Below are 72,089 nucleotides of genomic sequence, written 5' to 3' on the forward strand. Positions count from 1 at the left end.
ACTCACAGCAGGTTAAAAAAAAAATGTGATTCAAAGAACTCAAAGCTGTGCATAACAACACTATCTAGCTCAATATACTACTCCCTCACTTCCCACGACAAAGGTGCTCTAAAACAGAGCTTATATGTTAAATTCTTATGTACCAAATCACATTTTTGGTGTCATAGAAAACAAATAGCCAAAAATTAAAGAATGCATTTAAACAGCACTGTAGAGTTTGTAAGAAGCTTTAATATAAGTAAGTGGATTCTCATTTAAAAGAAAACTATGAAGGAAATAAGACAAGTGGCAGTATGTCCACATAGTATGACCAGGTTAGGCTACAGAACTTGCCTAATTTCACACAACACGTAAAGTTGCAAAGATTAGTTATTAACTTAATATTTAGTTCCAAAATTCAATGTTGTTTTCTACATTTCAGGCAACAGGCTTCCATAGTTTAACTTTTTTTTTCCCCAATATTTTACTTATTTAAGAGAAAGAGAGCAAGTGAGAGAGAGCACGAGCAAGGGGTGAAATGAAGAGGGAGAGGGAGAAGCAGTCTCTCCACAGAGCAGGGAGGCTGATGTGGGACTCAATCCCAGGACTCTGGGATCATGACCTGAGCTGAAGGCAGATGCTTAACCAATCGAGCCACCCAGGTGCCCCCATAGTCTAACTTTTGATTTTACATATCAGGCTGGTTTTGACTTATCTTTCTTTTAGTTGGATATCTTTCCTATAGATCTGATTATATTTCCTACAAATTATCCATTCTCAATGGAGAAAAACTGAAAGCTTTTCCGTTAAGGTCAGGAACACGGCAGGGATGTCCATTATCACCACTGCTATTCAACATAGTACTAGAAGTCCTAGCCTCAGCAATCAGACAACAAAAAGAAATTAAAGGCATCCAAATTGGTAAAGAAGAAGTCAAACTATCACTCTTCGCAGATGATATGATCCTATATGTGGAAAACCCAAAAGACTCCACTCCAAAACTGCTAGAACTTGTACAGGAATTCAGTAACGTGTCAGGATATAAAATCAATGCGCAGAAATCAGTTGCATTTCTGTACACCAACAACAAGACTGAAGAAAGAGAAATTAAGGAGTCAATCCCATTTACAATTGTACCCAAAACTATAAGATACCTAGGAATAAACCTAACCAAAGAGACTAAGAATCTATACACAGAAAATTATAAAGTACTCATGAAAGAAATTGAGGAAGACACAAAAAAATGGAAAAATGTTCCATGCTCCTGGATTGGAAGAATAAATATTGTGAAAATGTCTATGCTACCTAAAGCAATCTACACATTTAATGCAATCCCTATCAAAATACCATCCATTTTTTTCAAAGAAATGGAACAAATAATCCTAAAATTTATATGGAACCAGAAAAGACCTTGAATAGCCAAAGGAATATTGAAGAACAAAGCCAAAGTTGGTGGCATCACAATTCCGGACTTCAAGCTCTATTACAAAGCTGTCATCATCAAGACAGCATGGTACTGGCACAAAAACAGACACATAGATCAGTGGAACAGAATAGAGAGCCCAGAAATCGACCCTCAACTCTATGGTCAACTAATCTTCAACAAAGCAGGAAAGAATGTCCAATGGAAAAAAGACAGCCTCTTCAATAAATGGTGCTGGGAAAATTGGACAGCCACATGCAGAAAAATGAAATTGGACCACTTCCTTACACCACACACGAAAATAGACTCCAAATGGATGAAGGACCTCAATGTGAGAAAGGAATCCATCAAAATCCTTGAGGAGAATGCAGGCAGCAACCTCTTCGACCTCAGCCGTAGCAACATCTTCCTAGGAACAACGGCAAAGGCAAGGGAAGCAAGGGCAAAAATGAACTATTGGGATTTCATCAAGATCAAAAGCTTTTGCACAGCAAAGGAAACAGTTAACAAAACCAAAAGACAACTGACAGAATGGGAGAAGATATTTGCAAACGACATATCAGATAAAGGGCTAGTATCCAAAATCTATAAGGAACTTAGCAAACTCAACACCCAAAGAACAAACAATCCAATCAAGAAATGGGCAGAGGACATGAGCAGACATTTCTGCAAAGAAGACATCCAGATGGCCAACAGACACATGAAAAAGTGCTCCACGTCACTCGGCATCAGGGAAATACAAATCAAAACCACAATGAGATATCACCTCACACCAGTCAGAATGGCTAAAATTAACAAGTCAGGAAATGACAGATGCTGGCGAGGATGTGGAGAAAGGGGAACCCTCCTCCACTGTTGGTGGGAATGCAGGCTGGTGCAACCACTCTGGAAAACAGCATGGAGGTTCCTCAAAATGTTGAAAATAGAACTACCCTATGACCCAGCAATTGCACTACTGGGTATTTACCCTAAAGATACAAACATAGTGATCCGAAGGGGCACGTGTACCCGAATGTTTATAGCAGCAATGTCTACAATAGCCAGACTATGGAAAGAACCTAGATGTCCATCAACAGATGAATGGATAAAGAAGAGATGGTATATATTCACAATGGAATACTATGCAGCCATCAAAAGAAATGAAATCATGCCATTTGCGACGACGTGGATGGAACTAGAGCGTATCATGCTTAGTGAAATAAGTCAATCGGAGAAAGACAACTATCATATGATCTCCCTGATATGAGGACATGGAGAAGCAACATGGGGGGGTAGGGGGATAGGAGAAGAGTAAATGAAACAAGATGGGATTGGGAGGGAGACAAACCATAAATGACTCTTAATCTCACAAAACAAACTGGGGGTTGCTGGGGGGAGGTGGGATTGGGAGAGGGGGAGCGGGCTATGGACATTGGGGAGGGGAGGCGAACCATAAGAGACTATGGACTCTGAAAAACAACCTGAGGGTTTTGAAGGGTCAGGGGTGGGAGGTTGGGGGAACAGGTGGTGGGTAATGGGGAGGGCACGTTTTGCATGGAGCACTGGGTGTTGTGCAAAAAGAATGAATACTGTTACACTGAAAAAATAAATAAAATGAAAAAAAATAAAATAAAAATAAAAATAAAAAAGATAAATGAATGGCCAAAAAAAAAAAAAAATTATCCTCAGATGATCTATATCAAGATCTAAATTAGTGAGGGGCACGATTCTGTCTCTGTCATTTTAGTTTGACAGAAGGGGCTTGCACAGAGTTTTTGTCAAAGGCAAAAATGTTGCCTTTATATTCTGGATGTATAACTCTCAGGAGACAAGGACTTTCAGGGCTCTATGATATGGCCCAATTTCTCTGACATTGTAATGAAGACTGTCTAGTCTAGAAACCATAGGTTTATAATGGAGCATCTCCTACTCTATTATTTGCTTTTTAATCTGTGCATCTTTAGCTGGAGTTGAGCATGGCCTGAATGCTTCAAAACAAATTCAAATTCAGACTGAGAATTAACAGCAAAAGCAACAAGCTAGATTTAGAGAAAATCTATCATTTCGTAATGTTTAACATGGCATGCAAAGTTCTCTGCCATGAGGTCCCTCCCTCTATTTCCAACTTGGTTATGTTATCACTGTCTCTGCTGTCATCAGGTTTCCTTGAAAGCAAAAGAGGAAGAATGAGGTTTGAGCCACAGTCTTTAACCAGGTTTCCAGAGAATTATTTAATTAGTATAAACAGGCACAAACATCAACAAAGTTGAACTTATCAAACTTTTTTCAAAGTCCATTTCAAGTATCACATCTTTAAGGTAGTAACACTTCTCTTTCTTGGGGAAAATGATGTATTACCTTTATGTGTTTCTCAGGAGCTCGTTTCGCTTGCCATACTTGCTATAAGCAACTGCTATGCTTTGGACACTAACCTTATTACTATGACTTTGGCTCATGTGTTTATTTTTGTTTTTGTTTTTCCAATGTCTAGTATATGTTTTCCTGCATATCTCCATAGCTAAACTGTTGACTGGCTGAAGGCAGACACCATGTCTTACTTACATTTCATCAGAAGTGCCCACCATAGTTTCCAACACCAAGCATCCCCTGTGGCAACCATCATAGAAATGAAGGTGAAAGGACACTGGGTCTTAGTGTATGCCATCCAAGTCCTCACAGTCTAGTTAGGAAAGTAGAGCAGAAAATTTTCAAGCATCAGCCACCAGGGGAAGACTGTGATATAGGTAGACATGACTCTAAGAAATCCCCACCCCTAGTTATAAAGCAGAGTATCTTGCTTAGTAGAGGTAATTAACATCATGGTAGCCTGAGAACATTTTAGAGTGATTAATTGGGAAGGTGATTGCTTATGAAACCCACTGATGTTTTCGATTAAAGTTAAATGTCCAGATCCAGTTGGGGAAACAAGGTAGAGGAAAAGTACGTGGCCAAGAAAAGGCAGCACAAGTCATACTGGAAAGCTGCTTCTTTTCCCAATGCCAAGGTCCCAGTAGTGAATAAGGAGATTAAGACAGGAAGACACAGGCAAATATTAGAGTTATTCACCACCCTACAACACCAATAAGGAATAGGTGGCAAAAAGCAAGAAGTCCAGGACCTCACTGTAAAAAACAGCTGGTATGTCCTGAATTCTTAACCCCTAGTGCTGGACTCAGGGGCCTCATGAAGGAGGGAGCAGCTTGGGTTATAGACACAAAGACAAGGCAAATGATAGATAAGGTAAATTAGGTAAGGTGAAAAGCTACTTGCTGCTGCCTACTGACCCTCAGACCTCTTTCTGTTTGCTGGTAGAACTGAAATTTCCATAATTCCACAATTTTTAAAATGAGAATATTGATATTTTCTTGCATGCAAATATGCAAAGGGAGCAGTGTCATAGGAAGACATAAAGAGTAGAATGCAAGAGCTGTAATAAATTAAATAATCTCCCTCCAAAACTCACTTTAGACATAGAAAAACTGAAAATCAAAGAGTAAAATGGGATTGTCCAACATGTAAAAGTTCTGACATTAGGGAAACTGAAATTGATTTATTATCAACTAAACAATAGGTACTGTGTTAGGCAAGGCCATCATTGTTATCTCATTTAATCCTCAGCATAACTCTGCAATTAGGGTTCTGTAGCTTCATTTTAAAAATGAAAAAGGTGAGGTACAGGAGTTTTCATCAGTTTTCTTCAGATGGTACAGTTAGCAAGTAACAGGAGATCCAGCATTCATATTCTAGCTTAGGTGAAAGCAAAGCTAATAGTACAGATCCAACCAAGGTTTTGCAGAGCTGGCAACAAATTTAGGTCATATCCTTCCCCAAATTCTTAAGTGACAATCTGTATTAGTTAAATATAAGCAACATTTTCTCATCCAATTTTGAAATATATTGTTCCTGTTCCTAAAGTGAATTTTTTCTCTTCCAACAGGGCTTCTATCTCCCCCTTTTGTGCTGATGTTCCACTGTGTCTAGCAAGGGTTCTGGTCATTATAATAAAATCTATTTTTTCACTGGCTCAATTTGCTAAGCACTGAGTGGAAAAATGGCAGAAGTTGTACTTGACCTCAGGTTTCTTAATACCCATCTTTCTGCCTTCCTATTCATGAACCAGAGAGAAGTCTGTCAAAAATATTGAGGCCATCAAATATAGTTTTCTATTTCTATCTTCTATAGACCTTTTAATTTCTGCCCCCACTGCCCCGATGTCTAACATAATCTTCAATTTTCAGACTGACTCGCCTGCCCACTACTGAAGCTCAGCCACCTATGGTATACAATGGATCAGAAGCTACAGGAAAGCACCTAAAAAGCATAGCCAAATAGCAACATAGATATCCACAGGTTGACAAGGGCCCTACAAGGTGAGTAGAAACTAGCATTTTTGAGGAAATTGTATTGTGTACTTTACATACTAAATTTAGCTTACTCATTTCTTATAAGCAACACTATCAGGAAGATCATTTCTACTGGGCTCTTACTATGTACCAAACACCACTAAAAATTCCAGCCCGAAATTGACTTGACTAATTTTAAGTATTACTAAAAGATTTTTTTTTAAAGATTTTATTTATTTATTAGAAGGAGGGAGGGAGGGAGAGAGAGAGAGTGCAAGCACAAGTAGGGGGAGGGGCAAAAGGAGAGGGAAGAGCAGATTCCCTGCTGAGCAGGGAGCCCCACAAGGGGCTGGATACCAGGACCCTGGGATTAAAGACCTGAGCCAAAGGAGTATGCTTAATTGACTGAGACACCGAGGCACCCCTACTAAAAGCTTTAACAACAATAACAATTAGGGCGGCAATCTTCAAAACTATTCAGATCCCAAAGTCATGTAGTCTATAGTAGCAGCATAATTTTTTTTTTTTTTTTTACAGATTTTATTTATTTATTTGACAGACAGAGATCACAAGTAGGCAGAGAGGCAGGCAGAGAGAGGGGGGAAAGCAGGCTCCCTCTTGAGCAGACAGCCTGATGTGGGGCTCGATCCCAGGACGCTGGGATCATGACCTGAGCCGAAGGCAGAAGCTTTAACCCACTGAGCCACCCAGGTGCCCCCATTTTTTTTTTCTTAAACTGTTTCTAAGTGAAAGCAAACTTCAAAATCCTATTTAATTCTAGTTTGGGTTTCATATTACCTGGAATTAGTGTTAGTCTGGATTATCTTCTAAAGGACAAAAGGCAGGGCACCTGGGTAGTTCAGTCCACTGAGCATCCAACTATTGATATTGGCTCAGGTCATGATCTCAGGGTGGTGAGATGGAGAGCAGCAGAGGGCTCCAAGCACTAGGCATGGAGCTTGATTAAGATTCTTTCTCCTCTCCCTTTCCCTCTGCCCTTCCCTGCCAACTTGCTTGTGTGCTCCTGCTCTCTCTCTCTCTAAAAAAAATAAATAAATAAAAATAAAATAAAAGACAAAAGACAAGAGCTGTTATTGGTAGTTACAAGATACAACAGAAAGTGAACAATCCAGGGACATGTAATGCTATTTCTCCCAACAGTACTTCTCTTCATGCTTTGCAGACAGGGAGACTGAAACACCCAGAAAAAAGGAAAAGTACTTCTGTCTCAGGCTACATCACTAGTTAATGACAAAGTCAGTGTTTAAATTCAGTGCTCTTGTTTCCCATTCCCACAGTCTTTCCCCAATAAAGAAAGTTAGTCTCCTGGGATGTGGAAACACTGTTTTTGTCCATTACAGAAAACGGTCGAACAAAACTGAAACAAAACCAAGCACACAAAATCTATTAAGTTTAAAGAGACCCCATTTTACTATACGGTGAACTATTCAATGACAGTATCCTGAGTAACAGGATGCCTCCCTGTTGCCTACAGCGAAACATCAAAATTCTGTATTTTAGAAGACCCTTAAATATCTGTTCCTTGCTTACCTCTTAGCCTCACACTACTGTAGCTTTTCACCTCAATAGACACTAAATCCAGAAACTGCAATTTTACATGCAAATGACTTACACTTTCTTATTTAAATATATATGTATATTTATAATTTATATATCTTTAAATATATGTGTATAATTTATATATATAATGTATATATAATGTATATATATATATCATTTATATATATAAGGTATATATATTTATATATATTTTTATATATATAATGTATATATGTATAGAAATTATACACATATATTTATATTGTTATAAAAAAGATATACATATATATGTATGAATATTCCAGGTATCCTACGTATCTTTAATAAGACCCATTTTAGAGCAGTGCTCATAAATGTTCACTCAGTGAACAGATGAATTTGGCATTATGACACATAATATACAAAACTCAATTAGATTATTTCAGCCACCTACAAGTCCCTATTCTACCATGTAGCATCTTGTCCTTCATAAAATTTCCTTCTCTTTGATGGATAGGGGAAAGAATTCCCAAAGTTAGAGATATACACATAATGTGAAAGAATCTCTATATTCTATTTCTTGCTATCTTAAATGATACTAAAATACCAGGAAATATATGCAGTATCTCCTGAAGTAAATGCAGGTTTCTGAGAAAGCTCTACTTCCTGGGAGTAGTTAAAATCATTTTTTTTTTTTAATATTAGCAAAGGAAGACTGCAGTTCTTCCCACTAAAATTCAAAGTGCTATACACATGGCAGAGTGAAACCCAGGAAGATTCAGAGACAATCTAATCTAGCACAGTGCGAGCGATAGACAATGTTATTTCCAACAAATTAATTTAATTGGCTCTACAATAGCGAGAGGAAGTAGCTGTGTGCATTTAGATGTTCCCTTGGGAGCAGCGCTGAAAGAGGCTCAGAGAATACACAGGAAATATACTGTAGATCAAATGTTCTTACAGAACTCAGTCCTTAATGTGTTACTTAACTGCAATACAATTTTACATCCAAATGACAGCATTGTTTTATTATTTCTTTAAAAAAATACTCGCAAAATACATTTGATTAAACCGACCCTCTTACAATACGTTCAGAATTCATGTTAATAGGGCATGATACCAACCAATATGATAAAAAAAAATCTTATGTACATAATTTGGAACTGCAAAATAAATTTACCAAAACTGCAACAATTTTTTTTTGCAATTTAAAGAATATGGAAGAGCTTGAGAGGTTATGTAATCATGAAAGCTTTAGATTGCAGTAGGAACTAAAGTATTCCTTTTACTTATCAGCATTTTTAAAATATTTTCTGTAACAAATCTATGTTACTTTGGAATAAGAAAAGCACTTACTATTTTTAAATGTTGTAAGTGCTTTGAAAGAGGAAAGCTTAACATATACCAGAAGCTAGAAGGAGACAATTTTCAGATATATCAGTAAAGGTTTTAAGAATGTGTACCAACTAGAATTCCACATTGAGGGAATACTATCCCAAATTGAAGCAACAGTGTTAGCAAACATCCAATATTGTATATGTGAGTGAGTGGCTTAATCAACAAAGCTGCACATAGTAATTGTCTAAGCAAATAATGTATGCATAATTGAGAAAATGATGTAACCATGCTTTATAAGACTGAATATCTTTAAAGTAGGCATTCCGGTTTCTACTTTCATATATGCTAATGAATCTGAAGTAATCTGAGAGGGACATAATATTTTGTCTATTCTACAGATGAAAGAAAGATATAATATAGAATTTATAGTGATTTATTCTCTCATTTATTCAAAACCTTTTACTGGAAACCTAAACTGTGCCAGGCAGTGTTCTGAGTGCTTGAGAATCAGAAAGAAACAAAACCTGATTGGCACTGTCTTTATGGGAGAGTCCCCGTCTAGTGGGAGAAAGTTTTAAGGGTGGGATCTAAGAATTTGCATTTCTAACCAGTTTCTAGGTTATATGTTTCTGCTTGCCCCAGAATCACACTTAGCCAACAAAGGAAAAGCCATTTGATGAAACCTACCAAACAAGGAGAATGAAGAAGTAGATGAGATCGGAGAGGCAGGCTGGGGCTTTCTGACTTATGTTCATAATTTGGAAATTTATCTTTGAGGAGAGTCATTAAAAGCTGTTAAGGGGGCCTTAGGTAGTTAGTGCTAGGATAAGATTTAGTGTTTTTAAGCAGTATGGCTTGTGTTGTGGTCTGTAGAGTGGACTGGAGAGGGACAAGGGCAGATGCTACGAAAACAGTTAAGAGGCTATGCAGTAGTTCAGAAAAGACAGTGGCTTAGACAAAGGTAAGAGCAACAGAGAAGGAAAAAGTGAGTGGATGTGCCTTATTCTAATTTCTATAGCTAGTAAATGGTAGATGTAAGGTTTGAAGTAAAATTTTCTGACTACATATTTGGTGATCTACCCAACTGCTATTAAGTATGTCCAGACCAGCAGCAGCAGCAACAGCAGCATCTGAGAACTTACTAGAAATGCCAATTCTCTGGCACCTGGGTGTCTCAACTGGTTAAGCATCTGCCTTTGGCTCAGGTCATGATCTTGGGGTCCTGGAATTGAACCCACATCAGGGCTCTCTGCTCAGCAAGAAGTCTACTTCTTCTCCTCTCTGTGTCCCTTCCCATCCCTTGTGCTAGCTCTCTCCTTCTTGTTCTCAAATAAATTAAAAAAATTGTTTTAAATAAGAAAGAAATACAAAATCTCAAGTCTCACCTGACACCTACAAAATAAAAATCTGTGCTCTAAAAAGATTTCCAGGGGGTGCCTTGGTAACTCAGCCCATTAAGAGTCCAACTCTTGATTTTAGCACAGGTCATAATCTTAGGGTCCTAGGATAGAGGCTCATGTGGGGCTCCTTGCTCAGCAGTAAGTCTGATTAAGATTCTCTCTCTCCCTCTTCCTCTGCCCCTCTCCTCTTTTTCTCAAATTAAAAAAACAAAAAACAAAAAACAAAAAACCTTTAAAAAGATTCCCAGGTGTTTTACCTTCACATTAAAGTGGTCTACGATAAAACAGCTACCTTGCATCTTACAAATTTAGATAATGTATGCTTTTGAATGGTAAAATTTGTGAAAGGAATCCAATTTCTCTTCCAAAGACAGTCTAGGTTTGTTGTTGTTGTTGTGTTTAAATTAGGACAGGCATAGTAATTTTTAAAAAAGTACTGCAGAAATACATAGATACTGAACTCATTGATAATAATCATATAATTTAAAATTTAAAAAAAGATTTAAGTTAATGACTATAATCTCTATTAAATTAAAAGTTTCTGGTTTTGATTTATTTTTCTATCCATAACTGAGATGCACTTACAAGAGACAGAAATAGTTTATTAAACAATTTCACTAAACCTAAAAATATCTTTATGAAATTAGCAAAGCTGTCCTCTAGTGTTAGAACAGTAATGTCCGGGGGCGGGAGGAGTAAAACCTGGGGATGGAAGATAATCTTTATACCTTTAAATACTGACAACTTAAAGTTTACATCAATTCAATGTTTCTTTTTTTATAAAAAGGAATAAAATAGTAAACTATCTCCAACTTTCATACTACGGTAAATGTTCACAAGCTAAACAAAAGATTCAAAGATTCTAACAGATTTTCCATTCCCAATATGCTAAAACCAATTACAAAATCCCTAATGGCAGCTTATCCTTTAGGCACACTCTTTAATGGTATATTTCTAGCATTGTGCACTTTAGTTTTATCCTTTTCCTTTGTAATTGAACACACAGTTGATTGGGCTTAAGACCAGTGAATGCCTGATAGAGGCTAAAGTTGGGGCAAGCCTAATGATCTCCATCTTGCCTTAATTATATTGAGTTTATGAAACCTATGCTTCTCCTCACCAGTTTCAGCAATTTCAGTTTTATCTGTACCATCAATTTGTGTAAAGTAATAAAGGCAAAGTGAATAAAATATTAAAATATTTCCACAAATGAGTATTACTTTACGAGCAAAGGTGGTGATGCATACCAACTGAACCGCTGTTTTGTAGGGGGAGCCATTGTTGGATGGATTGAAGTGCCCTTCCTAAATTTTGAAGTTGGTACAGAAAAATAATTTCGAGGGTCTCAATGTACAATGCTTGAAAATGCAGGATGTACAACATTTGACTGAACAAAACTCAGCAACTAGTAATTACCCGTTTATAGCTTTATTCATTTCAACAAGTTAGTATTGAGGGTCCATTTTCTAGCTAATTGGCATTGAGGCACTATGTTCAGTAATATGTTATAAGGTCCTCAATAGATATTGTTGAGTGCAGGAAAAAATGGAACATATTCATAGTGATTGTATTACATTCACACATTTGGAAGAAATCTGAAAGGCACTGAAGACAAAGTAACAATTTAAGACCCTGGATTTCATAGGTAGGTATACAGAAGCATATCCATTTCAAACAAGCAAACTAAATGAACAATAATCTAAAAGTATAAAAAAAAGTGCATTCATGATTAAATACAAAGTAGAAAAATTGTCAGCTATAAGATAATTATAGCTAACAATTATTAAATACTTTGTCATTCTCTCTTACATGAATCACTGCATTTAATCTTCACAACAACCCTAAGGGGTTATTTTACCTTTTCTATTTTACGGACAAAGAAACTGTAGCTAAGGAAAATACAGCAACTTGCTTAATGCCATACAGCTAGTATGTGGGGCAGGAGGAACTGGATCATTGTCTATATAATTGGAAAGTCTACATTATCCCATGTCCTTAATAAACAACACTCATGGCATGCATATCGGGAAGTAGTAGGAAAAAGGGCTAGAAAGATTCATTCCTAGATTTGAAATTGCCTGAGTCTTCTGAGTTATTTATATGAAGGATATTGTAAGACTTATAGTAAGGCATCACCATCTCTATTCTTTTTGACTCCATCCTGTACCTCCTCACTGTTTCCTTTATTGTGTTTTTTACAGTGTAATACATTTATCAAATATACTGTTCTTCCAAACCCCTCTATGGGTATAAACAGTTTCATTTATGTCCATATCTTCAACGTGACTAGGCTAGGCATCAAGTAGTGTATATTAGGTAGTCACTCAAACAAATAAATGGTATCTACAGAGGAATGAAATCATCCTTTTGAAATATCGCATCATTACTTTCATAAAAATTACTCCCAGGTGGAAACAGACTGATATTATAATAAAAGAAACCCCCTGCATTCTAGGATATCACATCTCTATCTGTTAACAATTACAGATTCTGAGAAGCAACATAATATGGTGATCATCAACAACACATTCATGAGTAGGTACTGCAAATTCTGTATGAAATAACCAGATAACAGCCAAAATTCTCATTTGCAAAATCAATTCCCAGTCATCTTTTAAAGTTCATATTGGGCCCTAAAGTTGAAGGATGATATAGAAAATCAAAATATACCACTTTTATAATCACAAGGCAAAATTAGCAAATAACTACTATTCATCAAAGTGATTTACATACTCTATTAATTCCAAAGTGTTTAACATTACAAACATCCTGACAATTTATTTTCTTTATGGACGAAAGCATAGGTATCTGCAGACGTGTTGAAGCTGAACTATTAACAGCTTTATTCTTCCCCCTTTAGGATTTCACACAGACTCTCTCTGTAGCCTTCATGTTGTATCACATCTAAGAGATCTTGTTATAATCATGGCTATTTTGTATTCTGAGAATGGATTACCTTGGCTAGAATCTAGGGTACATCTTAAATACGAAACTCTCTTGAAAGTAAAGACTATCTGAGCCAGATCTCATCACCAGAGAAAACAACAGCACCTTCAGTTGAGTCACTTTGACATACCTTCTGTGGGAAACTGACTAGTTAACTACTGTGGAGCCAACAGCACCCATAAAATTGAAGCTAATGTGGCTGAAGATTTTGGAAGCAAAAAGTCAAATGATCCATTCTCCTCCTGTCTCCACTGAATTCACAGGCAACTCAAAACCTGACTCATTTTATAGCATTTTATTTGTTTTTTTTTAACCAGAAATTACGGTATTTATTATGGTCATCATTTTATAGAAGGAAACTGGAGCACAGAGCATATAGGGAATTGTCCCAAATAACATAGTGGCAGACATTCCAACTGAAGCAGTATGGCACTAAGGTAACATCTTCAACACCTTTCCTCCTGATTCCCCATGTGTACCACAACTACCACCAGTGCCATTTTTCCCATGACAACTACCATCATTACTACTGACTGCACTAGCCACTTTTTTTTTTTAAGCCAATATGGATTTTTATTAACACACATCTGTCAAGGTCTATACAAATTAGTTACTCTTTGACTTCTTATATGTCAAGCATCATGTTAATAACTTTTACTAGCATTAATTTATTAATCCCCTAAGAAGGCAGATAAAACTGAGGCTCAGGGAATTTAAATAACCAAGATTATGGAGCTAATAAGTTTATGTGGCCAAGAGTCAAATCCAGATCCTGGGCTCTGAGTGTCCAGATGATCCCTACCTTTCTTTATCTCAGTAGTCCTCCACTAGGGAATATAATACCCTAGACAGCATTTAGAAATGTTTGTGTGTCAGAGGTTAATTTTTGGTTGTCCCAAAGTATTTAAAACAGGGATTCTAAACATTTTTTTTTAAGTTTTTATTTACTTATTTGTCAGAGAGAGAGTGAGCGCATACAAGCAGGGAGAGTGGCAGCCACCCAGGCATCCCTCTAAACAACTTTTGATGTGCTACAATGTCCTTCAAAATGAATACTTGTCCCACCCCCAAAATGTCAACAGTACCCTCTCTGAGAAACACTAAATGATCAGTTATTTTTCCATCACAGAGGTGCTTCTCATGTCTTACATTAAACTATTTTCAGACAACTATAACCATCTTTTGTATCTAGATAGGCTCAAGGAAATGGTGAAGGTTCTTTAACATGGGTTACACCTGCACATGGTAGTGACTTTTTTCAGGTCATAAAGCAATTCTCATTTATGTTGCTCTAAGAATAGGGATCATTTATAATTTTAAATAGTAAATGAGGACAGCTGACATGTAAATAATGCAACTCAGCCCTTTGATCCCCTTTGAGTAATTCAAATTAATTCTGGTAACTGTCTAAATCAAATACTCAGTGAGAATGATGAGACTATTCTGGCAGATGACACAGAAATTACTTGCCATTGTTAATGTTGGTGATGGTTTGTTTTTTCACTTACAGATAATTTAGTAGGCAATCTATTTGTCTATCTGCACCTGCTGCAGCCAACAAGGTGTTCAAAAACAGTTTGAATCTTTGACTATCTCCTTTTTAATTTTATTTATATATATATATATATCTTCTTTTTTCTTCTTCTTCTTCTTTTTTTGTTCCCACCATGACTAGTGTATAATGATTCCCTCAAATGTTATTACTAAATTAAATGAGAAATGGTTAGAGTATTGTCATCATGACAACTAAGAGGCCAGTGACCAGTAGTGTATTGGTCTTTGTTTTTAAAGGATAACATAGCTACCTTATAAAGTGAGAAATACATTTGAATCACTTGAGGTTGGTTTTTGTTATAAGTTAAAGCCTGGATATGCTTGGCTTTTGCTTGGAACAAATAGAATGAAAGATAAAGAAGTGACAGTAGTTTGCCACAAGATAAGTTCCAGAGTGGCTTTCTTTCAGTTACCATGGTAATCAACTGCAGGGTTTTGGAGCATTTTTCTCAGTAGTATTTTCACAATAACCCTGAGGGGTCAAAGTAGCCATTTCACAGATGAAGAAAATGAGGTTCGGAAAGTTAAATGCCTCTCCACCATTTCCAATCTACTGAATGTCAAAGCAAGGATTCTAATCCAGGACAATCTATCTCCAAAACCTGTGTCTTTATCACAGAGCCATGCTGAGTTACCAAGCTCAGGGAACAAAAGAGTGTGGTAAGGATGCCTTATGTCTTACAAACAGTCTCAATACTATCAACAAACATTCACCTACCACATTTATTTGTGCTTTATTATACCGTGAGAAAATAGGGAATCGAGAATTACTTTTTTTAGAGGGCAGTGAAGATAGGAAAAATGAAGGGAATTTTCCAGTGTCATACTGCAAAAAAGTGGTAGAGCCATGAATGGAGAATGAGGAGCTGACATCAAATGATGCTTTCCAGTACAATACCACATCTTTCAAGAGATGAAGCTGATGTTTGTAGCCTCAAAAATGCACTTATACTCATAAATCAGGCTGTTCTCTCTAATCAAAGAAAAGGCTTTCTTTAGCAAAGAAAGTCTTATAAATACCTATAAAATGGTGCTTTGGCCTTGTTAATTGTTGATTAATTCACCAATAAGTTTTCAGCAGATTTGGTAGTATAGGTGAAGTGACATCCTTTGCTCAGCCAAAAATCATCCCCAAGAAAATCACTTAAATACTTGACCTTAGCTTTCTCGTCTATAAAAGACATAGATAGTAAAGCATTTTTGTTCACAACCTAACAGTAAGAATTTAAAATAATTATAAAATATTTGATGAACTTTGAACAATCATATTTATAGGGCTTATTCAGATTACAGTTTCTCTTGTTTGCTGCCAAATCTTTTTTAATGGTACACTAGCATATAAACTGCATATACACCTACACATGCATGTGAGTACAGGCATACACACACAGACATTTGTCAGCAATCCTCTATAAAACATATAAAAACCATGCTTTATGAATTTGTTTTTAAAATACAGAATTCAAGTTATAGTAACATTTTGTGAATATTTCTTAAATTTTAGTTTATTAACTTTTTTAAATTTATCTATTCTTTCTTTCTTTTTTTTTTTATTTCTTGTCAGCATAACAGTATTCACTGTTTTTGCACCACACCCAGTGCTCCATGCAATATGTGCCCTCCCTAATACCCACCATCTGGTAACCCCAACTTCCCACCCCCCATCCCTTCAAAATCCTCAGGTTCCTTTTCAGAGTCCATAGTCTCTCATGGCTCACCTCCCCTTCCAATTTCCCTCAACTCCCTTCTCCTCTGCATCTCCGCATGTCCTCCATGTTATTTGTTATGCTCCACAAATAAGTGAAACCATATGATAATTGACTCTCTCTGCTTGACTTATTTCACTCAGCATAATCTCTTCCAGTCCCATCCATGTTGCTACAAAAGCTGGGTATTCATCCTTTCTGACGGAGGCATAATACTCCATTGTGTATATGGACCACATCTTCCTTATCCATTCATCCGTTGAAGGGCATCTTTGTTCTTTCCACAGTTTGGTGACTGTGGCCATTGGTGCTATGAACATTGGGGTGCAGGTGGCCCTTCTTTTCACTACATCTGTATCTTTGGGTAAATACCCAGCAGTACAATTGCAGGGTCATAGGGAAGCTCTATTTTTAATTTCTTCAGGAATCTCCACACTGTTCTCCAAAGTGGCTGCACCAACTTGCATTCCCACCAACAGTGTAAGAGGGTTCTCCTTTCTCCACATCCTCTCCAACACATGTTGTTTCCTGTCTTGCTAATTTTGGCCATTCTAACTGGTGTGAGGTGGTATCTCAATGTGGTTTTAATTTGAATCTCCCTGATGGCTAGTGATGATGAACATTTTTTCTATTAACTAACTTTTGAGAAGGTAAGACAGTATATGAGAGAATCTTACTATAAATTTGGGGTTTATTTTGAGAACTCAAAGCCAGAATGCAAATGTTGCTATACTTTGACTCAGAAGATACAATCAATAGAACGACAATTTTGAGTTAATCAAAATTACACATTGAGAATAATTTCTGGTTTCTTTAGCATGTTTTTTTAAGAAAGGACAATAATATATTGAGATAATTCTTTTTTTTTTAAAGATTTTATTTATTCATTTGACAGACAGAGATCACAAGTAGGCAGAGAGGCAGGCAGAGAGAGAGAAGAGGAAGCAGGCTGTCCGCAGAGCAGAGAGCCCGATGCGGGGCTCGATCCCAGAACCCCGGGATCATGACCTGAGCCGAAGGCAGAGGCCTTAACCCACTGAGCCACCCAGGCACCCCTATATTGAGATAATTCTACTTGAATCCTCCACACCATCTCTGCCTGGGTTTTAAGAAGGGGATAATAAGTTGTTTAAGAATAAACAGCTGATTCTGAGGTTTGGGAGAGAGTAGTAAGAAGATGGCCCTTCTCAGATAGAAGTGGGAGAAACAACATAAATAGAATCCTGAGTTTTGAACACACAGCTCCTGCTTCAGTAGGCATTTTCTATATACTGTTGGGAAGAAACTCAAGAGGCATATGTGGGCCTTCAGCACATTTTAGAATTGGCATAGGGAGACTTGTGCAATTAGGTTAAGACCAGGAGAAACCAAGATAAGTATGCATGGACTTGTAATAATCTGTTTCACATGGAGAGAAGGAACAGAATGGGTAGGTCTGTAGTTTCCTTTTGTTCTAGTTGATAGTAGCTGGGCCTTAAAGAGCTTAAATACTTAAAAAGCTCAATACTACAGAGTATTCATCTGTGAGTGAGCTAATGGGATTTCTAAAAGGTTATAAATTATCCCAATTAGCTCGCACTTGTCATTCTGCAGGAAACTCCAATGTATAAGAAAACAATAAATACATCAACATGTATGAGACCCATACCAATTTTTATCTACTCACAGAAGGTGAGTGATTGACTAACCCAGATTCACAATTATGGATACAGCAATGAGGTGGGGCTGGGGTGGGGTCGGGGAAGTTTCACAAGCAGACTAGTAAACCATATGAATTTCCGTTGTCAAATATAGTGCACTCAATCTCTATTAAAGTCCACCCAGAAGAATATGAGATTCCATTTTAGTATTAAGAGCATCTAGTTATGGATCAAGTGTCATGGGCCAGGAGATTTATATCTAACTTATCACTACCTTGTGAGCTAGGCATCACTGTCCCCATTTTGTAAATGACAAAATTGAGGCTAAAACATGCTAAATAATCTGTTCAAAGACTCATGGCTAGTAAGGGGCAGGGATATATGGAGCTCTGACTCTAAAACCTAGTTACTCATTCTTAAGCAGCACTGAGAAGGTCAGCAATATAGAAGAAATGACAGTGGGCACGTTGATATTTTAATGAATAAGGTGTAGTTTCCCTGTCTGAGACAGTCTATCTAGTCCTAACTAGTGGGTTAAGCCAATGCCTTTGGCTCAGGTCATGATCTCAGGGTCCTGGGCTGGAGTCCCGCATCAGGCTCCCTGCTGAGCAGAGAGCCTGCTTCCTCCTCTCTCTCAGCCTTCCTCTCTGCCTACTTGTGATCTCTGTCTGTCAAATAAATAAATAAAATCTTTAAAAAAAAAACAAAACTATCCAGACCTGTGCTGCCCAATAAGGCAGTTCCTGATGCCTATGGCTATTGAACTCCTAAAAAGTGGCTAATCCAGACAAGCTCCAAGGGTAAAATGCACATCACATTCTGAAAATGTACTAAGAATTTACATTAATAATCTTATATATTTTTTAGGTTTAAGTAATAATATTGTGTATTTATTTATTGAGTTAAAGTGTTATTATAACTTACTGTATCTATTTCTTCTAACCTTTTAAAAATGCATCTACAAGAACATGTAATTTTAAGTATGTGGGTCACCTTACTGAGTAGTACAGGTTCAGATCCTGAAGGAATAGAGATAAGACACTTTTTGCCTTTGAAGACGCTGCCTTTTTTCCAAAGAGGAAATGGACTCTAGGATATGGCTGTTGCTGAGCTTCTGTTTTACAAATGAGAACTTTTTGTTTGTTTGTTTCCTGGACCACCAGTGAGACCATCAGCCTGAGCCTTAGGGCCAGGAAAAACCTATTTACAATTCCACTCCCCTTTGTCTTTTCTTTTTTTTTTTTAATTTAAGATTTATTTATTTGAGAGAGAGAAAGAGAGAGAGCAAAATGAGAAGGAGAGAGAGAGAGGGAGAGAGAAATCATGTGAGCACACAAATGGGGCAGAGGGGCAGAAGGTGACAGAAAAGCAGAACCCTAGAATCATGACCTGAACCTAAGGTGCCTCTCCAGTCCCCCTTAAGTAAGAATGCTTTTAAAAGTTATCTGCCAAATGTGCCTCAGTATTTCACTTCAAAAAATGAAAATAATAATACCAACTCAAATTACTATTATGGAAATTAAATCAGATAACCGATGTAAAATGTTTAGTTTGGGGACTGACTCTTGATAAATGCTCAATAAATATAACTTCGCTTTCTCTCTTCCTATTTACCCTATCTTCCTATTTACCTAAGGGACAACAGGCCAATCATCCTAAAATTGCTATTTTTTTTTTTAATTGGACCATGATTGATTTTTTTCAAATCTTAAATTTTTTTCTTTATCTCATCACCCAACAAATGATAAGAGCGTTGCTTTTTTAAAGGCCAGCAGCTTGGGGCTGAATTTGTATTAAAGATGAAAAAATAAATAAATTCAATTTGTAAATATTTACTTGTCAATATATGCTCTCCTTTTCAATTTAGTGAAACAAATGTTAAAATTTTATGAGAAAACCAAGTTGTGCATGGCATTTTTGCCTTTAACAGCATGGATCTTTTTAAAAAATCAGTATTTCTTCTATATTTATTTCTCATTTAATTTCTCAAAATTTCCTCAGTTTTAGAATTTGAAGAACTTTCTATTTCTGCATGGATCCTGAAAGGTCTATGACTATGGTTTCCAGGTGTGATTTCTTTTCTTTCTTTTTTTTTCTTTCTTTCTTTTTTTTAGTGGGCTCCACACACAGTATGGAGCTCAACACAGGGTTTTTAACTCATGACCCTTAGATCAAGACCAGAGTTGGGAAACTAAACTGACTGAGCTACCCAAGCACCTCTCCAGTTGCAATCTTGATTCTTAACTAAATGATCATTCATATAATCATTCACCATGCACTTGGTAAATGTTTACTGGATACTTGTTATATGCTAAAAACTTCCAGAAGTGAAGGGGATATAGCATTTAGTATGTCAGATTCAGTCCCTGTACTCTCAAAGCTTATATATTAGAGAGACAGGTGTTCAATATGTAACACAGACATAACAATAGACAATGAGTGAGAAGATACAGGAAACTAAGACACAGAGAACTAAGGGAATATAAAGAAAGGAACCTAATCTTAGGACCAGGGAAGTAATTTCTGAACTAGCAATGTTCAAAGCAAGACTATCACAAAGGAACAGGAGTTAGTGAGATAAGTATTACACCAAACCACATCCACAGATCCATACTGGAAAAACTTTGCCTACCATTGCTGTACTTTTAAAAACAAAATAAAACTGGGCATTCTGGGAAGTCACTTTTGGCAATGAAGATCAACATGAAGACCACAGTGATACAGAATATTCACATGCACTCCACCTCTCAAAACTGCATCCAGGATGATGGTACAACTGAACAGCATCTTGTAGAAGGTATGGTCCCTATCATTTTAAAAAGAGATGCATCATCTTGAATATTTAGTAAATATTGGGAGTATTCTCAGAAGGATATAAAATAAGTTTTCAGCGACCTATTAAAATCACTCGTTTAATGGACTTCTAAGTATTATTCAGTTTTTTTATTAAGTGAAGTTATTCAATGGGACATTATACATTTAGGGAAAAAAAAATCTTCTAAAGCCATTCTCCAAAAAGTACCTCATGAATAACATAAAAGCAACAGACAGCATCTCATTACAAAATAATAGAACTTTTTTTTAAATTGAATTGTAGTTGACAGATGGAGGGGTACAACATTTTTATGTATTACAAAGTGGTCACCATGATAAATCTAGCTACCATTTGTCACCAAAGTTGTTAATATATCATTGACTATATTCACTATGCTGTACATTATATTCCTGTGACTTATTTATTTTATAACTGGAAATTTGTACCTTTTAATACCCATAACCTATTTTACCTCACCCCTAACCCCCTCTCCTCTGGCAGACACTGGATTATTCTTTGTTCCTAGAAATGTGTTTCTCTTTTGTTTTGTTTTTTTAGATTACATATATAAGTGAAATCAGGTGGTATCTGCCTTTCTCTGACTTACTATACTTCGCATAATACCTTCTCTTATTATCCATGTTGTTACACATGGCAAGATTTCATTCTTTTTTATGGCTGAAGAATACTCCATTAGAACATTCTTCATGTGTATATATGTATATATGTTTGTGTGCATGCGTGCATGTGTGTGTGTGTGTGTGTGTGTGTGTATCTTCTTTACCTACTTACCCATCAATGGATACAAAGGATGCTTCCATGGGTTGGCTATTGTAAAGACATGTTACAATGAACTCAGGGTGCACACATATTTTTAATTAGTATTTTTGGGGTGTCTGGGTGGCTCAGTGGGTTAGAGCCTCTGCCTTCAGCTCAGGTCATGAACCCAGGGTTCTGGGATCAAGCCCTGCATCAGGCTCTCTGCTCAGCAGGGAGCCTGCTTCATCCTCTCTCTCTGTCTGCCTCTCTTCCTCCTTGTGATCTCTCTCTCTGTTAAATAAATAAAATCTTTAATTAGTATTTTCATTTTCTTCAGATAAATATCTAGAAGTGGAATTTTTAGATCATATAATAGTTGTAATTGTATTTTTTCGAGGAGCCTCCATATTGTTTTCCACAGTGGCTGTACCAGTTTACATTCCCTCCAATAATACATGAGGGTTCCTTCTTATCCACGTCCTTGCCAGCATTTGGTATTTTTTGTCTTTTTGATAATAGTCATCCTGACAGGTGTGAGATGGTATCTCATTGTGTTTTGTTTTGGTTTGGTTTTTTAAAGATCTTATTTCTTTATTTGAAAGAGAGAGATCACAGGCATATACATGCACTCAGGGAGGGTGGGAGGGACAGAAGGAGAGGGAGAAAGAGAATCTGAAGCAGACTCCACATTAAGCACAGAGTCTGACATGGGCCTCTAGCCCACAACCCCAAGATCATGACCTGGGCCCAAATCAAGAATCAGACACTCAACTGATGAGTCACCTAGAAGTCTCTTTTCTTTTCATTTTTAATTGGATTGTTGGTTTAAATACATCTCTATATCTCTGTTTATCTACCTATCTATGCATCTATCTTGAGTTCTGTAAGTTCCTCATACATTTTGCATATTAACCCCTTATCAAATATAGCATTTGCAAATATCTTTTCCCATTCAGTAGATTTCCTTCTCATTTTATTGATGATTTCCTTTACTGTGCAAAAGATTTTAGTTTGATGTAGTCTCTTTGGTTAATTGTTGCTTTTTGTTGTTCTTGCCTGAGAACACATATCAAAAAAACAACTGCAAAAACCTATCTCAAAGAGCTTACTGCCTATGTTTTCTTTTAGGAGTTCTATGATTTCTAACTTTACATTTAAATATTTAAGCCTATAATGGTAGAACTATTAAAGTGCATATTTGTTTAAAACTTACTGAACATCTATTTTATATAAGGAACTTCTACTCTGAATTATTTTATTAGATCCCCTTATTCTCAAAACAATCTATAAAGTGGGATTTTTACCCTTTTTGTAAACATAAGGAAATGAAGCTTAGAGGATAGCAATAAATTAAGCAATAAATAAAGCAAGCTCACAAAGCAAATTAAACAGTAGAAAATGGACAAACACATCAGCCCATTATTTCTGACCCTCTCTCAATAACAAACATTGATTAAGTCTGCAATGACTTAGTGGGGCCTACATTATTGGTGTTTAAATTGGGATTCCAGATACCATTCACCACAATGAGGATCAATCCTTCACCAAATGCTACTGCATTTGAAAACTACTCCTTGGCAACTGCCTCTAGAGAATTAGGATATCTTAGAGGAAAGAAACAGTTTTGGAAGACACATAATCAAATATGGTCCATCTGCCTAAACTCTTGACATTTCATGTCCCTCAGGATTAAATATAAAAGGTATGTAACTAATGTATATTAAAAGTATGTTTAAAAAAAACAAAACTGGAAAATCTGATCTTGTGTCACCACCCACCTATTTTAAAATTCTGTATGTCTAAGGGTAAAGTAAAACACTTTTAGCACCCTGCTATCTTTCTCCCCTAACCCAGACACAAGTACATGAACACACAAAATATACATATTTTTGACCAACTTAAACGACATCTCAGCTTTAACACCACTTTGTCTAATAAGTCTATTCTGTCATTCCAAGTAAGAATTTATTCCTGTCTTGGACACTCCCTGAGGTGCTTTTATTTAGCCTTTCTACCCTTGTATTTAATTGTATGTTTACAGATCTATCTTCCCCACTGAACTGCAACATGTGAACAGCAATGAATCTTAGTTTTTTGTTGCCTTAAGTATTTATAAGTTGGGGAAGGACCCTGATAAAAATAATCTAAAATTACCAAGAGAAAATCAAGTGCACCTGTTAATCTTTACTTAAAATGAGGAAATAAGGGTGCCTGGGTGGCTCAGGTCATGATCCCAGGGTCCTGGGATTGAGGCCCACGTGGGGCTCTCTGCTCAGCAGGGACCTGCTTCCTCCTCTCTGTCTGCCTGCCTCTCTGCCTACTTGTGATCTCTGCCTGTCAAATAAATAAATAAATAAAATCTTTTTTAAAAATGAGGAAATAAATCACACACAAATATTGAAAGCTAAAAAATAGCACAAACATCCCATTCACAGAAAAATAACATTATAGTTTTATGAATTAATAGTCTAACATCTCTATATATATACAGAGGTGTGTATGTGCATGTGTGCATATATGTACATACAATACACACATACACACTCACCCCCAAACATCTGGGTCTGACTAATTTAAACCTAATTTTTCCTCTACCATCCACATTCTTCTAGTGCGCAGCTCCCTGGCACCTTTATTTTATATTGTGTAAATAATTTATGGACATGCACCTTTTGATCATGGAACCCAGCGAGGTAGCACAATGGACAGCAGGATTTCTACATACTATGCCTAACCTGGGGTGACTAGTCCTAAATTAATATACCTATAGCATTATCTGTGAACCACATGCATCTGTGCTACTACATCCAAACTACATATATGTAGTATGTATGTTTTTAATCTATCCATCTACTACTCAATGACAATTTTCCTTAGCTGGATCTCCAAACTGCCCTGACAACTCAAATGCCACTCCTGAGAAAAAGTATGTAGTAGGAAAATTGAGTGTAGAGAGATGTAGGTTCTATCAGTGCATTTAAAATAGATTGATTTTAGGGGCACCTGGGTGGCTCAGTGGGTTAAGCCTCTGCCTTCGGCTCAGGTCATGATCTCAGGGTCCTGGGATCCAGCCCCACACATCGGGCTCTCTGCACAGTGGGGAGCCTGCTTCCCCCTCTCTCTCTGCCTGCTTCTCTGCCTACTTGTGATCTTTCTCTAAAAAAAATTAAAAAATAAAAAAAAATAGATTGATTTTGCAAACCCTACAAAATATGTGACCATGTGAACACACTACCAAAGCCAGGGCTTTGAAAGGGCCTGCGTATATGCTTAAACTTCTCATTATGCTTACAACAAATCCACTTCTGAATATGAAAGAACTAGGATGTGCCTTTTGTCGCTTTTGAATCCCTTATTCCTAGTCCTGTGCATGACACAGAGTAAGCCCTCAAAATATATTTATTAAATGAATGATTCAAATTTAATCATGATAGTTTTTAGTCACATCTTTGTAACCCATGAGTTGCTTTGTGAAACAGTTAAAAATAAAAATGGGGTGGGAACAGCTCACATTATTAGTGATGCTATGTCCAGTTTAAAAAACAGCAATAAAATTCATCTGGTGCTGTTATTACTACTATTATCATAAATATTGTAATTCTACCCCTGTGTATTCTTAAGGTACTTCTTTCCTTTCTAGATTAAGAGGGAGTGGAGAACTTAGCTGTTGAAATACTTTTTCACAAAGAATTTATTAACATCAGAGACATGAGACAAAAGGTCATGAAAGGTAAATTAAGTTCAAGAGACTTCTGTCTACCAGAGAATGGATAAACTGTGACATGCCCATAGAATGCAATAACTACACCAGAAATAAAAAGGAATAAACTACTAATCTACGCTGCAATACAGATAAGTCTTCAAATAATTATGTTGAGTGAGATAAGCCAGACAACATGCTATATGATTCCATTTATATAAAATTATTGAAAATGGAAATGAATTATGACAGATAGCACATTAGGAGTTGTGAGGAGGGGACACCAAGGCATGGGAAGAAAAAATAATCAAGAGACAATAGGAAAGTTTTGGGGGTGATGCATATGCTCATATCTTAATAATAGTGATTGTTTCATGGATATATACATATGTCAAAACTATAAAATTATATATTTTATATATGTACAGTTTACTACATATCAATTAGACATCAATAAAGGTGTTTAAAAAAATCAAAGGAACACACATTTATTGTTGTGTTTCCAAAATAAATTAATCATCATTACATACCATAGGCCCTTGAGAGGGTAGACCCAGATATGTCCCTTAGGTGTCCTCATTTGCCCAGATTTGTATGTCTGTTTATATAAATCTTTACAGTGATTCACCAATTCCTGAGCCTCCTCAAAGATTTATAAAGGGTAATATTTAGTAGAACATCCTTATCAGCATTTCTAAAGAATTCCTATTTCTAGAGTGTGCTCAAGGCCAAGAGGGATTTGACAAAGCAAATAATAGCCTATGTAATGAAAGACAAATTCTTACTCTAAAACAAATGCACAGCATTCTAAGACAAATAGATAGATACAGTTCCATTATATTAAAGCAACCCTTTTGCACATATGACACAAGGTCATTTTAAGTGAAGAAACACTTGCTTTTTAGAAAACCAAACTTAATATTGGATTCATGCTAAGGACATTCCAACTACTTATTAAGTACTGTGATATCTGCACCAGAAACTTCTGCAAAATTGACTTTACCTTTTAAGGAGAGGACTCTCCTTAAGAGAGGGGTCTCCTCTGCCTCATTTCTACTCCATGTAAAATGTTTCTTGAATGATTATACAAAGAAATGTTATTGAATATGAAACAACACTAAAATTAATACACCTTGGTTTATTTATTTTAACTAATTTCCTTCCTGGAAAAAATATTAAAATAAAATTTCAAGATAACAGGAGACAGTCATGACCAAGACAGGCAAGTTATATATCCTCCAATAGCTACTTGTATCTATATAATACTTGTTCCAATGTTCCAATAATCCCAGGCCATTGGTAAGAAAGGTATCAATCTTCACATTTCATTTTAAAAATAAAAGTCTCCCATAAATTCACATTTTAATTGACTTCAATTTTTAAAAAATAGAGGAAGTCCTCCTTCAGTCTTTCCTGTTCCCTCTCCTTTTATGGTGGGCTCTTCTGCACCTTTAGTTTTTCCTATGTTCATACAGACAGGTGTAGACATTGGGGTGTTTCAATTCCTACGTCACTCTTGACTTTTTACTGCTCTCCCAACACACTGTAGTTTTAAGGACTACTCTGGGTCTTTGCTTAAATATTGGTTTCAGTTCTTATAATACTGTGTTCCTACTGATAAATTACCACTTTTCTATGGATTTTCTGATCCCCTCCTTTGCAGATTTAATTACTTATCCTAAAGACTGGTATTAATAGCTCTTAATATATACTGTTTTCCTTGACCTTTAAACACAATTTTTCTAAATGAAAATACTATTGTATAATAGGTATTCTTTACATATATTTTTCTCTTCAACTAGACTGTGAACTACTACATGGTGGACTAAATATGATCAAAATTATTAATAATTTCCTGGAGAAAGACAGACCTGGTATGAATGCTATCTCTGTCTGACACATCTAGGAATCTGGTTTTGGACAAGTTACTTTCTAGAAGTCATCTTACTTTTTTCATATATGAAATAGAAATCATGACACCTAGCTTGGTGGACTATGTTCAAGAAGATATAATGAAATACTGTATGTAAAGCATGGCTGGTATATAATATATGTTCAATAAATGATAACTAATGTCAATGCTGTTTTATTGCTCTTATTGCTTTTGCAGTGACAGCTGACACCCAGAAAATCAAAATGTGTTTTTGAAGAGCTTCCAGTTACTCTCCAGGTGGTAACTCCTTGCAGATTTTCAGGCAGAAGTATATTACAGAGATCATGGGACACTATTCCTCAAAGCAAACTGACCGTCCCAAACATATTGGTGTGATGTGACAGAGGTTGCTATAGTGCAAATGAAGAGAAGTGCAGCCACAAAAGCCATCTGGGGTCTTCTGACGCATCAAGCCCATAGGAGGTAATGAAAACATACATCACCCGTTAACCTTTTAGGCCACTGGACTATTGAACATAACAGGAGCATAATGGCTTTCCTGATGTGTCAGAAATTCCCCACTCCTGTCTACAGGTAGTTCATCAAATTGCTCCATGCTTACTGCTTCAATCTGCATTCAGTTTTAATATGCCCTATAAGCCTAAATCTTTTCTCCCGAAACCTTCAAGACCCCAGGAAATTATTGTGCCTGAATGCCATACTCACTAAGTGACAAAGGCCCTGAACGTTGAAAATCAAGCCTGCTACACTACAGAAATAAAAAGGAGAGAAGTCACGTTAAAAATAAACAGTTTCAAAGATTTCATGAAAAAAAGTCAATGCAATTTGCAACTTCATTTGTTCTACTGACAAGCTGATAAAATGTTGGTGGTACAAATGCATCAGGAAATTTGACACAAATTCAAAGTGACTACACATTCCATTATCCCAAACTCCCTTGGTAATGGAAAATGACTGTTAAAGACAGCTTCTAATATGTCTTAGACGTATAAGGCTGTCTATGGGAAATAATACCCTTGATTATCAGGAAAGATAAACATTCGAAAGGAGGCAAGGGCTGCCATGATTCTGTGATCCAAGCCTCACTATTCTGATTATTGGCTGCACAAACAATTTCATTAAGAGATACTAAAATATACAAAGAAAACTGTTATCAATGAAACATATTTAATAATCGGGATCTAGAAATAACTCATGAGTCATTAACAGGAAAGCCAATGTAGTAAGTCAAAAATTAAAGCTTGCTAAGGTATTTATTGCAATTTTTCTAAAAGAGTGTTAACATATATTTAAATGGCATTCTATTCATGGAAAATGGTTATTTAAAAGATATTTAAAATATGGCACACAAAATCAAGTTTTCTCTAGAAACTTTTGAAATTAAAGTATAATTAGAATCTAGAACATGGTCTTTTAAGCTTACTTCATTTTTTAAATAATGTGGCTTTGTTAACATTAGTATGTTTTATCTTATGCAAAAAAAATGATTATACAATCAAAGAGTCTAGACTCTTAGGAGTTAGAGAAGATACAAGGATACAAAATGTTTATGCTAATACAGTAACATTATATCAGAGTACTTATTTTCTTTCTCTTATAGGGAAAACTGGTCTTACAGAAATTAAGGGCTCTTCCCAAAGCCACCCAACTAATAAGTGACAAAGATGGGGTTTGAATTTACGTATGCCTCACTTGAGAGACTCAACTATTTTCTCCTATGCCATTTCTTCTAACAAAGTCTAATCCTGTATTTTATTTAATTCTGAATATTTCTACTTTATATAATCCTTCATAATCATTTATTAATTCAAAGACCATCTTCCAATTCATCAATTTAAAAAAACCACTCAATTCATTTAAAAATATTTACTGAAAATTTACTAGTTCCTAAGTATATGCTTATTAGTAGCCATTCACCAAATGCCATAATATAACAACACTAATCATTCGAACAACTTCAATCACAAGTAAAAACAACTCAACCCAATGGGATGCCGAGATGACTCAGTAAGTTAAGTGCTGGCCTTAGGCTCTGGTCACAATCCCAGGGTCCTGGGATCGAGTCCTGCACTGGGCTCCTTGCTCAGAGGGGAGCCTGCTTCTCCCTCTCCCCTCTGCAGCTCCCCCTGCTTGTGTTCTCTCCCTCTAGGGCAAATAAATAAATAAAATCTAAAGAAAGAAAGAAAGAAACTCAACCCAAACTAACTCAAACAGCACATAGAGGTTTAATGGCAGGTCACTGGCGATGTTTCCCTAAGTAAAGGAAGAACTGCAGGAGCCAGAGCATCTTTGGGTTTCTAAGAGATAAGGCTTGAGCCTTTTCTCACCGTGACTCTCTATCTCTCACCACTACTTCTTTTCAGAAGTTGGCTTCATCTGTTCAGCCTTCCCCATGTGATGACAGACATGGTCTCTATAGGTATGAAGTCACATCATGACAGTCTGAAAGGTGACAAAGTTCCCTGCAGCTTAGCATGTAAAAACATCAGTGAAGGGGGTGCCTGGGTGGCACAGTTGGTTAAGTGACTGACTCTTGGTTTCAGCTCAGGTCTAATTTGAGGGTCATGAGATCAAGCCCCATGTTGGGTTCTGATGCTCAGTGCAGAGTCTTGGATTTCTCTTTCCCTCTCTCTCTGCACCCTGACCCCTGCTGTCTCTGTCTCAAAGAAAGAAATAAAATCTTCAAAAATAAATAAATAAATAAACAACAAACAAATACGTAGTAAAAACATCAGGGAAGGATTTAAATGGCCAGCTAAGTTCACATAAAGATCCATTACCAATCAGGCCAGGGTGATGAAACATTATGGTTATAACCCCACCTCTATCATCTAGAAAATGGATATTTTGGTTGGGAGTTCCATAAGAATTACAGGATTTCAGTGGAAGAAAAACAGTTTCCTAAAGAAATAGGCCAGGGAACTGTTACAAGTAGATGATCAGGAAAGCAAACTGGGTGATCAGAATTGACAGACATCAGCAATATATACTAGCTAACATTTGTTGAACATGTACTACATGACTGGTATTAGTCTGAACATACTAAATGTATTATATTATTTCATCTTCACAATAATCATAATAAATAGGTTATATTTTTATCTCCAATAAAGATTAACAAATTAAGGCTTAGAGAAATTAAATAAATTGCTCAGGGAGGTATGGCCAGTAGCTAGAAAGGTTGGATGGAACATAATGTCTGATGTAGCTCTTACAACCATTCTGTACCACCTCCAAGTTGGCAACTGCTGTTCTTTTTTATCCATTGTTACACACAGCATGATTTGTAGGTCCTGGGTATCCTTCTTTGTGAATAGTTTAGTATGTTAATGTCACTAAAATATATTTCAAAGCAAACTGCATGTATCAGATGTATCTATAAAACAGGAAAATGAGTAGGAATATCATACTCATAATTTCGATCTTTGTTATTTTAGTGAAGCCACTGGATTAATTTAAAACAAACAGCAACATCAACATGGGTAATCATCTTTATACTTGGGCCAAATATAATGTTTCAAACCCTTTCCTATAGACTGCTGCCAAAGCAGGTATTTGTCTCTTTTCAAAATTAAACACTTGATAGTTTCTACCTTTAACCTCTATGCTGAGTTTGTATGTATTCATCCCTGGGTTGAATTTCTTTCTTTTGACCTTGTTCACCAACCCCACCAGCAAATGTTATGCTGAGACACCTCTCTTTCATCCATGGTACTGATGTTATCATACTACTTACCACAATAAAGACCATACATTATCTATCTGATCTTGTTTTTTAATGTTTGCTATTCCATTAGATAATAAGCTTTCTGAGTCAGGGGTTGTGTCTACTCTACTCATCATTGAATGCTCAGTGGCTAGCCAAGTGTTTGGTAGGTAAAAGAGTCAACCAACAGGTAATCTTGAATGAATAAATGAATGAATCTACCAATATTTTAATATATACAGCACATATTTTGTCTAATCTGAAGTCAAATTCTGTTGTTATTATTGTTGTTTCATTTGATATTTAAGGTCAAGATAAAATCTCTTAGGACTAATATGACGTTTTCCTACTTTCAGCTTATTTGTCAGATGGAAACATACTGAGATTTATTCATACCACCCTGTCCTTGCTCACACTGTTTCCTTGGCTTACACTGCCCAACTTTTGCTTTCCTGCAGGGTAAATTCCTAGTCTCCATTCTAGAATTTTTCTATCACCACATCATCTATAAATCTGTTTTGACCTCCCTATGGTAGTTTCTTCTCCACTCATGTTTCTATGGTGCAATTCTATTAATGCTCTTATCATCTGACACTGTTATAAGTTTAAATGCTCATATCTTGGAGAATGGATGCTGTCTCTGAACATGACTTCATATTCCTGGAAACTAACAGAATACTTGGAACATAGTGCTATTTTCATGTTCATCATTTTTGATCAATAGAACCTTATTTCTTGTGGAATTCATCTAAAAACTCTCTACCAGTGGCCTTACCAGAGAACCACATTCTGAGTATAGCAATAACTCTGATGCTGATGGGATTTAGCTGTTTGGGAGCTGAAAATACACAACTCCTAAGAAAAAGCCAGTTTGCTAAAGTAAAGGCAAAACTGTCCAAGAACGAAAGGATTGGGGGCGGGGGGAGAAGAGGGTAAGAATTATTAAAGGTATGACAAAGGAAGTTAAAACTCAAGATAGGAGTATGTATTTTTTCAATATTGTGCAAATGTTCCCAACCAAAACTTACATTCTGGGTGTGAATTTCCCTGGCCAATAAACTACTCACCTTATATTTTACTTCTATCTTTTCCAGATTTTCAATACCATCTATCCTTCTCTCACCTGCCTAGGCTCTTATTTGGCATCCAATGTATCACATTACTCCCATGACAAAATGACTTTGTAAAACAGGACATGTAAGAAAAGTATTTTACTAATGAAAGATCACACTGAAATGAACAATAAAGTATAAAACACAATGACTTATGCTTAGGGAGGCAGCCAGAGAATCACACTGGAATCACGCCAGAATCACACTGATTAAGGTTCAAATTCTGACTGCCATTTACTGGTTGTGAAAATTGTTTATTAACTCTCTGAGCTCCAGTTTCCTCTTCTATATGACTGGATAATACCTACTCCGTATGGTGATTGAGAAGAAGAAATAAAATAACTACAGAACAACTGATGAATACATGCTCAGTAAGTGTGTTCTGAATTGAGTTGAATTAAAAGAAATTTGTATGACCTTACATATTTATCTCAACCCATTCAAGTAATATCCCATTTAAAAATGTTAAGGAAATTAAATTTAAATAATTGAATTAACCTTTCCAAGGTTTCCAAGTTAATAACTGGTACAATGAGGATGAAAATGCAGGAAGAAAAAAGAAAAAATGTACTTAAAGGGATTTACTGTAACAATTACCACGTCAGAAAGACTCTTAAGCATATAGACAATAATACAGTATGATATATGAGAAAAATACTTACAATATTTACTCTGTAAATAGTGATTAATAATAAATTAATAAACATTTGCCAAATAATGAATCATACTTGATTTCAAGCAGGGAATGACTAATTCTTATCTGTTCCGTCACTTCTGTTAAAACAAATACATGGTTATGCTCAAGTGATATCATCTCTGATATAGAAGTTTGAAGATCTAAGAGCTATTATTGTGTGCAAGGTGCTAATACATCTTTTTGGAATTTCAGGGCATCTTCTGGAGGAGAAACTTGATGGAGCTTTGTAAATAATCCTAAATTTAGAGAAAAATAATTTTTTAAAAAGATAACCTCAGGTTAATGAGACAGGGGTTTCAAGATCCCATTCCACCCCAAAGCAGGCTTTCCCCAACTCATTAGCAAGCCAAAGTTTTCAGGGCAGTTTAAACTTGATTCTAGAAAATGAAATCCATCAGCAGCAGTTATTTCGAAGTATTAACAGAAGCCTGGGTATTTCTGGAGCTCTGCTCCTGGAAGCATGTACAAATTCTGAGCTCTTTTCCTTCACCCTCCACTTGCAGGTAAGGGAAGCCTGAGGCATTTTTCAATGAAGCCGCTCTGGGCAAACCCTAAGGGTCTTCCTGCTGTCTGTACCTAACCAAGGGAGTTGAGTAGGAGGTAGTGAAACTGGAGAAGATAAAAAGTGGCACTACTGAAGGCTCCCTTTAACTCTCCAAGTATGTAGCACCCAGTAAACAACAATCAGAACACACATACCCTCTTGCCAGTGCCTATGATCCACTGGTCAAACACTGGTGACCCCTGATTGGACTTAGCAGCCTGGAAAATCGCACCAGAGGCAGAGTTAGTCAGGTGACCTTCATGAGTGTCCAAGTCAGAATTTTCCAGAGTCAAGCCTACAATCACATCTCCCATTTAATATTGCTGCCTCTCAGAACAAAATAAAATAAATGACATTTGAGACAAGTTGTTCATTTCCAATCACCTACTCTTTTCGGTACCTCTTACAGGTAAAGCCAAACTCCAGTTTTCATAAACAACCAACTCAGTACTCATCTGGACAAGTGTGGTACCCAGGAAAAACGAAAGATCTCCAGACTGTGCTCCTAGTAGCTATGCTAATCTGGAGAAGACAGCATATTGTTATTAAAGAGTAAAGATAAGGCATGTAAAGTATCTAGCTAGTAGAACAATGTCTGATGCACCACTAGCATTTAATAACAATAGAATGTATAAGGTATTCCTTTTGCTACATATTCGTTCCTTTGCTCATTTATTTCTTTGCTCATTTTGGTGACTTGCCCTTTCAACGTCCAGGCAGAGAGGATTCTGTTACTCCTTTCAAGTGTAACTACTGCAAATGTGTTCTTGGCTTAGCCTCTTCCCAGATGCTGAACTGTCTAGAAACCCAGCTTCCAGGTGTATCCCTTTACCCATACTACCCATACATCATCCCCCTTCCCTGGCTCTCCCTCTACTATGTAGATGCATGCACATATCCCTCTGCATCTCACTTTCCAATCTCATGGCCCTTTAATTTTAAGAACCTGAAGATGCTCAAACAGAAATCATCTCACCATATATTAACGGTAATGATTTCTGTTTGACCATCAAATGAGCCTATTTTTAATTAAAATGTAAAGCCTGACAAACTCTAAAAATATGTACTGGAGGGACGCCTGGGTGGCTCAGTTGGTTAACCGGCTGCTTTGGACTCAGGTCATGATCCCAGAGTCCTGGGATCGAGTCTCCCATTGGGCTCCCTGCTCAGGGGGAAGCCTGATTCTCTCTCTGCCTCTGCCTGCCATTCTGCCTGCTTGTGCTCTCTCTCTCTCTGACAAATAAATAAATAAAAATCTTTAAATAAATAAATAAATGCTGCATTAAAAAAATTTAAAAATATGTACTGCAGACAAGAAAAAGAGTACATTATTAAGATTGGCAAATTAAAAACAAACAAACCTCTGCAACTTAAAAAAAAGTTATCAGAATTTATGTCAGAAGAAAGAAAGTTTTTTTTATGGAATCCTGAGTTAGAATCCTGGCTCTTCCATTTTCAAGTTAAGAGACAGAGCAGACAAGTCAGGTCAGTTCATTTCTCCCAGCTGATGTTCCCTCCTCTGTGAAGTGAGGTTAATAAATATTTCCTTTCCAGGCTAGAGGTCAGGAGTTATTTATAAAGACATACCAAAGACTAACACTTACATTCATGAACACTTAGTATGTATCAGCATGTTAAAGCATTTTCCATGATACATGATACCTTATATAAAAAAGAATATTTACGTCCCCATTTAACATAGGAAAAACCAAGGCTGTATTACTATTTTATATAATTACAAGTACAAATCACTTTTTAACCAAAGCACGACCTGTAATGTCATTTATTAATTATTATTATCACTTCAAAAAGTAAGTGAACATAAGATTTACAAAGATCCATGTTTGGTTTCTCTCAAGGAAATGAAGTTGTCATTCTGTGCCCACCCTTTCCCTCCACTGCCAGGCTTTGCAGGTGTACCGTCTGTACTTGCATACTCCACTTATGTGTGACTCTTCCTTCCTTATGCTCCTGCAATCTTCATCCCATCCCCACACCTCCTTGAATCAGGATGAAAAGGGAAATAATGCTTCTACTAAAACAATAAGGGGGCCAGAGTTGCATCATTTCTTAATTAATTGGACAGTGCCTGTCTTTCTCCTCTCCTAATTACATGTTTCTCTTTTCATTTCCTACTTGTGATGAGAATCTACACTCTTAAATAAAATCAATATAAGATTTGAGTTGACTGGGTATCAACTTTACTTTAAGGGAAAATGACATTAGTTCACTACACCACCTCAAAAAAGAACTTCAGGGTTACGAGGATTAAGTTAGCTTATTCTTGATTTACTCCACACATCTTTATTGAGCAATGCTAAGTACTAGGCATAAATCAGTCAATACGAGAAACGTGCTTTCTGTTCTCATGGGACCACACTAGCAGAGGAGACAGACCTTGTCTGCCATTGATAAGTGGGGATGGAAAGTGTGTATCTGTGTCTTATTTCACTTGATAGTACTGCATAGTAGTAGTTATGGTTGTTACAATAATGTCTCATCTTTATTGGTGCTTATTATATGCCAGGCATTGTTCTGCAGACCTTGCAGGTATGAACTCTTTTAACAACTGTTCTAAACTGCAAGACTGGTCATGTCACTTTCCGATTTCAGTGGTTCTTGGCAGATCCACATTAATGGGTAAACCAGCTGGGCATATGACGGACATTAGAATATCCACAGGGCCACTAAAACATCACTGGAAGTAAAACTTGATGGGGAAAGTCATATTTATCAGAACTCTTTTTAAGGAGAAGACAAAAAATTGTTGGAAAAAGTAGTTTATATGGCTGCTGGGCATGGAGGGTAAAAATCTTCAGCAGCGAGGCTTAAGCCTTTTTTTTTTTTTTTTTTAAGATTTTATTTATTTATTTGACAGAGAGAGACCACAAGTAGGCAGAGAGGCAGGCAGAGAGAGTGAGAGGGAAGCAGGCTCCCTTCAGAGCAGAGAGCCGGACATGGGACTCGATCCCAGGACCCTGAGATCATGACCCGAGCCGAAGGCAGCGGCTTAAACCACTGAGCCACCCAGGCGCCCGCAAGGCTTAAGTCTTAAGAGTTACTCTCTAAAAGTGCCTTCAAGAGAGGACGGGTTCTGTTAACTTCCACCTTTGTACGTCTTTGTCAAAAGGCAGTGGGCATGATGAAAACAAAAATGGGTTACTCTCTACATTTGATGAGAGACTGAGTACTGGCAATGTCCCTGGCCAATCTCTCATGCAATCTTCAGAGCTTCCTCCAAACATATGTTGGACAGAACTCAAAAACTGTGATTAAAACAAAGGTGAATTATTGTTCTTCTAAGTCATTTTCATTCTTTAGACATGCCTCAAACTTCATAATTATATCAAATAATTTCTTACTTTACAAATCCTTCCTATTCTGGTGTCTATCTTTCTATCCTTAATTGCTACTACCATCCTGTCTCTGTTTATGTTTGCACACCACTACTATCACTTCACGAATTTCTTTTCTAATTATTTGTTGATCTGACTTCACCATCACATATGAGTTCTGTAAGTACGGTAGTTTGTCTTATTCATCTTGGTACTCCATTGCTAATATCCTGAATAATGTATATAGGTGTAATATATACCAGGAAACAATTTTCTACTGAAGGAAAAATCACAGTAACTTCTTTACTAAGTCATGGCTACTGCATCTAAAAAAACTGTACATACAGGTCAGAAATCCAATACATATTTGTTGAATGTCTATATAATCATCTGATCCCTTGTTCCTCTAAATAATGTTCATTTCCTCTAATAAGGCAAATCATTTTTTTAAACTTTCTTTGGATATTCTTTTTGCTATTCTTGTATTTCAGAACATTCAGAAATGGTTTAGTTTCAAAATTCTGAAGTGTGTTAAAAATGTGTTATTTATAGACTAATTGGCAAAGCCATATAAATGCAATGATAGCAGCTCAATTTCTGGGTAGAGTCTTGTTTGGTTCATCATAATTTGACAAGTTGGCATGCATGAGGTTAATGAGAAAATTCATTCTATTTGACAGAGTAGGCATTTAGGAGAGCAAAAGTCACACTAATAAGGAATTACACATTATACATATTGCATAGTCTTTGTAATTTTTCTTAATATATAATGAATGGTTTGCTTTGCTGAACTCTAGTTAAAAAGAGAAAGAATGGGCAACACCCAGACTTCAAAAGAGAAACAGAATGTCTTAATAACTTCATGTTCAAGGCACAGGTTCAAGGTGATATTCCAGATGGGCAAACATGGACCTTACCACCTGCCTACTGTGGAAGCACACAAGAGAACTGAATTATTTGTCCACATTACTCTGAAAATAATTGTTTACGGTACTCATACCAGGTATATCCCACTAGCACTCATAAACATCCTTCTAAAATAAGCTAACAACTGCAAATACAGGGAAATAACCCTTTTCCTATAGGCAGTGAGTAGAGATCCAAAAACATTCCTGTTATGCCCACCAGAAGGAAAAATTCAACAAAATTTCCTCTCTAAATATTTGTTGGTGCCTACTATATGACAAGCACTGTGCAAGGTGTTAGAGAAACAGCAAAAGGCAGACATAATGTCACTGCCCTCAAGGAGCACACAATCTAATGAGAAGAGCTTACATTCCTGAATGTTCCAGGGTGAGAACCTTTGCCAGTGAGATTTAGCAAGTGAATGTTGTCAAGGAGAGACAAATTTGGTTCTTTCTGAGTATACCGGATGCCCAATTAGTTCTATAAGGATCTCTGTCCTGACATGGGTTATTCCCTAAGAAACCGAAGAGCAGAGACAGTCTCTATGTTAAGCACCAAGGTCTAACCATTTCCCAACCTGGCAAAATTTTATAAGTCTAACTTATTGTGCTTGTCATTAACGGTCTTGCCTGCCACTTCTAGTACCAGAGTGTGGACATACTTGGCAAAAAAAAAATCACATAAAAAACCCAAACAAAACCAAAACAACAAAAAACCCACTGTACACGTAAGGGGCTTGAGATCACTGTATCTAAGTATTTAAATATTAATCAGTAGTAGGCTCAAAAAGGATTGTGGGAGAATGGCTCTTCCCTTTCCATGTGGTGGCAGCCATCAGCTCAAAGGTAAGCCAAGTTAAGCACTTTAGAAGTATATCCAGGAGCTATGGAAGAAGAAGCAGTCTGATGTAATGTGCTTTCTTCTCAGGATGCCCTGCTGGGAATACCACCAGTTTTCTGCCCTCTACAGGACCCCCTGTCTAACCTGGCCCAATAAAGTGTGCAGACTGGGATACCAGGCCAACCAAGGTTATATCATATGTCAGATTCATGTGTGATAAGGTGGCTGCAAATGCCTGGTTCCTAAGGGTGCTACCTACAACAAGCCTGTTCATCACAGTTAACCAGCTAAGGTTTGCCTGAAGCCTTCAGCCTGTTGCAGAGGAGTGAGCTGGACACCACTATGGGGTTCTGAGAGTCTTGAATTCTTATTGAATTGGCAAAGATTCTACCTACAAATTCTTTGAGGTTATCCTCCATGATCCATTCCTTAAAAGTATCAGAAGAAATTCTGACACCTAGTGCATCAGCAAACCAGTCCACAGCACAGAGAGATTCAAGGGCTGAAATCTATACACTGCAAGAATCACCATCTAGCAAAGGGCCACAAATTCCACCACACTATTGGTGGTTCTTGCCAGGCAGCATGGTGAAGACACAATACTCTCCAGCTCCACCATTACCACTAATACAAGAAATGTTTGTAAAATTCTTACTTAATAAACAATTTATGATAGTAAAAAATAAATATCAAGCAATAATAACAATATTTAGCATTTATATTGAGAGTCAACTATTTACAATGTGCCTTCACAGTGCATAATCTTAGTGGCTCTCACCCCTACTTGTGCCTCAGACTTACTTGTATATGGTTGTTAAAATCACCAATACCTAAACCCCAGGCCAGCAGATTCTGATTCATTAGGTCAAGAATGGTATTTTTAAGCAGTTTCATGGATGATATGGAATTGCAGGTAGGACTGAGACCTATAGCTTTATGTCATGTTTTTCCATAATGTTCCTGGGAAACAGGCTTTATTTATACTCCATGTGCATTCACTCCCTTATGCTTAGATTGTTTTTCCTAAGGTACCTTCCATCTACCCAGTCATCACAAAGACAGATCGAAATCATAAATGAGAATCTTGAGCATACCTCTGATTTCACCTTAGTGTGCTACACTTTTTTTTTAAAATCACTGTTGCTTATTTGATTCATCTCCTACTTGCTTGTGAGCTCCTTAAGAGCATGTACTTATTATTATCCATTCATCCTTTTCTCTTAAGAATGCATATATTGGAGCCTCTGGGTGGCACAGTCCTTCGAGCATCCAACTCTTGGTTTCAGCTCAGGTCATGATCTCAGGGTCATGGGATCAAGCCCCGTATCAGGCTCTGTGCTCAGCATGGAGTCTGTTCCGGACTCTCTCCTGCTCCCTCTGCCCCTCCCTTGTGATATCTTACTCTCTAAAATAAATAAATAAATCCTAAAAGAAAGATAATGTATTATATTAGTTGGACGTGATAGCATTAAAATGAACAATAATAATACATTGTGCTTACTATATGCCAGGTGCTGTCTCCTGCATTGTGTAGGTATGAATTGATTTAATCTCCATGCAATCTATATGAAGCAGATGAGGTAAGTACTGCTAACTTTCTCATTTTACAGATGAGGAAACCAGAGTAAAAAGAAAGTTAGAAACCTAAGATCACATTATCTGTTTAATGGAGGCATTAATAGCATGTCCATATCACAGGATGAAGAAAATTCTTTTCATTTCACAGATGAGAAAACTGAAACTCTTGCTATCACACCAGTGTGGACTGTTTATACTGTGGTTTAGATACTTGCTCTTTATTATAATATCTGGAGTTTGGGAGAGTCTCTGGGTTCAGTGTACCCTGCATGTAATACTTCTTCGACACTGTGCTATTCTGTCAAGTGGGGGAGGCAGAAGATACCAGCTGAACCACTGCATGTACCTCCGGCTGAAAACAGATGATTGTTAAGGAGCACTGCCAGCCATCTGTTGACATACTGATTTGCCACTGAAAAAAATGGAGTGCATTTATTCACATTTCCAGATTATTTAAAAATAAGGAGCAATGGGAGTTATTAAGTTGGGCAATCTGAGTTCTAAGTAGCATTTATACACTTTTTTTTTTCTGGATGCCTTCCTTAAAATTAAATTTTTAATAACCTTTAAGCCTTACGGCCTTGGGGGAATAATTTCTTTCACAGTAGTTCAAAGGTTTAATTTCACAGTAAAGCTTTTGAAATATGGTATTATCCCTTTTGTTCTAGAAAATTACTGTTTAAAAAAATCATATTTCAAAGTAATGATTGTAATGAGAAAAAAGATATGAGGCCCAACTTCAAAAGGAAAAAATCATAACCTCGCCTGTGATGTCTTCTAGTGAGCCTTTCCCTCGTGGATTCTAATTTGTAACAGTTCGAAAAGACTCTGGAATTGCACGGTCTTTGCCTGGTAATATAGCCCAGGCTGGCTACAGTCTAACAGTGAGGAGGAAGGGCTGATATAGACATAACAGAAGCCATTAACTTTCTTATATGAGTAAAATGCAGTATGTCTTCAGTCCTGCTATGTGTGTGTTTTCTGTAATGCTATTCCCAAACAATGTTATCTTTATAGTTCTAAAGCCATTTTTGTGGACATTAAAGTTGTATGTGAAGTTGCAGAGCAGGCTGTGGGAACTGAAAAGTGTAGAACAGCCTGAAAGGGATGGAGAAGAGAACCACCTAACGCAGAGCACCCAGCATGTGCGAGACACTATATTCTGGGCTTTACATATGTTTTATCTTTTTTTTTTTTAATTTACTTATTTGAAAGAGAGAGAGAATGAGAGAGAGAGAGAGAGCATGAGAAGGAGGAAGGTCAGAGGGAGAAGCAAACTCCCCACCAAGCAGAAAGCCTGACGAGGGACTCCATCCAGGAACTCCAGGATGATGACATGAGCCAAAGGGAGTTACTTAACCAACTGAGCCACCCACGACCCCTGTTTTATCCTTTTTAATCTTTATAGCAGCTCTCTGAGATAAACAGTATTAGCCCCATTTTACTGATGTTAAGGCTTCAATCTATAAGAGATGATACTGGTCTAATTACCTTAAAAATCAAAGTCAGTCATTACAACCTCTATTCAGAGCTCCTTGGCCTATTTATCACTTTATTAGAGTATTTAAAAGGATTTGTTAAATTGTAAATTCATAAAGACATGAAAAAGTTTAATGAAGAAAGACTCACAGAATAAGAGGTATACCTGCAGGGTAGACTTAAAACCACATGTATCCAGAATTTACAAAACAAACAAACAAAAAAAACTATTAGCTATTAAAGGACTGAAACAAAAGGAAATGTGGGGTAGTAGGGACACCGGATGAGATCTCAAAATGCATGCATGTAATTTCTAGGGCCATAAAATCCGGAACAAATCACTGAAATCCTCTTAGCCTCAATTTCTGCATCTGAGAAATGGGCACAAAAGATGTAAAATGCTTCCCTTAAGTGATAAAATGGATAAGGATGTGAAAAAGCTTTCTGAACTATCAACTCTGATGTTAAGTACACCTATGGCCATTCACTCTGTGGCTCTGTGTATGCATATGTGTGATTATTGGTTTTTCACATGTTTCCAACACAGTATTTACCATAATTCACTGCAATGATCTATTTAAGTATTTTTCCCACAAACATATTTTATGATCTTTAGGGCAGAGATTGTATCCTGTTCATCATTATGATGGGAGAGCAGAGGGTAAGCTGAGGACAGGGCAGGAGCGGACATTCCACAACCCTCACCCCCATGGGATACATGTGACATTCCTGAGGCACTCCAGGTTGTCCTAAAGCTATGGAAAGGAAAAACAAACCTGTTAACCTACAGAGATCACAATCCTGCAATACCCTGAGTCTCCCTCAGTTTGAAAATGTCTTAGAACAAAGCATTTCTATCAATAACCTAGCTTCCAGAAGGAAATGTAGATACAATTAAATATCCTTATAAGTGGCAGCCCATTGATGGATACTTAAAGCAGGCAGAGTGTAATGTTCCTCCAGGAAGTTCCCAACTATCTTCATGTTAATGCCCTGCTAGAGAGAAAAACAACCTTAGCTTGACTTCCTGTGAGTCTTCCTTAACATATGAAAGTTCTTTCAAACCCTCTCTTTTCCTTACCTCCCCTAACCCCACAGTATATAATCAGCCCCAGAGTAACAGTTCTTTCTGTGCACAGGTCCTGTCCCCATGCTTTAATAAACCACCATCTTGCACCAAAGTTATTGCAAGAATTCTTTCTTGGTTGTCAGCTCCCAACCTCACCCCACCAAACACCACCTATATTCTGAAACCACTTCTATTATATTTATTATATATTATATTCTCACCCACCAGCTTAAAATTTAATACTACATTCCTATTTATGCACTCATACACTCATTTGTGGAGGCCGAGAAAAATTTAAGGCCATCCCACGTCAGGTTTAGCCTTAGCATAAGTACAGCCATCTTAGCTTTGGCAGCCATCTCAGACCCCTGTGCCCAAGGGCTGAACTTTCCCCTACTTTGCTTTAGTAAGCTCCACCCTGCTTTAGTTCCAGAGATCCCCGCCCTGCTTTAGTAAGCCCCACCCTGCTTTGGTTCCAGGAATCCCCACCCTGCTTTAGTAACAGGAACCCTATAAATACCCCTGCCTTAATTAAGCTTGGGATCCAAGTCCCTACTCCGCTGTGTCGGGTATACTTGGGCCCAAGCTTAAGCTTGCTAAATAAACCCTCGTGTGATTGCATCGCTCCTTGGTGGTCTCTCGGACGTGAAAACTTGGGTACAACACATTTAGTTAGTACGAATATCTACCAAGTGTAAGATAATCATTAGAATGGAGTCAATTTAATCTAGAGGCTTTCATGAAATAACACTGAATGAATTATGGAAGTGTGGGTCATAGATCATAATATCATAAACTTAATTCTTGTTATTCCCTTTGTGCCCTTTAAACTTTGGTAAACATAGTAACAGTAGCTATGACTGAATGCATACTACTCACTATGCTGTGTAGGTAATCTGCATGTGTTACCTAACTAGTATCTCCCAATAAATAAAAAAGTACTGTTAAAAAAAAAAAAAAGTAAAAAAAAGAAAAGAAAAACACAGGTTGAAAATGGTGTCACTTAGACCAGAGTTTCCAAACCAGTGGTTAATATCTAATCTAAGTGCAGTTTCAACCTCCCCTAGAAATGTGACTTTAACCAGTCAGATTTTCTTTTTCCCTCCATCAGTACCAATGAGTCTGTCATCTGGGTCCTCCCCATTTGCCAGAGAAAGATGAGGTAAACTGTAAGATAATACAGAACAGCCACCTCTGGAACAATCCTTTTCTTGTGCTAATAACTTTCTTGCTCCACCCTCTGTCTGTAAAAATCTTCCATTCTGTACAACTCCTCAGAGTGCCTCCCTACATATTAGGTGGGGTTTGGCCCAATTCATTATCATTTAATAAAGCCAACTAAGTCTTCAAATCTACATGGTGAATTTTGTTATTAAACAATACTATCATTATAAATATTTAGGAAACTGAGACTTAGATAGGTTAAGTAATTTGTTCAAGGTCACAGTAAATACTGATATCAAGATCCAAAACTAGATCTTTCTGATTCATTTCTTCAACAAATCTTTAGTGCATTCTTACTATGTGCCAGATATTATTACTGGGAATACAGTGGTGAATAAGGATACAGTGTTTATGTTTGTGGACTTACTGCCTAGTAGTAAAAGAGAGATTAAACATAGAAATATGTGATTAACTGATTAATTAAAATTCTAAGTTTTCTTTAGATGTTTAAACTGATAACTATAAAATCCAAGCTCAGAATGGTCTAAACACAGGGAGATATTTTCTTCTTTCTGATAGGTACACTTTATGGAGCTGTGGCAGGTGGTGGTCTTTTCATTCTTTTCATGTTCAAAGAGTCATCTACTATAACAAATCTCTTGCTTTGTTTTGATATTTTCAGCCAATAATTTTGATTTTCATGTTTACATTCAATTTGAAATACCATGGAACTATAATGCATCAGTAAAAATAATTAATTAATTAATTAATTAATAAAGTGGCCATTGTACAATATTCTCTTAGGTAGCCAAAAGGCCTTGAGGTTGGTTTCCAACAGCCACCTGTCAGCAATGAATTCTTTTCTGGTAGTAGAACTGGTACACATAGATTGATATACTTCAACCTTGTAGCACCTCAACCTAGTTTGTCCCATAATTTCTTTTCTCTGCACAAGAGGCTCTGTTGGATGAATGTAAACATATGACTGGAGTAGGTTTCTGTCATCTATACTAAAATAATGAGTAGTTATGTTTTAATAAAAAATGTGTATTTGGTCTCTGTCCCTGGTTCCTGGTACAGTTTCTAAAACTTAGGAATTTCCTGAGTGATAAGAGTGTCTTTTATCATTCATTCATAACAAGTCCCTTTGACCATGTCAAAGTTTATGCTAATGAGGTAACTCCTGATGGGCCCCTTGATAGCTTCAAGATAGGTTCCAGAGGAACCAATCACATGATGAGAAGATCAGAACTATCAGCTTTACCTGACCCTCAACCTCTGAGGAACGGAAATCGGTTGAAGATTAAATTCAGCCACCACTGGCCAATGATTTAATTGATCATGACTCTGTAATGAAACCATTAAAAACCTTTGAAACAATGAGGTTTGAGGGAGCTTACAGACTGAAGAATGGAGGGTTATAGGAACTCTGGAATCTGCAGTAAGCTAGGTAGAGTGTAGGTAGCATAGGGATCCCATTTCGTGTTGATATCTAAGTATAGGCAGTCTTACAGAATTGAGCCCTTAATCCTTGGTGTCTGCACTAACATCAAGTAGATAGTATCGAATTAAACTGCAGTATAGGACACCTAGTTGGTGTTATAGAATGGAAGAACTGATTGATGTTGGAATGACATACGTGAATTGTTTTGAAAAAACACACAAGGGTACTAGAAGTTTAACTTGGTTTTACAACGGGCCATGACTTTAAATGGCTTAACTTCTGGTTCTGCCATTTAGAATGGCAATGTCCAAGGTTATATAGGTTACTTAATTTCTTGTTTCACTACCCATAAAACTGAAAAATTCATAACAGGACTGTTGAAAAGATTAAATTAGTTACTGTAAATATGAGCTTTTTCTCAATAGTTGACACCTAGTAAGTAATTAGTCATTTTTATTTTTACTCTCCCTTCTTTTCCTTGCCCTCAATTTAAGTTCTAGAACAAACTACTTAGTAGTAGCCCCAAAATCCAGTATGGTTCTAGTTATTATATTCCAGAAATTCCAGTATTTTTTAAACAATTGATGTCTCTCAGGCAGTTTACAGCTGAGGGTTAGACCATGTGTCAGGCAACGTGTCCCGGTTTGGGGTTTGGGAAATACAGTCACCACTTTAGACTATGTGGTGATTAAAATGCAGGAGACAGTGCAAAAGACGCAACTGAATTCATTAACATTTAAAACATATTAGCTATGGGATTATTTCCAGGGGCAAGAGGCAGGAAAGGAGAGGTAGAGCATTTGCTTCAAATAGGAGGTAGAGGTACCTTTAAGGTTTAACCACTAAAGTTCTAACAAACCAGCTTCTTGATAAGGCAGACCAGGCAGCCTCTGTGTGTTTTGCAATTTTCAATACACAGTTCCGCTTTCACACTTCAATAATTCATTTTCTAGCACTTAGAATCCAGAAACCTGCTTTCATTGATGTAGCTAAAATGTAAGGAACAGAGTTTAATAACCAACATCTCCACTTATCTCATCTCATTCCCCAGTAAATTGTGTTGGAAAATATGTGTAAATAGTACCAAGCAAAGAGGGCATTTATGGTCTCCTTTAGTGTGTTCCATTTGAATTCTAGACTAAGTGACTTATAGAGGTACCATTTTCCATAACAAAAATGCAAAACTTTCTAAAACAAAAATTCTATCACAGAATTGTAGAATCTTCAGACTTAGATTCAAATAGAACTAACATTTATGAAGCATCCAATTTGTCCTTCTTGTATTCTGAATGATTTCAATCTCTGTGTGGCAGATATTTTCAGTCTCACTTTATAGACAAGGTGCCTTAGACTAGTAAAGGTTAAATTATTTTCCTGGGGTTGGAATTGAAACAGAGCTTAGAGAAATCCAAATAGGCTTGAATGCTTCCCATAATGAAGAAGTAATTACTAACTCTACTTTTTAGGAAGTAAGTATGAAGGTTAAAATTATCATTAAACATTCCAGAAGTCAATTCTACCACCAGGAGACACATTCTTAAGGAACAGCCACAGTATACATTTCAGATACTTCTTCATGTTTAAATATCGAGCAATCCTTGGATATGTCAAATAAATAAAATAATCATCTTAAAAGGTCTTCTTTCCAATACTCTTAAATTTCAGAACAATAAACAAATACCTGAGAGCATATGAGGGGTTCTTCAAGTCCATGGATGCCATATGCAACTGAGGATTATTTACTAAGTAACTTATTCAGTGATATTTAGATATAGTGAAGAACAATGACAATTCAGTGTGATTGGCAGTCAATACAGCTCTAAAAAAAATCCAGATGCCTGGTTAAGAAAGTGAGACCAGCATCTACATAAGCTTAAACTCTGAAGTCCATCTCTAATGATTTAAAGTTGATGTTAAGGTACATGGGCTATCTCAAGAATATCAAGAATGTTATTCATGATACAGCCTTTGTAAATCATCACTTACTTGGAATTAATGCAAATAATGACTTGCATAATACTAGTTAACAATTACCAAGCAATCTCTTCACGTTAGGCACTCTGAGAGCTAATTTACATATCTTACATATTTAACCTCCAGATCTCATGTAAACATTGTCACGGTCTGCCACAGTATCACAATTTTACAGATGAGGAAACCAGAGTTCAGAAAAGTGAAGATATTCAGCTAGCAAAGATTTGTGCTGAGACCCAAATCCAAGTATGTCTGGACTAAGGGCAGAGCTTCACACTGTCACTTTTGAATATTTGAAAAGATCAGAGTAGACTGCAGTATAATAAAGGAGTGTCATTCATCCTTAGCCAAACAGAGCTCTTCATTAGATTTTTGGCAGATTAAAAACCTAAAATATGGACTATGCCATCAATAACAATCTGACCACCAAAAATTTATGCTTCATTTTTATAATATGAAAAGTCAACCATAGATAGACTACATTTTGTGAGCTCCCTTGAATCCACAACAGGGTCTGACTTATGACCAAGAAATAATGATGGAAGAGATGTACAACACTTCCAGGCCTCGTCCAATCTCCTGAGTGATGCTCCATGGTTTCTCTTTTCATTATGCTAGTTGACTGTCAAAATCCAGGATGATCTTGGAAACCAGATGTTGAAAGGGCAGAATCTCTTTTGGTTAGGTCTTCCTAGCACAATAACTGTCCTCTATTCCCACCTTACGCTGACTGGTCTCCAGGTGAATAAGAAATAACTTCGGAGCACCTGGGTGGCTCAGTGGGTTAAGCCTCTGCCTTCGGCTCAGGTCAGAGTCTCAGGGTCTTGGGACTGAGTCCCACACAGGGTTCTCTACTCATCAGGGCACCTGCTTCCCTCTCTCTCTCTGCCTACCTCTCTGCCTACTTGTGATCTCTCTGTGTTAAATAAATTTTTAAAAAAAGAAGAATGAACTTCTTTGGAATCAAACCACAGAGACATGGGAGTTTATCTTTTAGAGTAGTTTATGATAACTAATACAGATTATTAAATATGCATAATAGTTCCAATAATGTAGTCATTCAGATCTACACATCAGATCAATCTTTTTTTTTAATAAAATATTTTATTTATTTATTTGACAGACAGAGATCACAAGTAGGCAGAAAGGCAGGCAGAGAGAGAGGGGGAAGCCGGCTCCCTCCTGAGCAGAGAGCCCGATGTGGGGCTCGATCCCAGGACCCTAGGATCATGACCTGAGCCGAAGGCAGAGGCTTTAACCCACTGAGCCACCCAGGTGCCCCACATCAGATCAATCTTATAGAAGAATAAATATTGGGGCACCTAGGTGGCTCAGTGGGTAAAGCCTCTGCCTTCAACTCAGGTCATGATCTCAGGGTCCTGGGATCAAGTCCCGCATCAGGGTGTCTGCTCGGTGGGGAGCCTGCTTCCCCCCCACCCCCTGCCTGCCTTTCTGCCTACTTGTGAACTCTCTCTCTCTGTCAAATAAATCAATAAAATCTAAAAGAAAAAAAGAAGAAGAAAAAGAGCAAAATATTATAATAGTATGAGTCCATTTCTGTTTTCTAAAAGAATTTTAACTTTAGTTAAAGGTGGAAGAAAAAAGAATTGTTATTTTGGAATGCTGAGTGGCTGCACTTCTGGCTGGTGCTTCACAGTACTACTAGTTTTAGTAAGAAACCACTCATTCTCAGAGTTCTTGAGGACAGAAAGAAGAGTTTGTTTTGGGGGATAGAGATGAAGTAAAATACCAAAGGAAATGATAATACACATAATGATACTATGCTGTCTTCAGCTAACAAACCCCAGTATTTTGAGTAAGACTTAAAAAGTAAAAGTTAACTATACAGTTGGCTCCCTCTGTGCGTCTCTTTTCTGTTTCTTTCTTACCACCTTGAATATAGATAAAAAATATTGACCCTGATAAGAATAATGCCTACCATCTACTGTGAACTTTTGTATTTTAAAGAGTATTGCTGCATACAATATTATCAAAATAACATTCAAAATAGCACCAGAAAATAAGCATTATCTTATCCATTTTATAGTTACAGAAACAAACTCAGAAAGATTTACACAAAATGCCCATGGTCATATATGGATGGGAACTAGTGCACAACTGCTTAGTTATCCTCCTCTACCCACCATACTTCACATTTCCATCTCCAACAACCTGCTGTCTCTATTCTCTATTTTCACCTGTGACTGTATAAATGGCAAAATAAAATGATTATCAAGCTGCCCCCTACTTAGCCATTCTGCAGAATTTGACCCTGCTGGACATTCCTTCTTTTGGCTTATCCAGCACCATCACCTTCGTGTTCCCTTCTTAACTGTGCCTAATCCAGGGTTTCCATCATTCTGCCCCTGAAAAGCTTGATCTACTGCTATTATTACTGGGAAAATTTCAGTTTTCACTTTCCCATGTGATTACTAAGCACAAGAAAAAAAATGTTCCCCAGTAGAGTGCTGTTATGGAATTTATGTTCGGGGCTCATATATTCTTAGAGAAGAAACACATTTTATTCTTTATGAAAGTCTGAATTTTATGTTGCATACTTATGCAAAGGACATGTTCTGTATAAATCTTACAAATGAAAATGTGAATGTGAACATGCAAATCTGGTAACAACTGTGAATTGAGATATAAATAGAGGAGTCAAATACATGAAACATTTCTTCAGGCAGGAAAAATAATCCAAGGGAGACAAGAAGATTTGCTTCACTGCTTGGGACCTTGTTTTCTGCCAAAGTCAAGGAATATAAACAACAATATTGACTTTGTAAGGTCAAGTTACTGGGTTTTAAACAATATGACTGCAGTGGAAGGAATATTTTTTGATGTGCATGAAAAAAGAAAAAAAAAATACCCCTCAGAAAAATGCTGCAGCTTGCCCATCACTAGCATTTTAATCCTTAGAGACACGAAACTATTTATTATTAAAATGTTCTCTGTAGGAGTACAAGAAAAGGCAACTAGCATTTATTAAGCGCTTACAATGTTTCAGGAATTTTATTAGATTAATCATCACAAAAGCTCTTTGAGGAGAATTATATATTTCTTTTTTTGTTTCCATTTTGAAGTCCAGAAATTGGTGGCTGAGAAGTTGGTGATCTTACAAAGTCTGAAAGCTGGTGAAAAGCAGGACCATGATTTAAAAAATTAAGTCCATTCTCAAACAAAAACTAAAAGAGTTCATGACCACGGAACCAGTCCTGCAAGAAATATTAAAGGGGACTTAGAAAGGAAAGAACAAAACCAACAGTATAAAAGTAGGAAAGAAAAAATCAGCAAAAATGAATATTTCTGTAAAAATTCAGTCAAGGAACTCACAAAATAAAAGGATACAATATATATCTAAAATGCGGGGAGGAGAGGAGTAAAGTATGGGTTCAAACTTAAATACACATCAAGTAAATATAGACTGCTCTATGAAGAACAGGTTATATACAAGTCTAATGGCAACCACATATCAAAAACTACTAATCCTGGGGTGCCTGGATGGCTCAGTCAGTTAAGCATCTGCCTTCAGCTCAGGTCATGATCTCAGGGTCCTGGGATCAGGTCCCATGTTGAGCTCCCTGTTCAGCAGGGGTGTCTGCTTCTCCCTTTCCCTTGTCTCTCTCCCCATGGTCGTGCTCTCTATATCTCTCTCAAATAAGTCAATAAAATCTTAAAAAGAAAACCTACTAATCCATATATGCAAAGAATAAAGAGAAAGAAATTCAAATATATCACTAAGGAAAAACAACAAAACATGAAAGAGAAAAAGACAAGAAATAATCAGAGAATATCTTCAGAAACAACCACAAATAATAAAATTATATATATGTATCAATAATTACTTTCAATGTAAATAGACTAAATGCTCCAATCAAAAGACATAGGGTGATAGAATGGATTAAAAAAAGAAAAAAACCAAGACCCATCTATATGCTACTTACAATAGATTCATTTTAGACCTAAAGACACCCAGATATTGAAAGAGAGGGGAGAGACAAATATCTATCAAGCAAATGGATATCAAAAGGAAGCCAGAGTAGCAATACTTATGTCACACAAAACAGACATTAAAACAAAGATTATAAGAGATAAATAAGGAGACTATATAATAACAGAGAGGACAATCCAGTAAGAAGATACAACAATTGTAAATATTTATGCACTCAACATGGGAGCACCTAAATACATGAAACAGTTAATAACAAACATTAAGAAACTAATCAATAATCATAGAATAATAATATGAAACTTTAACACCCACTCACATTAATGGACAGATCATCTAAATAGAAAATCAATAAACAGTGGCTTTGAATGACACACTGGAACAGATGGATTTAACAGATAAATTCAAAACATTCCATCCTAAAACAGCAGAATACACATTCTTTTCAAGTGCACATGGAACATTCTCCAGAACAGATCACATATTAACCCACAGAACAAGCCTCAACAAATTCAAGATCGAAGTCATATCATAAATCTTTTCTGGCCACCATGCTATGAAACTAGAAGTCAACCACAAGAAGAAATCTGGGAAGACCACAAATACATGGAGGTTAAATAACATGTCACTAAACAATGAATGGGTTAACCAGGAAATTTAAAAAAAAAAAATTAAAGATATAGAAACAAATGAAAATGAAAACATAACAGTACAAAACCTTTAGGATGCAGCAAAAGCATTTCTAAGAGGAAAGTTTATAGCAATACAGGCTTATGTCAAGTGGCAAGAAAAATTTTAAATAAACAAACTAACCATATACCTAGAGGAGCTAGAGAAAAAAACAACACACAAAATCTAAAACAAGCAAAAGGAAGGAAATCATTAAGATTAAAGCAGAAATAAAGTAGAAACTAAAAAACAGAACAAACAGTAGAACAGATCTATGAAGCCAGATGTTTCTTTGAAAAAAAAATCAATAAATTTGAAAAATCTCTAGTTAAGACTTATCAAGAAAAAATAGAGAAAGGACCCAAATAAATAAAATTACAAATGAGAGAGGAGAAAGACCAACCAATGCCACAGTAATTATAAGAGAATATTAAAAAAAAATATATGCCAACAAATTGGACAACCTAGAAGAAATGGATAAATTCCTAGAAACATAAACTACCAAAACCAAAACAGGAAGAAATGGATAAATTCCTAGAAACATAAACTACCAAAACCAAAACAAGGAAACATAAACCACCAAAACCAAAACAAATAGAAAATTTGAACAGACTGATAACCGGCAAAGAAATGAACTAAAAAAACTCCCGACAAATAAAAGCCCAGGACCAGACGGCTTCACGGGCAAATTCTACCAAATGTTTAGAGTTAATATCTATTTTTCTCAAACTATTCCAAAAAACAGAAAAGGAAAAGTTCTAAATTCATTACACTGACACCAAAATCAGTTAAAGAAACCACAAAAAGAGAGAACTACAAGCCAATATCCCTGACTGTTACATGCAAAAATCCTCAACAAAATACTAGTAAACTGACTTTCAATAACACATTTAAAAAATTATCCACTACAATCAAATGGCATTTATTCCTAGGTTGCAAGGGTGGTTCAATATTTGCAAATCAATCAAAGTGACATATCGCATCAAAAAGAGATAGGATAAGAACCATATAATCATTTCAACAGATGCAGAAAAAGCATATGACAAAGTACAATACCCATTCATGATAAAAACCCTCAACACAGCAGGTTTAGAGGCATATATGTAAAACATATATGTATAAAGGCATATATGTAAAACCCACAGCTACTGTCATCCTCAACAGGGAAAAATAAAAATAAAACCAGAGGAAACCAGAGAGGAAGACAAAACACAAGAGATTCTTAATCATAGGAAACAAGCAAGAGGGTTGCTGGAGGGGAGGGGGTAAGGGGATGGGGTAACCAGGTGATGGATATTAAGGAGAGCACATGATGTAATCAGCACTGGGTATTACATAAGACTGATGAATCACAGACCTGTATCTCTGAAACCAATAATATATTATATGTCAATTAACTGGATTAAAATGTGTGTATGTGTGTGTGTGTGTGTGTGTGTGTGTGTGTGTGTATATATATATATATATATATATATCAGTCCAGGGGCACTGGGGTGTCTCAGTTGGTTGGACATTTACCTTTAGCTCAGGTTATGATCCAAGGGGCCTGGGATTGGGCCCGCATCGGGCTTCCTGCTCAGTGGTGAGACTGTTTCTCCTTCTCCCTCTGCTGTTACCCCTGCTTGTGCTCTCTCTCTCACTCTGTCAACTAAATAAATAAACTATTCAAAAAAAAAGTCTTAAAAATTCATCCTCCAGAGGCTATATTTATGAAACTCATCATATGCAAATTTTACAGAGTACAACCTTATAATCCTGCTGATGGATACTATGAAGGCCCAGATTTAAGATGAGATAGATTTATCTTTTTTTTCTATGACATTTTTGTTCCCCAATCAACTTCTGATAACCTCACCATCAAATGACTTCACATGACTTAATAATTTAGTTCTACCATCAATTTGCATCCAATATGGATTATGATTTCCAATGGTATCATATCACCTCCAAAATAAAGATAAGAGCGCAGGATTAGAAAATGACATGTGGGGCCAGATTGTCTGAGTGAAAATCCTAGCTCAGGGGTACCTGGGTGGCTCAGTGGTTAATTAGTTTCTATCTTTGGTTTGGGTCATGATCCCAGGGTCCTGGGATCGATCCCTGCATAAAGCTCCCTGCTCAGTGGAGAGTCTGCTTCTCCCTAGGCCTGCTGCTCCCCTATTGGTGTGTGCTCTCTCTGTGTCATACAAATAAATAAAATATTTTTTAGAAATTAGAAAAAAATAAAATCCTAGCTTAGTTACTAGCTCTGAATATGACCTTGGACAATTTACCTTAACCTATGGTGTTTCTGTTTCACGATCTGTAAAATGGGGATAATCATAGTCCCTAACTCACAGAACTGTTATGAGAATCTAATAATAGTATAAGCAATATGCTTAGAATATCAGTCTGCTTATAGTAGACATTAAAGGTTAAGTATTCTTATTACCTCTTCCAGCTCTTTCCATTTCCTCCTCTATGCACAAACAATATATATCCCTGACCCACAAAATTACTTGTGGATTACTACAGACTCTGAGTTCTATAATAACACTACGCCTTTGCATGAGTTCTTCCCTCTTACAATTCTCTCCATGTTTTGGAGGCCTTGGAAGTCTCTTACTTCATCAGAACCAAGACTGCCTTCACCTCATCACAGATTTCCTTAATTGTTTTTGGCATGGTTAATTGCTAGAACTCCCACAGTATCCAGGTATTCCTCTGTTAGAATATTTGGCATAATTAAAAATGCTCAATAACGTATCTATTTTCACTCTTAAGCAAAGTTTCTTTAGACAGCCAGAACAAAATCATATTAATTTCTATACCTTCAAGTACGATCATCATGGTAGACATGAATAAATAAGTCTGTGAATAAATGAATGGATAAATGGCAATGGCAAAAATTTGCTTAAAAGCAATGTGAGTGCTGCTTTCATGCTAGATGGGAACTTTACTATAGCGTATTGTCAAGGTTCTTGCAATAAGTCTGCCTTTCTTGTGATACAACATGATTAATGAGGTCATTTTAATATGTGAGCAATTAACTCTTTGGGAATGGTCTGGATCCTACACTATAGTCAAGCATGCTATAATGAGGCTTCAGGATATTTGAAACACAGTTATAAAGAGTAAATCACATACCCTCTCCAATGTCCATATGTGCTATGGTGAGTGCTGTGAAGTGTGTAAACCTGGCTATTCACAGACCTGTACCTCTGGGGCTAATAATACGTTATGTAACCTGAGGGTTTTGAAGGGTCAGGGGTGGGAGGTTGGGGGAACAGGTGGTGGGTAATAGGGAGGGCACGTTTTGCATGGAGCACTGGGTGTTGTGCAAAAAGAATGAATACTGTTACACTGAAAAAATAAATAAAATGAAAAAAAAAAAACTTTGAGACAGACAATTAAAAAAATAAAAAATATATCTAAACTAAATAAATAAAGTAAAAAATTTTTAAAAGTAAATCACATTTTTTTTGTGAAGGGTAAAATTCTTATTTATGTGGAAGAATGGAGGAAGGGAAAGGAGGAAAAAAGCAAAACAAGGTTGGCTGTTTTCTTACATTACTGAGTGTCAGACCTTCTCTCAAGACCTTTACAATGAGTCTCTCATTTCTCATTCAATTTTTATGTGAGGTTAGTTTGTATCCCACATCACAAAGTGATAGGGGTATTTTTCAAATTTATTTTTGCAATATTCTGCAAACATTACCCCTGTGTGTTTGCATTTGTAGTCGGGTTTTCTGAGGTGTAATTTACATGCTGTAAAGTCCTATGTATTTTCTATCACTGCGCCCTGTAAATAGGATGACCATAAATATCAGTTTGCCTCGTATTTCTGATAGGTTTTCCTCAGCCGCAACCTTGGAGATGGATGATGGACGTTAGAGTGAAAGATGCTGACAGGACAGTACCCTGAGATTTACATTTGTAAGTGTACTTCTGGAAGGGAAGCACTGGACAGAAGGAAAGGGGGAGCTGCAGTGAGTCTCAGTATAATGCCAGCCAATCTCATAGGGAGCTCTGAAGCTGAAATGACCTACAGAATTATCCCGAGTTGAAGAGGACAAGCCTTTATACTTCCTTCCTACCAACACACACACACACACACACACACACACACACACACACACACACACAGGTCATTGGTTGCTCTGAAAAAGGGGTGTGACGATGGGCAAGCAGACTCCCCGAAGCTGAGTCCATCTCCTGGAAGGGGGATATGGGATATAGGTGGCATATCACAATATCCACCATGCCTGGTTATTCCTAGTTTATGTCCCAATGTATTTATCAATAGTGACTCCTTTCATACTCAAAATTATCCTCATCTGAACACAAATCATATCACTACCTGATCCTTAAATCATGCCTCCTGAGCATTATACACTCAGAGAAAAGGAGGATGCAAAGAAAGAGGGATATTCTAACATAAAAGCAAGAAAAGGTTGTACTCCAACCCCTTTTAACCATGTGGGAGAACAGGTAAGAAAAAAGAGATAACAAAAGATTAAGGAGGATTGAGTCTCTCTCTTTCTCCACTTTTACTTTGTGTAACATTGTAGTCTTTTACAGTGGAGAAAGTCTCTATACTCTTTCTCTCTCTCAGTGTGGAACTCAGGCAGGCAGAGAGTAACAGAAAGATCCAGAAAGGTATAGGTCTGGTGACACCTGAGAATATCAGAGGTACAGAGATCCATAGGGAGTTTGTAGCATTAAGCCTCTAAGCTTCAAGTCTCTAGAAGAAATTCTGTGTATGGCATCTTCAAGAAAGCATGCGGTCTAGCATAAAGCAAAAGCAATGTACAGTATGTCTAAACAGGTGGGCTAGGGCTGCTCAACCAGATCCCAAAGCATGGAGTGAGGTGTGCAGAAAAAAATGGGAACCCTTCCATGTTCTGGTATGAGGATACCAGAATGCTAATATAGCTATGACGATCCCCTGAGGGAGCAGAGAGACTTCATAGGCTCCCACTCCAGGAATGGGTTGTTATCGCATTGAGGGAGATGACCAGATATGCCACCCTGCAGCAGAAACCAAGTAGGATGCAGAAAATGCAAAGTAGAATATTATAATATTCCTGGACTCTAACTACATCCTCATTTAAACCTATTCTGGCTTCACTAACTTACTAGTTTGAAAGAAGAAACAGGTTTGTGAGGCAGAGCTCTTTCTTCTTTCTACTAGCAGCAGCTACCTATTGGGTGCATGCATAGTCAGGCCAGAGCCCCTGTGTGAGTAGGTCAGTCCATCTCTGTTCAATATTAGAAAGATCAGTTGTTCATAGATTTTTACCACAATCTTAAGAAAGCTACTGAAGTAGATTTTACCATATTTCAGTGATTCTAAGACTCACATCCTTTCTGCATTTTAACATTTCTGAAATTGTGGTACATACTACAAACAATAGCATTTGATGGTCATTGTTGGCCAGGTGGCAGTTGTGACATTATTCACGGCTTACACAATTCACTAACATCAAATATGCCAGCATCAAAACTTGCTGAATGCGTATCAAAAACACTGCAGAAAGTTCTGAAGAGTGTTTATAAGCCTTAGGGACCAAACAGTGAGGAATTAAATCAGATATGTTTAGGAACATTCTCAAAGCAGGAGTGAAAATTAGGCTAGATCCACATCATTGAAAAACCAGTTTTAAAGTCCAGCACCAATGACCTCCAGATTTTTTTCTAAGGGCCTATTTTAAGAATGCCTTGTCACTAAGACTTCAGACATGACATGGGCAATATTATACAGAAAAAACTCAGAAACTGACCCATGTAAGTGAAAAAAATCTATTTTCCAATACAAAGAAGCTTTATGGAAACCTTCACCAGTTTAAATGGTTCATGTTTTTCTTTTTCCTTTCCTTTTCTTTCTTTCTTTCTTTCTTTCTTTCTTCCTTTCTCTTTCATTCTTGTCTTTCATTTTTTTAAAGATTTTATTTATTCATCTGACAGAGAGAGTTAGAGAAAGAGTGTACACAGGAGCGAATACAAGCAGGAGAACGCCAGACAGAGGGAGAAGCAGGCTTGCCACTGAGCACGGAGCCTGACCTGGGGCTTGATCCGAGGACCCCAGGAATCATGACATGAACCTGAGGGAAATGCTTAACTGACTGAGCCACCCAGGCACCCCTGTTTTCTTTATTCATGTTTGAATAAGACTGATGCATAATAAAAATATAAGAAAAACTAAGAGTAAAATAGAAATTATAAGAAAGCATATTGTCAAATATTAATTAGCATGCTTTTGTCTAAAATATATAAATTAACAGTACATTTCCCTGGATTCAAAGAAATGTGGTATCTTGGTCATTTTATTCAACTTCTTTACTGTACTTCTCAATTGGTTCAAACTCTGAAAGTAAAGGGTAGTATTTACAGAATCCTTTCAAAGACTCCCAATGCCATTCTTGAAGATGAAAGGAGGGAGACAGAAATCTAAAAGACTGCCTTGTTACACAAAAGAGAAAGTGACTGTTTTACAGAACAGGAGATTGTTTAAAAGTGAAGAAACTCAGGTATGTTTAAGTACCTGAGCTTATATGCTGTCATACTACCCAACATTTGGAGGACGTTCTTATAAGAAACATTAGATCTAAAAAAAAAAAAAAAAAAGAAACATTAGATCTGCTACAGGAAATGGAAAAGCAATGTTTAATTCATGAATTTTAATAATATTTAGGAAATATACAGCCTGCTTACACCAACAATGGTAGGAGAGAAGGATAGAGCATGCAAAAGTATTTGAGTAACCTGCCCAAAACCACATAGGTGGGAACTAAGAGTTGAACCTCCAGGCTATTTCATCCCAAAGTCCTTTCTACACATTATGCTATTATTGTATGGAGTTTAATTCTGTCTCAACTTGACAATGTTTACTTTAGGGCTACCTGAAGTAGGTAAGAACAAGGAAAGAACGAATGGAAGCAAGATGTTCTAGAAAGCATTTGGGTTTTGATTCAATAATTTAAGCTTTGGGGGTGAGAGTGTTCATCTGAAACTATAGAGTTTGTAAAAAGGGAAGGTCCCTCAATACATGCTTGAAATAAATCCATGGTTAACAAGGCTCAGGTTTAAAACTAATGAATATTTAATTAAATGTTTGACTTCATCAAGGAGACTTAGTAAATTACTGTCAGAAGTGCTATGCCTATTAACATCCTTTCCAGCTCATGAATGTACCTAGAGCTAAAGTGCAGACAAGATGATCAAGATTCAAAGGATGATGAGCTCTCAAGGTCTTCAGAGATCATCTCATCTGGTGCTTTCTGACATGTGTTCTGCTCTACATAGTTCCTATATATTATCTAAAAACAGGGGATCCTTTTATCAAATGAGCTTACAAGGTAATCACCTGAGAGACTCAAATGTCCCATCACCCCAGAAAAGACTTGAAGAAATTGTCTAATTAAAAACAAAACATTAAATCCATTTAATTCTCAGCTTTTCTTAAAACTGATCTGGCTATTTAAAAATGGTTTCTCTGTATTTTAACACATATTAAAAACCCAAAGGAGGGGCACCTGGGTGGCTCAGTTGGTTAAGTGGCCACCTTCAGCTCAGGTCATGATCCCAGGGTTCTAGGATCGAGCCCCACATCAGGCTCTCGCCTGCTTCTCCCTCTTCCTCTGCCTGCCACTCTGCCTACTTGTACTCTCTCTACACCTCTCTGTCAAATAAATAAATAAGATCTAAAATAAAATAAAATAAAAGCCCAAGGGACAGGTGATCCCTGTAATACATTTTGGGAAACACTGATTTAATATAAATAACCCATTATTTTGCTTAAAATAAGAAAAATTAAGCCCAAAGAAATCAAGTGACCTAGGCTGGGGCATCTAATCAAGTAATGATAGAGTCACTGGGTCTCCTGACCCAGCCCTGCATTTTTTCCCATTAGAAAGATGTTAGAACCTAATGTTTGAGCAGGCTTCTCATGTATACCATAACATTTAAGGGTCTTTACTGAGTTCACTGGTTTAATAGTTTTCCGTCCAATTTTAACATATACCTGAGGGGCTGGGTTCCTCTTCTGCAATTATACAAAGCCTTGGCTTCATTTCATTTCAACATTTAATCAAATCTTGCTTAGTATCCCTCCCCCACCCATTCTCAAGCTGCTAATTGCTTTATGTATATCTCTACCATGAATATTCTTAATTGTGGAAGAGTTTAAATGGATATGGGGTTTAAATTTGATTTATAAAAATCTCTTAAGTGGTCTTCATTGCCTTTCGTGGAAAGTATCCTTATTTCCTTTTCTGTTTGAAGAGGTGTTAATTAAATACTTTGAGCTAATTTAAAATTAACAGTGGATATAATTTGATGTCTTTCTATTGAATCAGCAAGTTCTAAATGAAGATTCTCAGGTCTAGCCAATTCCTGTTTTTGGTGTAGTTAATCTAAGTGAATAGACCGTTTCTGAGAAAGAATCATCCATTCTTCTACAAATACATTATGTGGAAAGGAAATATCAGGGCAGAACAAAGTCTACTTTGAAATGGAAAGAATATTGGGTGTCTAGATATAAGGAGCCTATGCAAAAGTACAGAAGGGCCAATGGCTTCCATGGTGCTTGTCATCTAACAATACTCTTGACAACTGCATAAAACTGTCAGAGTTGGAGATAAGTCTTTGGAGATTAGTCATTCCATTCCCTCACTGTGAAGACACGAATACTGAAACCCATATGGGAGAATAATGAGCCTCTGGTTACTCAGTAAATTAGCCCAAGGGTTTTAAATAGAACAATTTTCCTTAACTTATAACCCCCAGAGACATTTACAAATCACAAACTTATAGGTCAAGCCATTTTTTGTTGCAACAGTCTCATGGAGGCAACAACAATTGCAGCATTATGAATTTCAAAGTGTGGCATGCCACTCTCCTTGTTTCCACTTTACAGATGTATTTATTTAGTTTTCTATTGCTATATGACAAATAATCACAAATCTAACAGCTTAAAACAACACATATTTATTTTTTCAGTTTCTATGGGTCAGGATTCCAGGCCTGACTCTTGTAGGTCCTCTGCACAAGGTCTCACAAAACTGAAATTAAGATTTTAGCTAGATTATGCTCCTTTCTGATGCATGGTATCCCATTCTAACTTTACATAGCCGGCAGAATTTAATACCTTCTTATTGTGTGACTAAGATCCCCACTTTCTTGCTGGCTGTTGGCTTTTAGTTCCTAGAAGCCGTTCACAGTTTCTTACCATATGACCCTCTTACAATATGGTAGCCTACTGCAGGAAAACAATCTTTTTTAAGTGTTTATTTAGGTCAGGTCACGTTCACCAGGATAATCTCCCTTTTAATTAACTCATGTCAACTGATCAGACACCTTAATCACATCTGCAAAATCCTTTCACCTTTAACACATAACATAACTTAATTATGATGGGGCAGCCATTATTTCATAGGTCCAGTTATATGCAAGGAAAGATTGCACGGGGCATGTTCATAGGCAGGTGGGAACCTTGGGACCATCTTAGAATTCTATTCACCATAATAGACTAAATTCACCTCCTTCCAGAGACAGATTTATGATGAAGTTTATGTTGCTTATATTTCAGGTCTTTTCACCTGCATGGGCCACTGTGAGTACTAGAAATGGTTGGGAGTTACACACTATTCTAGGCAGAGAGAAGTTGTTTTGATATGGAAGATTTCCATTTAAACAGTTCTATATAAGCATTTCTGATTCAGGATGAAAGGGACCTAAATCTCTAAGAATCTAGTTGTTTTTTGTGACTTCTTTTCTTATTCTAAATAACCATGCACTACCTTACCTAATTCTGTGTATGCTTTCCTTAAAGAGGGTTCCTTAACTTTTGTAAGCCTCAGGTCTCAAAACATATGACCTGCCATCCACCATGATTCAGTACAAAAATGTGTAATGATTATCTTAGAACTCATTAGGATTTTTCATGTTTATAGTTTTTACATAAGCTATTTCTACCCTCAAGGAAGCCCTAATACACTTTCTTTGCTTGGCTGCCTCCCATCATCTTTTAAAAATCAATAAATGGGGCCTTACCTCTCTCTTGGTTTGGGAACCCTACTTCAGTGCTTATTTCTTCATACCACATGGGCTCTTAACTATATTTCCTTGTCTATCCCGTCTCCCTACCTCTACTATCTCAATCTTTACTCTCCCCCTAACCCAAACTTGTCCTTAAGTAGGGAAAAATAGGTTTCCCTTCCCAGTTTCTCAGTGCTTAGTCTCAGTTAGGCACTTCACTGATATTTTCTGTGTAAATACAAAATAAGTAGTTGGAACAAATGGTAACATTTCAAGTATGATAAGAGAAAGAAGTTAATGGCATTGATTTTGGGCACAAACTCATTTAATTTTGTTTAAAAATTAAGTTTCTCCTTTACACTATTATTTAAACAATTACTTTTTACATTAACATTTTCATCCTCAGAACCATAAAATGTGAAGGTCCTGGGCTTAGTAAATAGAACTTCCACGCTAGAGTATAAACCTGGACTTGGATTCTAACTGGATGGGCTTGGAAAAATGACCACACCACTTTTAGACTTCAGTTTCTCTATCTGTAAAACAGATTTAATTTCAATCCCAATGTTGTTATGAAGACAGAGTGAGACGATATATTTGAAATTGCCTAGTAGACTATGTGGCATATAGTTATGTCCAGTAAATATTAAAATTAAACAAAAGCACTAACAATAACAACACATAAATAAACAAATAAAAAACATGTTCAGCACCAGATGGAACAATGACAATTACTTCCATCTGACAGCTGAGGCTCAGAGACATTAGGTCACAGACCAAAAATGAGACAGGTATATGAATTTAACCAAACTACTTATTTTCTCTTAGCTTCAATTTCCCCAACAGAAAAGTGGGACTAGAAATAGGTAATGCTTAAATTACCACGAGGATAAACTGCAATAGCATAGCAAAAGTGGCTAGATGATACATAGAAGAATTAAAAAAAAAAAAAAGGAAAGGAAGCAAAAACAAGGGTAAAGGAGAGAATGAGCAAAAACTACACTTTGGGAATCAGAGAAGTAATTATTTTTCCATTTGGCAACTGCAAAGATTGAGACTCAGAGTACACAGATAATCCTTGTCCAGGACCACACTGCTTGATGCTGACAAAATGGAAATTGACTCGTCTCCTTGTATCATCTAGGCTTTTTCCATTTTTAAGGTCATTGTAGCTCCTCAACAAATGCAGAGCCCACAAGTCTGCTCTGCAGAGGCTATATCAATGAGTAAGTCTGTATTCTAGACATATAGAAGAACTTGGTTCAAAATCCCATATTGGAATTCCGGATTGAGGAGGGAATGCCAGGTTGTACAGAGAAGGCTGTAGGTCACCACCAAACAATAATTGCCCTTTAAAATACTCTCCTGTAGAGAAAGGAATTCAATGTAATAAAATTGAGTAAATTGAAAAAAATAAAGACATGGCATGGAAGCTAAGAGGTCAGATTCTGAAGTCAGACTGACAAGGGTAAGAATCTGAACCTACTATTATCTTGGGCAAATCAAGTAAATTTATATTCTATAAAATGGAGATAATCTCTACTTCTTGAAATTGCTGTGCAGATTAAATGGCACAATACATGTAAAGATCTCAGAAGAGTGACAAGAATGGCTTTCTGTTAATGTTAACTACAGAGTAGTAAAAGCATACCTCTGCATTCCTATGCAACCTCACATGGGTGCTCCCTGGACAGTATTATACTTTATCTTGGCGCATACCTAAAATGGACAAGATTTTGTATTGCAGCACTGTATTTGCAAATGGTTCTACTGGAATTATTTGCTTATATATCACAAATGTACAACTGGATACATATTTATAACTAAACACACATATGAAATTAACAAGCAAATCCAGACACAGAAATACAACCAGCACTCAGACACCTTTTTGGTTCCCATTCAGTCACTATCCCACCTCTCACCTAGGATTAACTTTGATCCAATTCCAACAATATATATTAAGTTTGCCTACTTTTAATTTAATATAAAATGAATTCTTACAGTGTGTACTCTATCTGAATTTTCCCTCAATGTTAGGTTGTGAGATTCATCTATCTTTCTGAATATGGTTACAGATCATGCAATTCTCACTGTTTAATAGTATTCCATTGCATGAACATGCCACACCTGATATACCAATTTTAAACTGGTTTTATTTTTTTTCAGGATGTACTTATTTGAGAGAAAGATAGAGACAGAGCAAGTGAATGAGTACAAATGCATGAGTAATGGGAGGGGCAGAGGGAAAGCAGAGCATGAAATCAGACACAGGGCTTGATCTCACGACCCTGAGATTGTGACCTGAGCCAAAATCAAGAGTTGGATGTTTGACCAACTGAACCACCCAAGTACTCTTAATTTATCCATTTTATTGTTGACAGACATTTGTGTAGATTCCAATTAGGGGTTGTTATGAACAAAGTCATGATAAATATTTAGTATGTGGATTATAATAAACACATAATACATTCTGTTGAATATATACTTCAGAGTGAATTGTGGAGGTTATACTTATGTTCAGCTTTAGTAGTATTATTAAATAGTTTTCAAATCTCTATACCAAACTGTACTCCCACCAGCAGCATAGGTAGAATTCTGGTTCATTCACATCCTTGCCTCTGTACTTGATACATTTCATAATGTTTATCTTAGCTTGATGGAGATGTAGTAATAAAGCAGTATGTTTTTAATGGGCATTCCCTCATAACCAATGAAGTTTAATGTATTCATATACTTTTCATATATTTTGATAGCTATTTGTATATCCTTTTTTGTGAAATACCCAAGTTTTGGGACTATTTTTCTACTGGGTTTGGGGAGGAGTCAAGATGGAGGAGAAGTAGTAGGCTGAGACGACATCAGGTAATAGGAGATCAGCTAGGTAGCTTATCAAACCACTCCAAACACCTACAAATCCAACAGGAGATGGAAGAAAAGAGCAGCAATTCTAGAAACAGAAAATTGACCACTTTCTGAAAGGTAGGACCAGCAGAGAAGTGAATCCAAAACAACGGGAAGATAGACCATGGGGGGAGGGGCTGGCTCCCGGCAAGCGGCAGAGCAACCGAGCACAAAATCAGAATTTTTTTTTATATTTTTTAAAATTTTTTCTTTAGTTCTTATTTTTTTATAAACATATAATGTATTTTTATCCACAGGGGTACAGGTCTGTGAATCGCCAGGTTTACACACTTCACAGCACTCACCATAGCACATACCCTCCCCAATGTCCATAAACCCACTCCCCCTCTCCCAACTCCCCCTCCCCCCAGCAACCCTCAGTTTGTTTTGTGAGATTAAGAGTCACTTATGGTTTGTCTCCCTCCCAATCCCATCTTGTTTCATTTATTCTTCTCCTATCCCCCTAACTCCCCATGTTGCATCTCCACGTCCTCATATCAGGGAGATCATATGATAGTTGTCTTTCACCGACTGACTTATTTCATAAAGCGTGATACCCTCTAGTTCCATCCACGTCATCGCAAATGGCAAGATTTCATTTCTTTTGATGGCTGCATAGTATTCCATTGTGTATATATACCATCTCTTCTTTATCCATTCATCTGTTGATGGACATCTAGGTTCCTTCCATAGTTTGGCTATTGTAGACATTGCTGCTATAAACATTCGGGTGCATGTGCCCCTTCGGATCACTTCATCTGTATCTTTAGGGTCAATACCCAGTAGTGCAATTGCTGGGTCATAGGGTAGTTCTATTGTCAACATTTTGAGGAACCTCCATGCTGTTTTCCAGAGTGGTTGCACCAGCTTGCATTCCCACCAACAGTGTAGGAGGGTTCCCCTTTCTCCGCATCCTTGCCAGCATCTGTCATTCCCTGACTTGTTAATTTTAGCCATTCTGACTGGTGTGAGGTGATATCTCATTGTGGTTTTGAAAAATCAGAATTTTTAAAAGTCTGCTCCACTGAGGGACATTGCTCCAGAGGCTAAACAGGGGTGAAGCCCACGCAGGGACAGCGTGGTCACAGAAGGATCGGGGGTGTCTAAGTGTCACAGAGCCCACAGGTATTAGAGCAGGGAAGCCAGCTACAGAGACGGAGCCAACGAGTAAGCTCTCAACTCGGGGTTACCTTATCGTGATCGTGGCACAGGTCACTGTTCTGTGAGCGGGGGCTCCCACAAAACCTGGAGAGACTCCCCTGGAAGAGCACAGAGATCTGCGGGGTTCGGAGACTCCAGATGGGGCTGTGTGCCAGAGACAGAGACACTTGGTCACAGGCTGGGTGAGCTCGGAGGGCAGCCGGAGGCCAGGGAGATAGGAGTGATTGAGCACTTTACTCTGAAGGCACAATGAAGAGTGGGGCCCTGAACTCTCAGGGCCAGAGATTAGAAGGCCGCCATTTTCATTCCCGTCCTACAGAACTCTACGGAAAGCGTTCAGGGAAAAAAGCTCCCGAAAGCAAACCCGAGCAGATTACTTAGCCTGGCCCCTGGTAAGGGCGGTACAATTCTACCTCAGGCAGAGACACTTGAGAATCATTACAATAGGCCCCTCCCCAAGAAGATCAGCAAGAAATCCAGCCAAGACCAAGTTCACATACCAAGGTAAACAGTGGAATTCAAGAGGAGGAGAAAGCAAAGCACAGAATTCATGGCCTTCTCCCCATAATTCTTTAGTCTTGCAAAGTTAATTATTTTTTTTAATTTTATTTCTTTTTCTGCTAATTTTTTTAACTTTTACCCTTACCTCTTTTAATGTTGTTAACTAGTTTATCTTAACAATACTTAAAAAAAAATCTTTTTTGAACCTTCATTATTATAGTAACATTTTATCCATCATTTTATCTAACTTTATTTTTTGTATACATATAGGGTTTTTTCTTCTCAAAAAATTTGGGATACAACTTCTAACAGATCAAAATATACCCTAAATATAGCACAGGGCTTTGTTATAGTCTCTAGCCTGAGCAAATTCTCTCCACTTTCTTTTTCTTTATTCTCCCAACCAGTTGATCTTATCAATTCCTTTTTTATAAATTAAAAAAAAATTTTTTTTCATCTTTATATTCACATTCTATCTCTTCATTGTGTTTACCCTTATATATGTTTTTCATTCTTTAAAATTTTGGGAAGTAGTTTCTTCTGAGAGACCAAAATACTCCCAAAGTTAAGTGGGGGAAACTGTTCTATTCACCAGTATAATATATATTTTTTTTAGTTTTTTTCTCTTAGTTTTTTTTTTTTTCTGAACTTCTTTTTACCACCTTTTTTTCCCCTCCATGATTTGGGGTCTCCTCTGATCTGGTTAAAGCACATTTTACTGGGGTCTTTGCTACCCTTTTAGTATTTTATTTGCTCCTTCATATATTCTTATCATATATTTTTATTCTTATAATATATTTTTATCTTATAAAATGACAAGGCAGAAAATCTCACCACAAAAAAAAAAAAAAGAACAAGAGGCCAAAGGCCAGGGACCTGATCAATACAGACATTGGTAATATGTCAGATCTAGAGTTCAGAATGACAATTCTCAAGGTGCTAGCCGGGCTCGAAAAAGGCATGGAAGAAATTAGAGAAACCTTGTCTGGAGAAATAAAAGCTTTTTCTGGAGAAATAAAAGAACTAAAATCTGACCAAGCTGAAATTTTAAAAAGCTATTAATGAAGTGCAATCTAAAGTGGAGGCTCTTACTGCTAGGATAAATGAGGCAGAAGAGAGATTTAGTGATATAGGAGACCAAATGACAGAGAATAAAGCTGAGCAAAAGAGAGCAAAACAGCTACTGGACCACGAGGGGAGAATTTGAGAGATAAGTGATATCATAAGATGAAACAACATTAGAATAATTGGGATTCCAGAAGAAGAAGAAAGAGAGAGGTGGGCAGAAGGTATATTGGAGAGAATTATAGTAGAGACTTTCCCTAATACGGCAAAGGGAACAAGCATCAAAATCCAGGGAGGCACAGAGAATCCCCCTCAAAATCAATAAGAATAGGTCCATACCTTGTCACCTAATATTAAAATTTACAAGTCGGGGTGCCTGGGTGGCTCAGTGGATTAAGCCGCTGCCTTCGGCTCAGGTCATGATCTCAGGGTCCTGGGATCGAGCCCCGCATCAGGCTCTCTGCTCCGTGGGGAGCCTGCTTCCTCCTCTCTCTCTGCCTGCCTCTCTGCCTACTTGTGATCTCTCTCTGTCAAATAAATAAATAAAATCTTTAAAAAAAAATAATAAAATAAAATAAAATTTACAAGTCTTAGCGACAAAGAGAAAATCGTGAAAGCAGCCCAGGACAAGACATCTGTAACATACAATGGTAAAAATATTAGATTGGCAACAGACTTATCCACAGAGACCTGGCAGGCCAGAAAGAACTGGCATAATATATTCAGAGCACTAAATGAGAAAAACATGCAGCCAAGAATACTATATCCAGCTAGGCTATCATTGAAAATAGAAAGAGAGACAAAAAGCTTCCAGGACAAACAAAAACGAAAAGAATTTGTAAACACCAAACTAGCTCTATAGAAAATATTGAAAGGGGTCCTCTAAGCAAAGAGAGAGCCTAAAAGTGATAGATCAGAAAGGAACAGAGAAAATATACAGTAACAGTCACCTTACAGACAATAAAATGGCACTGAATTCATAACTCTCAATAGTTACCTTGAATGCTAATGGACTAAATGCCCCAATCAAAAGACACAGAGTAACCGAATGGATAAAAAAAAAAAAAAAAACATCAATATGCTATTTACCAGAAACTCGTTTTAGACCCAAAGAAACCTCCAGATTTAAAGTGAGGGGGTTGAAAACAATTTACCATGCTAATGGACATCAAAAGAAAGCTGGGGTGGCAATCCTTATGTCAGATAAATTAGATTTTAATCCAACTAAAATAAGAGATGAGGAAGGACACTATATCATACTCAAAGGGTCTGTCCAACAAGAAGATCTAACAATTTTAAATATCTATGCCCCTAACATGGGAGCAGCCAACTACATAAACCAATTAATAACAAAATCAAAGAAACACATCAATAATAATACAATAATAGTAGGGGACTTTAACACCCTCCTCAATGAAATGGACAGATCATCTGAGCAAAAGATCAACAAGGAAATAAAGGCCTCAAATGACACACTGGACCAGATGGACATCATAGATAGATGCATTCCATCCCAAAGCAAGAGAATACATATTCTTCTCTAGGGCACATGGAACATTCTCCAGAATAGATCACATCCTGGGTCACAAATCAAGTCTCAACTGGTACCAAAAGATTCGGATCATTCCCTGTATATTTTCAGACCACAATGCTCTGAAACTAGAACTCAATCCCAAGAGTAAATCTGGAAAGAACCCAAATACATGGAGACTAAACAGCATCCTTCTAAAGAATGAATGGGTCAACCAGGAAATTAAAGAAGAACTGAAAAAATTTATGGAAATGAAATAATGAAAACACAACAGTTCAAAATCTGTGGGACACAGCAAAGGCAGTTCTGAGAGGAAAGTATATAGAGATACAAGCCTTTCTCAAGAAACAAGAAAGGTCTCAAATACACAACCTAACCCTACACCTAAAGGAGCTGGAGAAAGAACAAGAAAGAAACCCTAAACCCAGCAGGAGAAGAGAAATCATAAAGATCAGAGCAGAAATCAATGAAATAGAAACCAAAAAAACAATAGAACAAATCAACGAAACTAGGAGCTGGTTCTTTGAAAGAATTAATAAGATTGATAAACCCCTGGCCAGACTTATCAAAAAGAAAACAGAAAGGACCCAAATAAATAAAATCATGAATGAAAGAGGAGAGATCACAACCAACAGCAAAGAAATACAAACAATTATATGAACATATTATGAGCAACTATACAGCAACAAATTTGACAATCTGGAAGAAATGGATGAATTCCTGGAGATATATAAACTACCACAACTGAACCAGGAAGAAATAGAAAACCTGAACAGACCCATAACCAGTAAGGAGATCGAATCCGTCATCAAAAATCTCCAAACAAACAAGAGCCCAGGGCCAGACGGCCTCCCAGGGGAATTCTACCAAACATTTAAAGAAGAATTAACTCCTATTCTACTGAAACTGTCCCCAAAAATAGAAATGGAAGGAAAACTTCCAAACTCATTTTATGAGGCCAGCATCACCTTGATCCCAAAACCAGACAAGGACACCATCAAAAAAGAGAATTGCAGACCAATATGCCTGATGAACACAGATGCAAAAATTCTCACCAAAATACTAGCCAATAGGATCCAACAGTACGTTAAAAGGATTATTCACCATGACCAAGTGGGATTTATTCCAGGGGTGCAAGAATGGTTCAACATCTGCAAATCAAACAATGTGATACAACACATTAATAAAAGAAAGAATAAGAACCATATGATACTCTCAATAGTTGCTGAAAAGGGAGTTGAGAAATTACAGCATCATTTCTTGATCAAAACTCTGCGAAATGTAGGGATAAAGGGTACATACCTCAATATCATCAAAGCCATCTATGAAAAACCCACTGCAAATATCATTCTCAAAGGAGAAAAACTGAGAGCTTTTCTGCTAAGGTCAGGAACACAGCAGGGATGTCCATTATCACCACTGCTATTCTACTAGGTTGACTACCTTTTCCCTATTGATTTACAGAAGTTCTTTATATATTCTGGATATAAGTCCTTTGTCAGACATATATACTGAAAATATCTTTATCACTCTGAGTTTCCTTTTCTGTTCTACTGATAAATAGATGTTCTTAATTTATAATACAATTACTTTATATTTTAAAAATCTATTTTAAATGTTTTATTAGCTCTATGAAGAGCCACTTTGTCTTCTCCCTCAAATATCAGGAGTACAGTGAAGTTCAAATATTATAGCTACACAAAGTAAGTTCAATGCTTCCATCCCAAGTCCATGCTCCCCTTTGATCTATTGGAGGACCAAGCTAATCTATGTTGCCTTAGATTGCCCAAGGTCTCTCTTATTTTCCTATTTCATCCAAAATAAGTTATAGTCCTTAATATTTATAATAGACTCAACAGCATTAGAAGGGCAAAATACAATATATTGTATAACAAATTAAATTTAAAACAAAGAAGGGCAAAAGATTATTGCTTGGTAATTTTAAAAGTAGAGCAAATAACAACAGACTGTAGGGAGAATTACTATACTTGGAAAGAACTGGAAGATTGGAAACAGGAAGTATGTAAACGTAATTGGAGCTAAGAAGCATATTCAGGAAATTGACCTATACTCTTTAAAGAAGGGATTATTATTATTGTCATTCATACATTCATTCCTTAACTACTTACCTATTTCATATTGATATGATTAGTTTTTCCTATATTTATTTAACTCCTAATTTGGGTTTGTTCAAAGCAAAGGCTGACACATAGGTCAGTTTCAAAAATCTTTTCCCAGTTCTTGCTACCATAGAAGAGACATAGTCTCTTCTGCCAAGGATCTCAAAACTGAGCAAGTGAAATATAGTTCTAACATCCTGACAAGAATTTGTTATGATATTGTCGAGACAGTGTTTTCTGCGCTCCAGTGTCCTGGGAGCGCAGAGATATTTAAGTATGTGATAAAAAAAATCTTGACAATAACAGATACCTGGACCTACGTCTTAAAGAATGAGGACTTCTTCAGGTAGAAAAGGAAGGAAATGGCATTTTTTTTGTTTTTAATCACCAGGTATCACCCAGAAAGCAGGGTGAATAAAATCAATGCTCTTTTACTCACATAAAATACCATTTACCTCAGGTAATGGATGGAAGTTTGTAAGGCTGGGATACAGCTGCTCATTGTTTGTGGGAAGGGCACCTGCGGTTTTAGATAAAAAGGGAGAAAGAACGTCTCTCTACTTTGTCTGTTTTGCTATAAACTCACCATGGGGGACCTCATAGAATCTGTGGGGGAAAATAATGCACAAAGCAATCTTAACAGCACAACAGATGGGCCCTGCAGGCAACATCTGAGGTGAGAAGTTAGACTCCAAGACTGTCCATCACACTGCACAGGCCTAGTCTAGTCTCAGGTGCTATCTCAGGCAAATGAATAACTATACGTAAAAATCTCCTGCAAAGGCTAAAACTTTTTATTTTGATTTTGTTCTTAAGTTCTTGGGCTATCTTCCATTAAAAAAAATATGTACAACAACAACAAAATTTGGAAAATCAAATTTAAAGAAACATTTTAAGTAAACATAGAGAACAAGTACCCCATTACCTAAATTCCCAAATATGTCCTTGTTAACAGCTTGGAGTCATGCTCTCCACTAAACATAATGTAAGTCACATAAATTTTTTTAAATGTTCCAGTAGCTACATTAAAAAAGTAAAAATAAACAAGAAGGGGTACCTCAGTGGCTCACTCAGGTAAGCGACTGCCTTCAGCCCAGGTCATGACCCCGGGGTCCTGGGATCATCCCTCACATGGGGCTCCCTGCTCAGCTTGGAGCCTTCTCCCTCAACTTCTCCCTCTCCGTCTGCCACTCCCCCTGCTTGTGCTTGCTCTCTGTCAAATAAATAAAATCTTTAAAAATAAATAAATAAACAAGAAAACATAATTTAATAATATATTTTATTTCACCCAATATATTCAAAATGTCAT

General features: G+C 36.9%; 1 pseudogene; it reads left to right on the top strand.

Annotated features, from left to right (window-relative positions):
- Nucleotides 1-20,550: 20,550 nt before the first annotated feature.
- Nucleotides 20,551-38,783, top strand: LOC123948789 (annotated as a pseudogene).
- The last annotated feature ends 33,306 nt before the right edge of the window (nt 38,784-72,089 follow it).

This window comes from Meles meles, chromosome 8 (assembly GCF_922984935.1).
Source record: "Meles meles chromosome 8, mMelMel3.1 paternal haplotype, whole genome shotgun sequence".
Classification (NCBI taxonomy): domain Eukaryota; kingdom Metazoa; phylum Chordata; class Mammalia; order Carnivora; family Mustelidae; genus Meles; species Meles meles.